Source organism: Coffea arabica, chromosome 9c, assembly GCF_036785885.1.
Source record: "Coffea arabica cultivar ET-39 chromosome 9c, Coffea Arabica ET-39 HiFi, whole genome shotgun sequence".
Taxonomy (NCBI): Eukaryota; Viridiplantae; Streptophyta; class Magnoliopsida; order Gentianales; family Rubiaceae; genus Coffea; species Coffea arabica.
The window spans coordinates 31,238,627-31,310,715 of NC_092326.1; the positions used below are offsets into that span (position 1 = coordinate 31,238,627).

A 72,089-nucleotide genomic window follows, 5' to 3' on the forward strand; every position below is an offset into this window, starting at 1 on the left:
ATGGAGGAGAGGAACAGATCTTTTTTCTTCATTCTCTTTACTTTCTCATTCGAACGATTATTACATCATGAGGGGAAAAGATTTGATGTTAAGGAATCCAATTTATTCGCGTGGAAATTTCTCTATGAGGTGTGGCTAAGTTTTTAATCTAGTCAAAGATCAACTCAACGACACAGTCCCGAACATTTGTGAGATCGAACTAATCTCAACTCGTTCCTTCAATTTATTGATATTTGTGCATTCTCTATTTTAATTTCTCGAGATTATTTTGTTAACTGAATATCAAAGGCCCGATATTCAAAGTGACCTAATAATCTATTGTCAAATTAATCAATGAAATTCATAATTGTTTGGTCGATTAATATTAGTGGTAACTAGCATTTACACACGTTAGAGGAATATGCAATCTAATTTAAATAACCCTCTTAGTGTGTTATTGATTAGGGTTAAGTTTTTCTAATTCTTAATACAAGTGAAAAATTAAATTCTACGGTCGTACCTAGAGTTATTTCCTGATTTGGGTGATCAAGGGTCATGTCTTGGTCATTCATAAGCTAAGGAAAGGTTGGTCGTCAGAGTTTGTTGACGACTATAACTGACCTGTTTATGAATTGAGCGAATCATCTTTGCATCAATGATCGGATGAATGGACTGTGTCTGCAAGGTTGTATCTTTGGCTGGAGTTTGTCTGCCATCGATTTAATTCCTACTACTTTTGTGGATTGCTTTATTAACTAGGCGTTCATTTATTTTAGTTTGAATTGTTTAATTATTCCCGATTTTATGAAACCCCCATACTCTGGACTCTGAAAGAAATAAATTATCCCCAATTCCAGTGGATTTGACCCTACTCACCTCTATATACAAAATTTATATTTTTGTTGAGTAGGTTTTTATTATTGTATAGACTCGACGACCTATCAGGGTCACCGGTGCCTAATGGGATCCCATCCTAAAAACAGTGACCATGGACGAAAGCAAATGGTAAGCTGTTATTCAGGTTGTAAATTAATTATTTGGGTTTATGTAGATATTTTTTTCCCCTGTTAGATCTTTTTAGGCAACCTTTTATGTTTTTTGTGGTGTCAAATGTGTAGGAGAATTCATCATTCGAAACTTACCACCAGAAGGACTACCACGTATTTTACATGTTATCGGAGGTATTCAACAACATGGATGCACAAGAGAGATATGCAAGGGATTCAAACCAACCCTCTATTGACATCAATGAGGACATAAAAGGCAAGGCAAAGTCAGGCAACAAATAGGGGGAAAAGAGGCCAGAGCACTTGGACGTGTCTGAAGATAAGGAAAAACCTACACAGCTAATTCGAAAACCTGAGGCAAAACATTCAAAGGGCAAAGGAAAGAGGAAGACACCAAAATCTTCATTCACAAGGGATCATGACCTCCCGCTTGGTTAAAGTCAAACTTTGTACAACAATATAATTCCCTGGATGGATACCACATTTGTCTCTAATCGTAGCACGTCCCATTTTGTAGATGCCCCACCTCCGCCTGCCCCTGCCTCTATCCTAGCTGATTCAGCTGCCCATCGGAAGACGTTTTTTAGATAGAAGACTGAGGCTCGACGGTGGTTGTATGCACTAAGGATTGGAGGGGGGTGAACTCGATGACTGAGGCCATTTTTGCCTAGGGAATTGTGGCATCTATTGCATTGCTCTTCATGGCTTTTGTCTTAATGTAGTGGATTTTCATTAGTGATTGGAAGCAATTTGTTTTCTATATTGGGACAAGTTTCAGTACTTTCGTTTTGGCATGAAATGGTTTGGCACATTTTAACTACTGGTCGATGTTGGGTTAGGATAGTTGACTTGTTGAAAATAATCAATGTAAGTTTTAATTACTTGATTCTAGGAGTACTTCTTTATTTAGCATAATTATTTGTTGCATACTTTATGCCCCATTTAGTGCTTATTGGTCAATTATTTTGAAGGTAAAGGAGTAGGTGTCTGTTACTTTGAATGACTAGTGATCAGCCTAATTTTGGAGTGAATTTCGATGACTCAGATGATGTGAGAAATGTAGCAACTGTTGTGTTCATATTATCATGAAACTTTCAAAGAACTCAGCTACCAAGACCGAGGCAAATGGTCCCAACAAGTGTTTTGACGGGTAAGCAATGAAAGACAAGCTGATGGATGGACACCACACTAGGATGCTCGAGAATATACGCAAGAATGTGCCTACTTTTATTCAACTTTGCCAGTTATTATGGGAAGTAGTTACATCGCTGAGAGACCTTATGATAAAGTGTATTTAGAGAAAGTAGTAGCAATTGGCTTATATGGCATGAGCCATGATTTGACACAAAGGGTGTTGGGCGAGCACTTCCAGCATTCCACTGAGACCATTCACTGACATGCGCATTGGATGTGTTAGACCTTAGTCTAGTTAGCACCTATTACAATCCGACATAGGAATATGGATGCTATTCATCCTAGAATCTTGAATAATAAACAGCTTTATCCATGATTTAACGAACTCGCTTGTCTTGCTGAAACTCCAACTCGCTATTTCATAAAACTTATGAAATCCATTGTAATACAGGACTGCATTGGAGCTATTAATGAAATCCATATCTTGGCTAGTGTAGTAAGAGAGAAACATGATAGCTTTTATAATAGGAAGGGCACTCTCTCACAAAATGTTCTAGTTGTATGTGATCACGATATGAGGTTCGCATATGTCAGGGCTGGTTGGAAAGGTAGGTCCCATGACAGTCGTGTCTTGATGGATGCTATTTCTAATCCTAGTGTAGTATTTCTTATGCCACCGGTGGTAAATATTACGTAGTCGATGCAACATATAGACATATGCTAGGTTTCATGGCCCCTTCAAGAGTGGCCTAGGTGGCAGATCACAAACTATGCAAAAAGGATTGTTTAATTGCCACCATGCTTCGATTCGAAATGTGATAAAGAGTACATTTGGGGTATGGAAAATACAATTTAAAATTTTGGAAGGTCCTATGAAAAACTACCCTATTAAGACACAAAGAAATATAGTATTGACTTGCTGTGTACTGCACAATTTCATCTGGAAGATGCAACCGTATGACCCTAAATGGATGCTAGAACTGCCGAGCGAGCTCAAGTGACGCAGTTTCATGTGACGCCAAAAGCACTACATGATCGGAAGCAATTGCGAAATGCAATGGCTGATTATATGTGGCTGCACCGAAATGAGTAGCCTATGGAGTGCCTATACCAATTTCCATACTGAATAGTTGATTCCCACTTATCCTAGACCACTTTTTTTGCATCATATGACTTTTTGTTTGCTGGTCAAATATTTGGTTATGTGGCGGACATATATTTAAACCTTTGGATCTAAAAAATGCATCAAATTCCTTGCCATTTTATGACTATTGACAGGTGTCGAACTTGTGCAATAATAAAATTTTACTCACAAGAATATTTATTCGAGTATAATGGTAAGTAGGGTTATCTCCACAGGGATTAGGGGAAAAATTTGCTTCTTTCCAAATGAAAATAAATTGGGGGGAGTATGGAGAATTGGATTTAAAAATAAATATTCAATGTAAATTAAAAATAATTAAACTAAAGCACATTAAATTTAAATCAAGGGTAAACGAACTCTAACTAAGGAAATAACTTTGGAAGTGGTTCATACAACTGATCACTGATACAAGATTTTATTTCATCTACTCATTAATAAATAGGTTATAGTTGCCAAACAAGCGATGACAACTAATTTTTTCCTACCGTCTCGATAGTTAAGGTACGCCCGTTAACTACTTCCCTAACTAAGAAATAGCTCTAGATAAGCCTGTAGTATTTAATTTCTTGATTGCATTAGAAATTAGAAAAATCCTATTCTAATCAATAAACACACTACCGAGGTTTATTTAAATTGGATCATATGTCTCCCTAATATGAAACTAATCACATTAGTTGTCACTAATTTAAGACAATTGAATAATTACAGATTTAATTATGCTAATTGACAATAGTTTGTTGGATTGAATTAATTATCAGACGCCTTTGATATCCAAACAACTAACAATCATGAGAAGTTAAACCAGAAAACATACGAATACGAACGAATAAAAAAATTAATAAAAACAATTAAATTTCATAGATGTAGATGAACCAAATCCTTTGTTCTTCTTTGACTAGAAAAGAAAATTAGTTACTCTTCATCAAGAGTAACCCCCTGCAATTCATGAATGAAAGTTGCATGAAGTTCCATGATGGAAAACAAAACAAAGGAAAAGAAAAACGAAGAGAAAGCTCTCTGCTCCACAATTCTCTCAAGACTAGTCACGATCCTCCCTTTTTTTAATTGTTTTTTCCTACTGAAGTACTAATCTATCGGGAGAATGCCGACTTCCTTTCTAGTTTCCTACTTTGTTTAGACTACTCATAATAAAGGCCTATTACCTAATTAGAAAAAAAAAAGAAGTTACAAAAAATCATATTTCCTCTTTCCTAATCCAATCCTACAACTAATAAGGATAATTAAAGTCTTCCAAATTTTCAACAAAAAGTTGTCTATCTTTGGCTCGAACTAGGAAATCCCCATGCACAGTAAATTCCCGAATCTTCTAGATTTGAAACAGGTTCCAAACGTGCTACCACCAAATTAATTCTTAACATGCTGAAAAATCACCCCTTTTATCACTTTTTACTCATTTTCCTACAATTGGCAACATTAACCAAATACAAATATAATCTATCAATTAAAATAATATTTGGATAAAATCAAGAAAAAATTTATTATAAATTTAGCAACAAATTACAACCTATCAATTCCTCCAACACCTACACCATGCATGTTCTCAAGTATGAGAACAATAATCTAATAAACAAACTCAAACAATAGCTATTACTGAAATCATAGATTGTCAAGATACAATTAAAACACACATCAAACATTAATGACTAAGATTGAAGAAATATCTCTCCAATTAACTTTTAAAACCAAAAGACTCTTCCAATTCTGGCTAACCAATCTAAGGATATAAAATATTCAATTGATATTCGTCGACAAATGGTTTCAATATTAAGTAAAATCTCAACATTAAAATCCATAAATCAATAGGCTAACAATTCATTCAAACACTTTCACATTTTTCACTATTAGCACATCTTTTTTATTTCTAAAATATCCCCACACTTGAGCTCTTATTTTTTCTTTTCTTTTTTTTTCAGGGGAAAATTTTAATCCTTAGCCATTCGAACCTTTTGACACGAATCAACATCTTCCAAATAAAGGAATCCGATTACTCAACTTTCATGGCTAAAGGACCACATACTCATAACTATCGTCACTTTTTGACACGAAAGTCGACACTTGTGGTAAAAACTCTCGATTACTAGACAACGATACTAGCGGAGTATAACCAAACATTATTCAAATAAGCACCAGAAATAAAATTAAGGATCACAAGTCTGCTTCATTTCCCAAACATGGTGAACTAAGATTAATAACCGAACCAATTCATATGAAAAATGTCAGACAAATATTTACAATACCTAGAAAATTTAACTAAAAATTATAAAAGTTACAAAATCTCAAATATTCACCAGAGAGACACGTTTAGATTAACCATATTATACTTGACCCATTAACACATAAAACCTTAACAATAAAAAAATTTGAAACATCTAACCATTGCTTATTAGTAACAACCACAAAAATGCACAAGTATTGGCAAAAATTGGATAAAATTCAAAATAATCAAACAAAAAATTTCAACAAAAATGCCTACAATTGCACTCCACTAATATACTACCCCTCATACCTAAATCTTACATTGTTTCCAATGTAAGAAATAAAGAATAAAAAAAGTAAAGGAACAATGAAACTTTCCTGAAGATTGAAAAGGGCTGTGAACAACTACGGGTGAAGGGAAAGAACGGCCGACAACGTGTGGTTGTGGCTGACGATGTGTGAGGATGGCTAACGAGCAAGGACCTTTCGTGGTTTGGAACGGCGGACGGCGGTGTCAGGGTAGAGACCCTGATTGGGGCTTTTGTTTGGCCGGTGGGAGAAAAAAGAAAGAAAGAAAGGAGAAAGAAAAGGAGAAGAAAGATAGTAAAAGAGAAAGAAAGAAAAGAAAAAAGAAAAGCAGGAAAAGAAATGAAAAAAAGAAAGGAAAAAGGAATTTTTTTTTCTTGCTTTCCCGTTGGTGGAACAAGACGTGGGCGCATCTTGTTGGTTTGTAGTCTTCTGATGGTGGATGAAAAATTATCGAGTTACAACGTGCCCTCAAGACAAGGGCACATCTTGTTGCCTAGTTGTTTGCCAAAATTTTTGGAATTAAAACATGAGCTTTCCAATCAGTTAGGCGTGCACATGCCATGTCAGAAGAAAGTCTTCTGACCATTGAAACATAAAAAATTAAAATTAAAAACGCCAAATATGAAAAATCTAAGATAAACATAATGAAACACATAATAAAAATGAACTAAAAAGTGATTGGGTTGCCTCCCAATAAACGCTTTTCTTTAGCGTTTTTAGTTAGATGTGAAGCATTACTTCTCAATCTAAATATAGTTCAAATTTTCATACAGTCGGTGGCATTCCTCTAAGATCCAAATAGCTATCGAATGCAACCATCTTCTTTAATTTTCTGCATATTTTCACCTCATAAATTGCTTTCATCCCATAATACTTGTTCGCAACAATTTTGAATTTACCTGTACAATTAAATTCAGAAAATTTTTGCATAGAGGAATTAATAGTATGAATGGCAAACATAGATAGAGAGTAATAGGATATTTCATTTCATTAAAAATATTAAAATGAACTACTTTTCCATCAAATTCCATTCTCAAAGTACCTTGACTAACATCAATTTTTGTACAAGCTATACTAAAAAGGGATCTCTCTAGTATAACAGGTGATGGATTAAAAGAACGTTCATTATTCATGTCAAGCATATAAAAGTTAGGAGGAAACACTAATTCATTAACTTAAACCAAAATATCTTCAACTAACCCATTGGGATATGCATTTGTATGATCAGCTAATTGAATTATGATTCCAGTTTTTTTTAGTGGTCCTAGATTCAAGGAGGTCTAAATACTCTTAGGCATCGCATTAGTAGAGGCTCCTAAATCTATCATGGCCTCTTTAATCTTAGTGTTTCCTATTCGACAGGGGATAAAAAGGATACCTGAGTCTCCACACTTGGGTGAAAGTTTCTTTTGTAGCACTGCTGATACATATTTCTCCATCACAACTCTCTCATCGCCTCTCAATTTCTTCTTGTTGACACACAAACTCTTAGAAAATTTAGCATATTTTGGCACTTGCTTGATCATGTCCAACAAAGGAATATTGATTACCACCTTCTGAAACACTTCCAAAATCTTCCTTTCTTCGTCTTGTTTCTTCGATTTCTTTAACCTGCTAAGAAAGGGAGTCGGATTAGATATAACTTGAATGATAGGATTGGGAGTTACCTCAGAAGTTACTTTGATAAATCCCTCTTCTTCCATCTCCTTTTCAATTTCAGCGTCACTCTTATCCTTTGAAATTATGGGTTTTGGCCCTTCAATCTTCGTTCCAGTTTTGAGAGTCATGGCACTGACATTCTTTGGATTCATTTCAAGTTGAGAAAGAAGTTTTTGTTGCCCTTGGGACTCCAGGCGATTTATCGCAGAGGTCATCTGACTCATCTGATTTTTCAGATCTTGCATACTCGCCTCTATTTTTTGTTAGAACTGCAAGGTATTCTGTTAGAATTGCAAGGTGTTAGTAGTCAACGAAGAGAATATTACGGCTGGAACCCTTGCTGCCTTTGAGGAAAGAATTTTACTTATTCCCCCTATAACTAAAATTTGAGTGATCCCTCCAACCCGAATTATACGTGTTGGAATAAGAGTCATACTGCCTATTGACCACAGGCACGTTTCCTGCCATGTTTACTTGTCTAATACTATCATCTTGTAGCATCGAGTACCCATCAGTAGGATGGCTAACATCCTTACAAATCCTACACGCTTTAACTTATTGCTTGTTCCCCACTGCCATTTATCAAACTATAGAAGTTAGCTTAGCCAGTTGTTGTTGTATTGATTGAACACTTGCCTCATTTACTTGACGAGCAGGTACACCATCCCACGTGCCCAATTGCTCAAATTGCTGAGAATTTTTAGCCATCTCTTCAATCAAATCCCAGGCTTCTCAAGGAGTCTCATTCATTAGTGCTTTTTCACTTGCAGCATCAATGATACTTCTATCTCTATAGAGCAGGCCTTCATAAAAGTATTGGATGAAAAGTTGCCCACTTATCTCGTGTTGAGGGCAACTGGTACACAGTTTCTTAAATCTCTCCCAATATTTATAGAGAGACTCCCCAGGACTCTACTTGATACCACAGATTTCTTTCCGTAGATTGGCAGCTACAGAGGTAGGAAGGTATTTCTCTAGAAATTTTCTATTTATGTCTGTCCAAGTTGTAATGCTCCCCACATGTAGGTAGTATAACCAATCTTTAGCAACCTCCTTCAGTGAAAAAGGGAAAGCTCGCATCTTAATTTACTCCTTTATTATACCAGGTGGTTTCATACTTGTGCAGACAACAGTGAACTCTTGGAAGTGTTTGTAGGGCTCTTCACCTGGCAAATCATGAAATTTAGGTAAGAGATGGATTAATCATGATTTTAATTCAAATGTTACATTTTCAGCAAAATCAAGAATAGTAATGCATAAAGGTTGCTGATTTAAATTAGGAGCAGCCAACTCTCTTAGAGTTCGATTGTTGTTTGCCATCATGACTTCTTCCTGCTCAAAATCACTGAAAGAATCCAATAAATCCACAACCAAATTAAGCCCTAGAGATGCAGTAGGTGACTGCTCTCCTCTTCGTAATCTGGTTTCTTTTCGCAACCTGCGCGCAGTCTTCTCAACCTCGGGATCGACAACCAATTCACCTGTGTGAGAAGAACGAGGCATAAACGAGCAAAAATACCAAAATTAAAATAAAATAAAACAAACTAAAAAAGAAACAAATTAACCAATGCCAATTCTCGGCAATGGCGTCAAAAATTGATAGGTGTTAGGCATGTACAATATTAAAATCCTACTCACAAGAATATTTATTCGAATATAATGGTAAGTAGAGTCATTTCCATAGAAATTAGGGGGAAAATTTGCTTCTTTACAACTGAAAATTAATTAGGGGGAGTGTGGAGAATTGGAATTAAAAATAAACACTCAACGTAAATTAAAAATAATTAAACTAAAGCAGATTCAATTTAAATCAAGGGTAAAGGAACTTAGTCAAGGAAATAACTTTGAAAGTGGTTCATACAACTGATCATCGATGCAAGAATTATTTCATCTACTCGTTAAACAGGTTATAGTTGTCAAACAAGCGATGACAACCAGCTTTTCCTTACCGTCTCGATAGTTAAGGTACGTCTGTTAACTGCTTTCCTAATTAAGAAATGATTCTAGGTAAACTCGTAGAATTTGATTTCTCCATTGCATTAGAAACTAAAAAGCCCTATTCTAATCAATAAACACAACAGGATTTCTTTAAATTAGATCATATGTCTCCCTAACATGAAATCAATCACATTAGTTATCATTAATTTAAGACAATTAAACAATTATTGATTTAATTGTCCTAACTACCAATAGTTTGTTAGATTGAATTAAATATCAGGTGCATTTGATATCAAAACAACTAATAATCATGAGAAGTTAAACCAGAAAACATACGAATACTAACAAATAAAAGAAATTAATAAAAATAATTAGATCTCACAGATGTAGATGAACCAAATCCTTTGTTCTTCCTTGACTAGAAAAGAAAATTAATTACTCTTCATCAAGAGTAACCCAGCGCAATTTCATGAATGAAAGTTGCATGAAGTTCCATGATTGAAAACAAAACAAAGGAAAAGAAAAATGAAGAGAAAGCCATCTACTCCACAATGCACGCGAGACTAGTCACAATCCTCCCTTTTTTTAATTGTTTCTTCCCACCGAAGTACTAATCTATCGGGAGAAAGCCGACTTCCTTTCTAGTTTCCTACTTAGTGTAGACTACTCATAATAAAGGCCTATTGCCTAATTAGAAAAAAGAAGTTACAAAAGATAATATTTCCTCTTTCTTAATCCAATCCTACAACTAATAACGATAATTAAAGTCTTCCAAATTTCCAACAAAAGCTGTCTATCTTTGGCTCCAACTAGGAATTTCCCATAAACAGTAAATTCTTGAATCTTTTGGACTTGAAAGCAGGTCTCGAACATGCCACCACTAAATTAATTCTTAACATGCTAAAAAATCGCCCCTTTTATCACTTTTTGCTCATTTTCCTACAATTGGCACCATTAACCAAATATAAATAGAATCCACCAATTAAAATAATATTTGCCTAAAATAAAGGGAAAAATAATTATAAATTTATAAACAAATTGCAACCTATCAACTACCTAATAATTCCTACAACGTTGCTACAAGTGTCCTCAGATATTTTCAAAATTAAATAATTTTAACAATTATTTGAGATTGCAAATAATTGTAAAATATATGAAAAATTACAATATATATTGTATCTACTAGTGGAAAAAAATGTTTTTGCTATAATAAAGTTTTTAAAAACCTCTTATAGCATAAAAAAGTTTCTTTTATAGATTTCTGTAGTACACTACAACAAAGTTTTGGACAAATTTTCAAAAAATTCACTTGCCAATGGGGCCAAGGTTTAAAGAAAAACTTGGGAGTGAATGTAGACAAGGGTGGCCAAACTACTATAAATCATTATGAGTTTCTTATTCTTTTACTTTATATTTTTTTATATAAAAAAGATGATTTAATTTAATAAATCTATACTAATAGCAAAAAAGTATATCAAACAAATATAATACAGATATATATATATATCTGACATTAATAGATCCAAAATATTTTAAAAAATCAATACAAATAAAGATAACATTACATTGATGCTTCTACCATTTGGATGAATCATTATAACCTAATACATCTGTGCATGTTTTTTGACAATCAGATCTGATTAAAATTGATCAAGTTTTTAGAGAAATTTATATCTAACAATATTGGAGTAATTGAATGTTTGAGGAATTACATCCTAGAATTATAAAATCTCAAATTTCACAAGACAAAAATGAAAAATTAAAAGGACTAATCAATGAAAGAATAAAACTCTCACTAGAACAGAAGAAAAGAAACACTCATTAGGAGATTCTAAAAGACAATAATCTCTCACTAGAAAATCTTAGTTGAGAATTTATTCAAATAAGGGAAACTAAAAACCAGAGAAAGTTGGAATGTATGCAAGTTAGATCCAGCCTAAGAAATTGGAGCAAGCACTTTAGAGCAGAGAACTAGGGATGGCAAGGCGATCATGGGTGCAAGTTACGTCTGGTATTGCTACCACGCCATTCACTCATGGAGGCCACCTATGAGCCAATGCCTAATTCAAGTATCCATGGAAGATGTAGCTCTGGGAATTGAGAAATGGCAGCATGTGATAGTGGGTTTCACGTTGGGTTTCAACCCTCTGTTTAATATGATCTAGAAATTGGTAGTGAATCATGAGATAGATCTTGGTAAAATTGAGGCTATTTCATTGAAGAATGGAGCAATCTTGTTTCATATTTGACTCTGTTGTAAGTAGGACTCGTACCTTAGAGCAATCTTTGTGGCCAATATCTAGCAAGATTCTATTCTTGAAGCCATGGACACTAGAATTAGACATGAGGAAAAAAGATCTTGAAATAGTTTTGGTGTGGATTCGGCTACCTCATTTTAGGCTGCGCTATTATACCGAAACTACTCTAAGCAAATTTACTAGTTATATAGGCAAGTCCCTATATACGAATAAGCATATTGCTAATCAATCTCAAGTTGCTTAGAGATTAGATCTGTGTTATGTTGCTAATCAAGCTTGGATCTGTGTTGAGTTGAATATAGGAGCTGTGAGATTAGACTGTATTCCATATGTAAATGAGATGGCAAATGTGAAGTATCAGGAGGATGAGGATGAATGGATTCCTCCTAGTTGCTCTCAGTAAAATAAATTTTGGCATACCATTCAAAGATGTCCTATACATTCAAATGTAACTAGCAAATGGGTTCCTAAAACATCAAAAGACCAAAATAAAAAGTAGGAGCTGCCTACAGTAGAGCAAGTGGAGACACAGAATCTTACATAGGAGCAACATGTGATGGAACCATTTATGTCTAAGGAGATTGGGTTAGAGCACCAAAAAAGGGATTCTAAGACAGAGCTAAGGATAGCACATACCATGGTTCTCCGTCGTGGATCACAGTTGCATTGCGATCTTGATTGTTCCATATCCATCACAGCATATCAGTTGAATATCGGGTGATATGCATATTTTAACAGATAAAAATTTTCAAAAAATCTGAAAAATTTACTAAAATTAGAAAATACCAAAAAAAGGCATAATCTGAAAAAATATCCAAGTCGACTCTAAGTTGATTCGGATATATCGGCCAATATCAGCAGAGTCAAAGCAAGTCACTGCAAATATAGTAATATCCATGATTCGAGAATTGGTATCGTATCGATCTCCTCCATTTCAGTTACAAATCGGCTGATTCTGATAAATTGCTAACCACTCATTTGTCTGAAGGTGTGAGAGTATGTGATAAGTAGGTGAATAAATCAAAAGATGGCCAGGATCCATTGTCTAGCAGGAAAAGGGAAAGAGAATGAGGGTACATACATGGTTACTCTTCAAAACAGTTACAGTCCATTGGATGGTTCGGAGTTGAATCTAGCATTGGAAGTCAAAGAGGAAAAGCTTCATAGAGGAGGATAGGTACAAAGCTTTTTTTACCCTCTTATAAAATGATTATACTTTGCCAGAGTATTCAAGGGTTAAACAGCCCTTTTAAACAAAGTGAACTTCATAAACTTGTACATAGAACTTATCCTAGTATATTTGGGCTAGTTGATAATATGATTAGACATAACAATATTGAGACTGCTTTTTGATAAATGCTTTCAATGTTGGAGTTTTGTACTTAATCCTGTTCCTAGTAGTATTAGTAGAAGTTGGTTTTGCAAGAATAATTCTTTAGTACATTGTATACTATACTCAAGTCATTAGCAAGCTATTACATGTACAGGAGAGTTTCATGATCAGACTTTTATGGCTACTATAGTGTAAAGTAAAAAAAAACAAAAAAGTTGAGAAGCATAAAGCTTTATGAACTCCTATGAAACAACTGAAAATCAGTTTTGGGAATTTGCCCTGGATTTTGATGAGAGATTTTAATGTTGTTAGAATTAGCTTAGAAAGATTGGGAAATGATGAGTTTGAATTTGGTATTATGGAGGACTTTAACCTCTGTTTGGAAGAAACTAATGTAGAAGATCACCCGAGCAAATGATTTTTCTACACATGATGTAATAAGAGAGAGAGTGGAGATAGGAAATCTAGCAGAATTGATAGAATATTTGCAAATAAGGCATGATTTTCTAAATTCCGTCGTATTGAGATTGAGTTGATGGGTCCTGGCACATTTGATCATTCCCCTATCCATGTTGAAGTGCATAATACTATTGAGTTTGGCCCCAAAATTTTTAAATTCCAAAAGTTTTGGATGCAACATGATGATTTCAAGGATATTCTGCTAAAAGCCTAGTCTTCGTATTTTTAAGGTAATCCAGTTGCTGTTATGTGTCAAAATCTAAAGAAGCTAAAAAGTGAAATGAAATTGCTGAACAAGAGATACTATGGTGGTAGCAGTGATAGAGTCTTGCATGTGAAGAAGTAATTAATTGCTATGCAGAATTTGTTTAATCCCTTTGATTCTGAGCTTATAGTACAAGAAAGGAACCTGTCTAGTATATATGGTACTTTGGCTCAAGCTAAAGAGATATTTTATAAAGCAAAATCCAGGATGTCATAGTTAAAAGAAGGTGAACAAAACACCTCCTACTTTCATAGGAAGGTAACCACTAATATTACACATAATAGAATTCTATTCTTATATGATGAGACCGATTATGATGCAGTGAAAAGTATTGCAATAAACTTCTATTAGTAGCTTTTTGTAGCTACAGACAGCTAGACAATGGATATGGAATGAAGATTGCAGTCACTTATACCTACTATATTGGATTTTGATCAGTGCACTTGATCAGATGTGCCAGTTACTGATGATGAAATTAGGAAAGTGCTATTCAGCCTTAAAGATGGCAAAGCTCCTGGTCTAGATGGCTTCATAGCAATATTCTTTAAAAGAACTAGAATGTGGTAGGTAATGATGTTCTTGAGGCTTTACAATTCTATTTTTCGAGGCACCTCATGTACCACAATCTAAATAGCACCATTCTTATTTTGGTTCTCGAAATTCCAAATGCTCAGCACATGAAGAACTTTAGTCCCATTTGCATGTTGTAACACCATCTACAAATGCTATTCCTTAACCTTAATGAATAGATTAAAACTAGTCATCAGTAGCCCTTCACAAAGTACATTCGTTCAAGGGAGGAATATACTAGATAATGTACTACTCATGCATGAACTACTAAGGGGATATACTAGATCTTCTGGACATCCTAAAACTGTGATTAAAATAGATATCATGAAAGCATATAATACTTTAAGGTGGGAGTTCTTGTTTGATGCATTGAAAATGCTAGGCTTCCCTATGGGATATCGATCTGATTGCAAGCTATGTGACAACTGCTTTCTTTTCCCTCAACTTCAGTGGATCTTTGGTTAGATATTTTAGAAGCAGAAGAGGGTTGAGACAAGGTGATCTTGTCTCCCCTTATCTTTTCTTAATAGCCATGGAGGTATTCTCAAGAATGTTATAGAGAAACGCTGAGTAAGATGGATTTGACTATCACCTAAAATGTCAGGATCTCAAACTATCACACCAAGCATTTCTAGATGACCAATTTATTATCACTGCTGCTACACAATGATTCTTTGGTGTTATAAAGAAGACTTTGCAAGAATTTAGTGAGTTATCAGGCTTAACGCCCAGCCTATAGAAATGTCAAGGGTATATGGCTGGGGTGAAGAAAGATATGCATGATCAGTTGTGTGGTATTTTACATATGACTTGGGGCACTCTTCCTATCAAATACTTAAGATTGCCCCTAATTTATAGGCTATCTTTTCTGAATTGTCAGCCTATCTTTATTAAAATGCAGCAAAAAATGCACAGTTGGGATACAAAAAGGTTGTCCTATAGGGATAGACTACAGTTGATTAAATCTATGTTGAATGGGGTTCAGCTTTATTGGTCCATATTATAAAGAAGATTTGCAACATGATCACTTTTCTCTTATGGGTTGGGGAAGTAAACAATCACTACTATGCAAAAGTAAGATGGTTAGATGTGTGCATGCCAAAAAAAAAAAAAAGAAAGGGTGTTTTGGGTTTGGTTGATCTAACTCTATGAAATAAGTTCCTAATCCTCAAGCAAATATGGGATACCGGTAGGAAAAAGGATACCTTATGGGTCAAATGGATCCAGACAATTAAACTTAAGAGAAAGCACTTTTGGGGTATCAAATTGCCTGCTGATTGTTCTTGGTCATAGGGTAAGATTCTGAAGATGAGAAGTGAGTGCCAATCATACATACTCTATTTGATTGGTGATAGAGCAGAAACGAGCTTCTAGTATGCCAATTGGCATCCTGTTGGACCACTGAACTAGAATATTTCTGAGAACTTACTGCATGATGCTAGACTAGTTAAGGACTCAACTGTTGCACAATTTATATATGAAGAAGGATGGTTGTGGCCACAGGGAAGGAGAATGACAGCAAAGCGACAAAGACTTCAGCATGCAACTCCCACCCTAGTTCTACCTCATGTTGGAAATTAAGATGAGATGCATTTGACTGCTCATGCCTTTGGACAGTTCAATGTCAAATCCGCCATGGAATTATGGCATCAGCACAACAATAGAGTTGACTGGTACAAGCTAATGTGAGGGGTTAGATCTATACCAAGATATTCCTTTATTACTTGGCTATTACATAGGAATAAGCTGACAACCAAGGATAGACTAAAAGCTTGGGGTGTTAATGTGGAATCTCATATGTGTATTATGTAAAGAAGCTACTAAAAGTATGGAGCACTTATACTTTGAATGCCTTATGTCCAATAGGGTATGGCAGAAATTGAAACAACCATGCTCAGTAGCTAGAGTTCCATTACCATGGAGAAATGAATTGCAGTGGACTTGCAATCATTGGAAGACCAGATCATTTCCAAGTCAAGTCAAACGACTAGTTTTGGCGCTGCAATATAACACATTTGGAGAACTAGGAACCATACCATATTCAATCATAAGCCTGTGACTATAGTCAACATTGTGGAATTTGTTATTTCAGCTATGAGGGATGCTATTGCTGGATGGAGGAAGATGCCAATAAATAGAGCATATTGGGAATTGGCCATGGAGCTTGGACTTAATTTAGCTGCTTTAGCTGATGGCTGATATACAATGTACTGAATATAGTACTAGTGATAGCACGCTGATGTAATTGGAACTCTTGTGTTCCTTGTCTGCACTCAATTTCATTGGTCAATAAAATGGATAATTTTGCTCAATAAAAAATAGAGAGAAAGGGCTTCTCGGGGAAAAAGATTAGATTTGGCTTCTCTCCCATGGGAGAATTGAAGGAGACTTTGACGAAAAAGGTTCTAGAGTACTAGTTATTACTTTATAGTTTGATTTAGCCAATTTTATGCAATTTATTGAGTGAGTTTCGTTTTCAAATGGTTATATTAATATTTTCTTGATAGGTGTTAGAATAAGTTTTAATTTAGGAAAATTGTGTGGACACCAAATTTTTAATTTTTATCATTGTTTTTGTTTATTAATATTTTGTTGAAATATTTATTTGCTTATTGATCGTTTATTTTCATATATGCCAATGTGAATTTTCTTATTTTTCTTATTTGAAAGTTAAAAAAAAGGAAAAATCCTAACAAAATTTTATCAAATCCATGCACCCCAATAATTTTTTTTCTTCCAACTAAAGTACTATTAACCCAAAAAAACAATCCACCTCCATGTTCATTTTGTTGACTTTTCTTGACCAAAACCAAATCACAATCATCACCAAGACAACCTAATACACACCCACTCCATTCACCCCTCCATCTCTCTTGACTTTCTTTTTCCCTCTCTAAATTTTTCTCAACTTCACAAACAACACTACAATTAATCTCTCACCATCTCTCGAGTCCTCCTTTCTCCTCCTCTCTCTCACAATTTGGTTAGACATTAACACACAACACACTGTTCTTCCCCCAATCTCTTTCTCTTTCTCTCCGTTCTCTCCCTTCTCTTAAACAAAAAAAAGGAAGAAAGCAAAGGGATGATTGAGGCCTGGGAGTTTACATCAAAAATTTTGAACCAAAAGACTGCTACTTTTGCTAAGGTATTATCTTACTTTCCAATCGTATTAACCAATGCTTTGTGGTTAGCCTTTTCTTGGTTTTGTTGACTGAAGCTTAAACCCTTCGTTTTTCTGAATGAAAGGGACAATATAGTTTGTTGTAGAAACTTGTGTTCTGGTTTTGAAAGGAAATAATTAACCAGTGTTTGCTTCCGTCCAATGCCTCTTAGCTTCATGAGCATGTTTAGAGCAAGATTTTGCAAGTTTTATACATAAAAAGCAATGAATTGGGTTTTATGAATTGGGGTTGTTTTTACTTTAATTAGTGATTTTGTTTATTCTTTCTTGTCAAACTAAGACCATAGTTGCACTCTAAAATCTTTAAGGGTTGCCTGTTAAGATTTGAATGAGTTGGAAAAATAGAGACTCGGCTGTAAATTTGGGTTTTGAACCCTTTTTGTGCTTTTTTGGCTCAGAAATGCCATCTACGCAAAAGATAGAGCCCAGGATGGTATTTTGGTGAATTTTAACGACCAACAGTTGACAATGACCTAGGCGAGTTGCCGAAGCAGCCATGGACGCCAGTAGAGAAGTTTGAAGTTGGCCAAAAAGGGAGAAAACTAAAGAGAGGAAGAGGAAGAAAAAAAATAAATAAAAGGAAAAGGAAAAGATAGAAATAAATTATTGGCTTCTGTTATTATTTTGTTTTTGGTTTTGGTTGGGCTTTATAGTTGAGTTTTGGGGTTTAATTTAGACATGTTTGTTCTTTGGGATTCCTTGAATTCTCAATTGGACTTATTTATTTTTATGTGAAAAATGGTTTACATTTTTCTTCTAAGCCAAGGTGGTATAGTCCAAGCAACAGAAACAGCCCAAATCGAATTTTATTGCCTCTTCTCTAATTTGATTTGAAATTGGCCCATAGACTTTTGAGTAATTTCATTGTGACTCAAAAAATTTTGGATTTTTTTATTTAAGTCATTACTTTAATGGCATTTTGGCTCCTAAATTTTGTCTTTATTTAATTTTTGGCCCCTAATTTTTCAAAAATTATGTTTTGACCTAAAACTTTCTAATTTTTGTAATTTAGTCCCTAATGGCTTTTGATTTCTCAATTATAATTGTTTTCCTTCTTTAATTGCTAATTATGCTTCAATTAAATGCATTTAATTTGAAAATTTTAGGTGTTTTAAGTTTATTTACATTTTTTGGCATAATAAGGTGAATTTAGTATATCTTTATGTTTTCTTTTAAAATATTTTCAATTAAATTGGTGCCTTGATCTTTTTGTTGATTCATGAGTATAAATGGGTCAATATCCCCTCATTTAGTCACTATTTCAAAAGGGAGCTACCTCTATTACGCTATAAATTTTGATTATTTACTCTTATGTGCTCCTATATGCTCCTATGCATTTATATCTTTATGTGTTTTCTTTTGTTTATTTATTTTAAGTTTCTATTCATTTTTTATGCTCATTGAATTTAAGTTTTGTAATAATTTGAAGGATATTTAAATACCCAAGATGTAATAGATATGTTATATTTTTTCTTTCGTAAAAGTTGTAATTAGATAGATAAATTTAATAGATAGGTTAGAAAGGGGCTATTTTCATGTATTTTCCCACTCTAAATTATAGTTAAGTCCCCAAATTTAATAGATAAGTTAAATATGTTTATTTTCTTGTGTTCTCTCGTTTAGATTGTATTTACGTTCCCTAATGTAAAAGATAGGGTTGTGTTGTGTTTATGTGGCTTATATGTTTATAGGTTTTACTCACTTTCTTAGGATCTTGCATCTTGATTTTATACTTATGTATTATATGTCTTATGTGTTTCTATGTACTTACTTGCTTTTAATTTATACTCTATTCATTTTACTATTTTTTAAAGGATGAATGTATGATGTCATCATACGAGTCCATTGCGAATTGTGACTTTTTCTTGCTTTCTCGTTAGTCCAATGCTAATGAGGATCTATAGAAATGGACTAGTCTAATATTAGACTGATAGCCTCGGCCATGCACTAGATTCATGAATTATGTGACATTCATTCCATTTCATGATATTTTTCTATTTTTAGAAACTTTTCTCATTGGCATGATATTTCTTCTTATATTATTCTCTTGTCCCTATATGCATGAACCATATTATTTAGACTTACATTTCATATAGGAAATTAGGAAATTAGATAGTCCATTTGCTTGTTTAGATTAGAAAAGTAATCCTTTGAATATAAAAAATGAGCGAGTGTGGCTTTTTAACCTTAACACGCTATTATCCCTTTACAAGAAGAAAAATAGTATCAGAAGTTTTAGTTTCTCGTACCTATTATGTTGCATTCCCCTCTCTTTGGTCATGTATACTTATATACATTATAATTTCTATTTCTTTGAGTCTCATTTTTTTTCTTTCGCTTACTCATGACCCCTGTAGGGGATTTTTCTTGGGTCTCACAATTGATGTGATTGGTATCAATTAAACCTTGAAGGGACATTTTATCTCTCCCAAAATCTCTTTTAGGTTTAGACTTTGCACTCATATAGAAACATCAAAATGTGATAAGTTTAAGGATTAGATTAGAAAAATTTGGCTAAACCTCACAACTAACTTAGGTTAGGTTGAAAGGGTGTTTTAGATTTGAATTAATCGAATCTTTACCTTCTCTCTCTTAAACCGTAATTTCCGAAATCATTTTTTCTCGTTTTCAAAGACCTACAGTCGCTTAAAAGGGTTTTATTTTATTTTATAAAAAATAATTTTTTGAGTGATTTGATACATCTAAATCCAGTACCAAGTGGTGACTTTCTTTTTCTTAAAAATTCTTTTTAGACTAAATGTTGAGCCCAACTATTGCATTTCTTTAGTCTCATTTTAGGCCCTTTTTCATTTATATTTTTTGAAACCAAAAATCTATTTTTTTTATAACATCTCTTTTATTTCAAAACATGACACACGGCAACTTAATTTATTACATTCTCTTAAGTTGCTTTAGGCCAACTTAATTTTGTAATCATCTCTTAAGTTGTTTTAAGTTGCTTAAGTTGCTTTAGGCCCTTTTTCTTGTGACTTGTAAGCTGTTGTCATACATTGTCAGAGCTTAGCGAGAACATTAGCAAAATAATGATATTTGAAGGTTTAATTTGTACATCTACCCTTCGATTGTGTGTTTGAATTTGAAATTTCTTGTAATTAAGTAAGATTCTCTTAGGATAAGTTGCAAAAATCGACGGTCAAGAAGATTGGGTTACCTGAAAGTGTACAAGGGTGATTGTCTCACCTGGACGCTTAGTGAATGAAACACCAAACTTGAAAAAATTTTATAAACAGACACAAGTCATAAACAACAAGAAGTGTGGCCAAATTATTATAAATCAAGAGGTTCTATTTCTTTTTCTTACTCTTTAATTTGATTGTTACTTTGGGGCAAATATTTAATCATACAAGTCCCGATTTTCTAAAGCTAGAGTTTTAGGGATGGCAGTCGACGTTATGGGCTATATTTTAATCATGCTGGAATTTAGTATAGGAAAAGACAATTTGTCATTATTAGGTTCCTTTGTTAACAATCATACTTGTTAATAGGAAATATTGAAAGGAAAATATCCGCACACCTCTTCTATCTTCTTCGATATCCTTTTCACTTTTAATTAGTCACGGTTTCACCTGAAAATGTTTTTTGACAACTTAAAGAAAGATGTGTTAAAAAAACTTAAGGAAGGTGCATTGAAAATTATTTGGCTAAAGTGCATGGAAGGTCAATAAACTTTTGAAAAATTTTCTATCATCCGTTAAATTATTTCTTGTGCTAAGTTACCTGCTAAACTCCGAAAAGTACCTCATCTTGACCATTTTGTTAAATTTGGCAGTTGACTTGGGCGGTAACCAATCACGACATTGCCGGTTCTCAGAGGACATTCTCGACATTTCGTCCAAAACCTACCAACGCCAAGTCAATTGACTAGCCTCCGCCATGCGAAAAAAGACCAGAATCCAGGTGTTTAGGTAAGAAAAAAATATAATTTTTTTTTTTGTTTTGCACGAGAGAGACTAGTTAATTAGCTCAGGGATGGTGAATTTTGGATAAAATGTCGAAAATGTCCTTCGAGAACCGGCGTGCTTTCCTCATGTATTCCCTTCGAGTTAACAGTCAATTTTAGAATGATCCAAATGAAGCGCTTTCTAAAATTTGGCGGCTAATTTGAGACAAAAAATAATTTAATAGATGATACAAAACTTTTCAAAAGTTTAGTAGCCTCCCATGCACTTTATACAATATTTTTTGTCATTTTAATTAAAAAAACAATGAATTACTTTTCAAAAATTTAGTGTTAACCAGTGAAGGAGTACCACGTGTTCATTAAACTTATATAGATACTCATCCCCAAAATAACTCTCATTTCCAAGTTCACCTGAAAATAAGAAAAATTGTCCTTCTTTGACTAAAGGCGTACAAACCCAAATTCAATGAGAAGAACTATAAGTTTTCCTTTTGTAAATTTTGGGCGACATAATCCTTCGCTGAGCTTTTCAAGTGTCAACAAAAGTAAGGATGTAGTGTACACATATCTTTTTTGCATAAAGATAAAAGTAGCTCTAATCAATATTTTCTTTTTTTCAATAATATTCATTGCATCATAAATTGAAACTCACTTTGAATGTGCCCCATGCTACAGCATGAATTGCTTCTAGTGACTAAATTTCTATCCAAAAAAGGAAAAAAAAATGTCATAAAAAGTATCACTTAGCCTCATTACCTAAAGACAAAGACAACAACAATGATTACTCATTAGTCCCATCTTATCCCGCGTAATCCTTCACTTTCAATGAAGGCCAGCATGAGTAAATCTAACAACAGTTTCACCTAATCCAAAATCGACCAACCAGGCTACATAAAGGCAAAAGTCTTCCACTCAATTCATTATTGTGGGGGCTCGATGATTTCTCATCATCCTACAAGACAAAACCAACTGGCCAACCCAAGCTTAAACTCTTCTTCAAAAGCAAACAAGACCTCACAGCAAATACTACACAAATGTACAAAGGTAGCAAAACCTGCCTTCCTTCCGTAGATTGTCGGCAAAGTTATTTATTTTACATAAAAATTAGAAAATTAAAAAGAAGGATGTCGGTTATGTTCTGCTACTTTGCTTAGCTGTCTAACCAGTTGACGGGACCCTTCACACCTGTGCAGTTTCTCATTGGTCCAGTGGCCATTTTCTCATTCAATTCTGTTATTTTTCTAAGCAATCTTCTCTCATTTATATGAGCCTCTGGTTTTGCCCCGACATATATAGGTAAAAGGGTAGCTAGAGCTTGGAAGAACCAGGCAGATATTCTCTTGCAAGAGAAAATATAAATTACTACACATTGAGGACATTTGGGTTTATTTTTCTTTGAAGATGATAAAGAGAAAATTCAATCGGGCACGTAAATCATCAGGCGACAATGCCGGAACAACCACGACGTCATCGGATGTGAAAGAGGAGGAGGTAGAGTGGGAGATGAGACCAGGTGGGATGCTGGTGCAGAAAAGAAGTGAGAATTGTTCAGATTTTGCCGCCATGGTTCCACGTTTTCGCGTTAGAGTGGTTTTTGGCGCAATGCGCTATGAGATCTCTATCAGCTCTCAAGCAACATTTGGTAAGTGCAGGAAAATACTCACCAGTATTAATGGTGGATCAATTTTTGTCTATTGATCTGGTTTCTGAGGGTTTGCAGAATTACTTTTGTGCTCATGTTTTATTACAGTTAAAGTTGCTCATGCTCTTGAGACACCTTACCAGCAAGTTAGAAAAAGTTTGGTGAAACAATTGTCAATTTACTTTTGTGAATGTTTTTACTTCCATTATCCAAGTTGTAAAAGTGGTAAAAGTGTTAAAAAATGAACATTTTCTTCTTCTGCTTCGTTTTTTTTTTTTAAAAAAATATAACATAAGGCTCTCACTGACTTATTTTTAGTTCTTCATTTTTTTTTGTAATAATATTTGCAACTTTTATGCTAGGGATATCCCCTTTATTTAATTCTTTTTAAGGGGCATAAACTAATTGAGCTTCTTTGCAGGATTAGTATAGATGTTACAATTGTTATTTGCTAGAATATAAGGTCCTTTATGCAATAAGCTAGAGTGATATATATGCTTAATGGTCCACAAATCTATTTTATGTAAACACCAATAATCTAGGTTTTGTTTGGATTAGTTGTTTTTGGAGTTGTTTTTCAAAAAAAGCACTGGAATAAAAAAAAATAAGGGATCCAAACAGACCCCTAGTGATTTATGCATATTAGCATAGTTCATTTACTTAACACACAAAGGTTATTAAACTTCAAAATACACAGAGAAAATTTTACTTATTGGAATAAAAAAAAAGAGTAAATCTAGTATCATTTTTGGATAGATGGCTCATATACAAAAATTGAATTTTAAATTTAAATTTTATATAATTATCATTTATTCAAATCTAAAATTGTATACACTATGAGCGAAAAAAATTAATTCATAAAATAATGCATGCCAAAATCAAGATAACTTCAAGTCAAGATAAATGAATTGTAAAATTAATAATTTGTGGCTGTGTGAAATTGGGTGGCAGGAGAATTGAAGAAGCTCCTTACAGCAGACAGTGGGTTACAACCTGGCGAACAAAGGCTAATATACAGAGGAAAGGAGAGACAAAATGGAGACTATTTGGACAGGTGCGGAGTCAAAGACCACTCAAAAGTCATACTAATGGAGAGTCCAGAATTTAGAGAGAGGAAGTTCATTGAGATGCGTAGGAATGCGAAGATCCAGGCCGCTCATCGCTTGATTGATGACGTACTCATGGAGGTTGATAAGCTGGCGGAACAGGTGAGCATTTTCGGCAGTTTTTGTAGTTTGACTTATTATTACAAAAAAGTAAAAAGAAAAAAAATGCTTATTGTTACAAAAAGCACGTTTGCACGAGGCTTAATATTGGCTAGTCTTCGGAAGTTAATTTACTTGAATGACTATTTTTTTTAATAGGAAAATCTAGGTTTATGTCTCATGCTATGCACGGAAACTATACACAGTCAAAAATAATATAAATTTTAATATAAAGTATTTAACAGTTGTTACAATTTGTTTGTTGAATTTGAAATCTTTTTAAGATTTGGTAGAACTCTAAATAATAAAGAACCTATTTAAAAATAATGACACTTGGCTTGCTTATCCAAAAGCTTCTCGATGACGTCAACTGGTGAATAGTATAATAGATAAAGTGCTTAATTAGTCCTTCAACTTTTTAATTAGAACGGAGTTAATTTCTAAAATAGGCTAAATAAATAAACCTTGAGTGACTAAGTTAATGAAAATAAAAGAAAATAATAAAAATAAATGTTTAGAGGCTAAATATATCTTACTAAATAATTGCATGACTAAGCAAGCATTTTTTTTCTGTTTAAATAATTTGAAGAAGAGATTATTGAGTCAGTATCAAACGATCAATTTAGCCTCATAATCATGTGGCTCCCATTAGAATTTTGGGACATCAGTGCCCATATGATATTTTGTGTTACCATATGCAATAGATTCTTGACATCATGACATCCGCCAACCGAATTTGGTAAGGAGCAAAGGGCGTTGTCAGATGGAGTGGGGCATTTGAAAGGGGCGTAATTAATAAGGGAATTCACATTTTACTTAATTTTAAGTTAATCTAATTTTATTTTAATACTTGGATTTATTTTCTGCTTATGCTAAACAAAATTATATTTGGCACCTAGGATTTGAAACTCTGCCAAAGAGTTAAGGTTCGAGGTAAAGGGAGTTACTTTAGAATAAATTTTATATATATTAAAAGTGTGTATATACTGTTATTATTGGATGAGATATCAGTAATCAATTCAGACGAGATGATTAAAGCTGATATTTCATAAGTATTTTCACTACAAGTACAATTGTTTTGACCATTAAGTTTAGAGAAATACCTTTGCAATACATGAATATAATTGTTAGTTTTTCACTAGAAAAACTTTTAATTTGATCAGTTGCTTATTTATTTATTTATTGCGCACTGGGAAGATGGGCAGCTTGAGCAGGAAAAATTTGACAACCAGTAAAAAAAATGAATATTTGATTTTATCTTTATTTTAAATATTTGATTGGCAAAATCCAGCTATCACAGTGATATATATATATGTATATATATATATTTAACTGTTCCTAGTAGACAGTAAAAATGGCATTTCGAACTCGATTTTGGAATAAAAATCATGCCAATGACAACACATTCGTTACCTATTTTATTCTTTTGATTAGGTAGCTCTACTGAAACATGATGATCTTTTTGGGTTCATTCCTGTTTATTTATGTCTGCAGGTTTGTGCAATAGAAAAATCAATTACACATGGGAATAAGGTACCAGAATTACAGATCACTACACTTATTGAGATGTTAATGAGACAAGCTGTCAAGCTTGATATTATTTCTGCAGAAGGAGATGCATGTGAGAAGAAATCTCTGCAGGTAAGTTTTACTCTATTCAAATAATAATAATAATAATAAGTTTTAAAAAAAATAGAGATGGGCTCTATTTTTTGCAATTTATCCCCTAGCAATGTTTAAAAATTTTTATGTTTAAAGAGACGGGATCTATTAAATGAGTAATGCTTCATAAGTTTTTTTTCCCCCTATTTTTAAAAGTGTCAAAATAAGTTCTTTAGAACATTATTGTCAAAATATCGTAATAGGGACAGAAGAGGGATGCAAACTTGACATAAAATGCAATCGACTTTCAACATGGTTCCCAAAAAGGTTGAGTAGAACACCTATAAAAGTTTCCTTGTGAGAAATCAGAAGCAAAATATCTTGCAATTCCAGTGTGACTGTACTTTGTTTTTAAATATAAATATTTAAAACACTTGAACTTGGTCAGATAAGTTAATCTTTCAAAAAACAAACTATTGAATGAAATTCCAAAAGAAGAAGAGAGAGATATAATATATATATATATACACACACACACACACACATATATATATATATATGTATATGTATACCATATAAACTACTGAAATAACCTAACAAAATGCACTGAAATTTTAAATAAATTTACGTGCTTTTAAAATTTCAGTGCATTTTGAGCTTGAGTATCTAAAAAAAAAAAAAAAAAAAAAAAAAACTATGCCGGTAAATTTATGCTCCAGTTTTAATAGAAAAAAAAAGGGTAACAATTTTAGTCGAATTTCATACCTTTGTGCTCCTCTAGTCTCATAGAATATTAATGTATTTAGTCAAGTAATTGATGTTAAATTGATGGTATATTTGCAGGGAAAGAGAGTGGAGAAGTGTGTTGAAACACTGGATGTGCTGAAGCTCTCAAATGCAAGGATAAAACCAGTTATCGTAACAACCAATTGGGAGACATTTGATCCTCCTCAAGCAATAGCCAAATGGGAACTATTTGATTGATCTTTTGGCCCCTCTATCTTATTAGTTTATGTGTTCCAAATGTTTAGCACCATAGCTAAAAGAGCCAGTGGCCCTCTACGTGTTCCACATACCTCTACCAAATTGTCAAGAATTGTTCTTACACTACAAATTCATCAACAATATTTTGTTGAAAAGTGGCTATAAAATTAGAGATTCTGTTGGCAAGAAAAACGGGATTTAATTGCTGATATTCATATAAGGTTACAAATGCTGTTGACTACAAAAAAAATGGGATTTAGTAACTAGTGATATTGGTAACAGAAGATTAAAATTTGGTCGCCGGTTGGCATGGCAACAGGAAATAAGATTATTGCACAGGCGTTGACGGTGGCTCAACTTTCAAAAATTAGAAATTAAGCTTACAAATGTCAGAAATTTCAATTTGTCACACGTTTGGACCCCCTAAATTTTGTAAAAGTATACTTTTCCCCCAAAAAAATTATAAAAGTTTCCACTTGCGCGTCTTAAGAGTAAAACAATCGCTGGAGAAAGAAAGGATTTGAAAATTGTGGACTGAATTTTTATATGACTATATTGTACTAAACTTCTTTTGAAAACCAATAATTGAAACTTAAAACTGATATTATTGACTTAAGTGAGGATCGACCCTTAATTATGGGTCCTGGCTTTGTCACTAGTTACTACCAAAATCATTTTCAGCCAAAAAATAATTGATCACTAAAGGCTTTGTTTTTTATAGCACGAGCTATAACGAAATTTGGCATCTAATTGTTGAACGTCCTGACTGCTGTAACGAAATTTGTTCACCATACGACTAGTTCTTCTACCTGAGCTTGGAAACCAATGAGCAAATTTAGTCGTTAAATTTAAATGATAAAGCAACCAAATTTAATGGCGTCCGATAACTTTTTATAGGAACGTAATTACTACTCTCTAAAAGAAAAAAAAAAAAAACTGCTCACAATTACTAAATTTTGGAAACCTTTAGATGCAATTCAGCACTCATATTTAGGATCTCTGGCCCACAGGAAGCTGGAAACATACTCAAAACGCCTATAAGCATAACGCCTATAAGCATAACTGGTAGACCCGATTGCTACTTTTGGAGTCATAGCAATAAGGGACAATACACAGTCCATATGAAGCACTGACAAGAGAGGATAGGCAGTCAAAAACACAAGTGAGTAGAAAGGGAGAAACAAGTTGGGCAGGGGAAGTGATAAAATCTGGAAACAGCTATGGAAAATTAGGATAAAGCATAAGCAAAAACTGTTTTTATGGAAGAGCCTACATCAAGTGTTACTAGGAAGAGAAGCAATTTTTAGGAGAATAGGAAAAGATGATTTGATCTGCAAGTTGTGTGGAGAAAACAGTGAGACAGTGGAGCATATATTCTTCCAATGTACAAAAGCAAGGATGATATGGCATATGGCTCCATTACAGTGGGACGGACTTAAGGAATATACAGGCGACTTCAGAAGGTGGTGGAGTACGCTAATGGAAGTGAAGGCCAGAAAGGATGGAATGAAACACGTAGCACTAATAGTGGATATCCTTTGGCAGATCTGGAAAGCCAGGAATGAAGCAGAATTCGAAGAGAAAGATAGGCATCCTGTGAGGACTCGCAAAATTTACTTATTTAATCTCCTATTTCTAGCTTATTTAATTATTTATTTGGTCTTTTACTCCGAATATTATTTTCTAAGCTCTTGAGACCTAATTACATGGAAATATAGTTTCATTATATTTTTAAAATGACTTGTTTCAAAAATTAATTTTCGGAAGCTCGTTTTGTAAAAATAGTGATCACGTCTTTGGAAATCTTGATCGATTGAGAGTACAATAGGTTTGAAATATTAGAGACATGTACAATGGACCTAAATTAGGCATTTTAATGTTTAAATACTCAAGTGATAGTTATTAGTACTATCGTTATAAGAATTTCTCGGAAGTTTCGCGTTATTGCGCTTAAATTGGAGATACGCGTTTTCACACGCGCGATTTCAATTGAGGAACTTTAGACCCTTATTTGAGGACAATTAAGAGTGAATAATATTTATATGAATATAAGTGCCTTAGAGGTTTAGTGCACTAGTGAAACAAACGCGAGAGGAATCCAGCACAAAACGCGCGCGTGCGCGCACTTTTTGCGGTTGACTTTTGTGCACCCAATCCTTAGTCATTAAGCTTCCTTTGGAAGCCTCATTTCAGACCACAATTTCTCTCTCTTGCTCCCTCATCTGGCCGAACAACAAAGCAAGAAAAACAGCTCAAGAGTTCTTCCAATTCCTCCATCAAATCTTCACCAAACCTCTTCCAATTCACTCCAAATTCGAACTACACTTAGCTTAACACTTGAGGAGTATTTTGAGCTGCAAAAGGGAGCTGAAAAGCCACGGTTTTCTGGAGCAAAGAGTGACCAAAATTTCTGATCTAATCATCCAAGAAGGTAGCAAATCATCCAACCCATAGATCTTAGTTTTTGTAAGATTTATTGCACATATAAGGTTATATAATCATGTGGGTAGTCTTGTTTATGGTATAAAATGTGAAAGTGGGCTCTATGAACTCCCACTCTTGGGTTGTTGCTGATTTGATGTTGGATGATGAAATTAATGGTGGTTTAGTGCTTATATTAGTAGATTAATGTTGTATTGTTGGTAGAAAATCAAAGGAGGTGCTTGGAGCAAAAGTGACCGTTTTACCCCTGCCTTGTCCGACCGTTTTCGTGCCAGATTTTGAGATTCTAATGAATTTATTATGTTGTTTATCTATTATTGTAAGTGTGTACAAAATTTCATTGAAAAATAACATGATTTGGTTGGTCAAATGAATTGATTTCGAAAGTTAGCAAATCTGGAAAATGAATCCCGTATTGCCCAGGCAGTCATTTTGTAACGACCATAACTCTTTGTTCCGATGTCGAAATCAAGTGCCGTTTGCGGCATTGGAAACTAGACATTCCTAGCTTTCCATTGGTACCAAATTCACGTTCTGGTTCCACTTGAGTGAGCCACACCATTCGATTGAATATCACTGTCCTGTTTCGTTGCTCTCCAGGAGACAGGACAGAAATTGCTTCTTGATGCTCAAAAACGAGCTATTTGTGAATGGAATTTGAAAATGGTTTCTTCTGAGAAAATTCAGCTTTATAAGAGAGCTTTCCAACGCCATCAACCACGTCCAATTCCAAGTTGAATTGAGTGAGTTGTGTCCAAAGTTTGAAACTGCTACAGTGATAGAATTTTCCACTTGGACAGATTTGTAACTAACAATGATTTGGGACTTGTTGTTTTGGAAACTTTGATGTCCGACATCTACCAAACTTTAGATTAGATGTTCCTTGGACTTTGTTTCACAAATAAACCAGATTTGGGTTGGTTGCTTTGGACAAAATGTTTAAAAAGGAAAGAAGAGCTAGAAGACAGTTTTACCTTGGGAAATTTCCTGAACTTTGATGGTTTAGTTAACTACCTTCCCGTGTGAATTTTCAAATGAAATTTGATAGAAGAGTAATCCTCATATGGAGGTTTAATTGTACAAAATTTGGTAATATTCTAAGACCATTTTGATATGCAAATGATGTCACAAAATTCGCTCATCGAATCTGGAAAACTTTTCGTTTTCTCTTAGCCAAATGGTCAAATCTGATTTGGAGAGTTTTATTTCTAGAATTTGGATGTCAATGGTCTTTAAATTGCTCAGTGGATGTTTATGAACTCTTGGTTTCAATAATGGAGAGATTTGGAACTGATTTCATGGTACAAAAAGTTTGTAAACGAAAGAAAAGTGAGAAGGTAGTTTAGCCGTGAAACTCTTCATAAACTTTGGTTGTTTTAATGACTACCTTACCGTGAGAGTTTTTGTACGAAACTTAGTAGAAATGTTGTTCACACATGGAAGATTTAGTGTACCAAGTTTGATGTATTTCTAATGCCAACTTGATGACCAAATGATATTTCGAATCTAGTTTTAAACCTGGAAAATAGCCCAACAGTCTTAACTTTTTCAGCAACTTGGAGGTACTATATCTTGGTGCTCGAAACTCCATTTCTCGTTCCGCTTGTTTTGTTATACTCTTGGATTGCAACACTAATTGATTTCCAAATTTCAAAGGTTAGTTCAAAACAAGTGAATTTTGCCGAATTTCTAAAGTTGGCCAAAAACCAACTTAAATCTGTCTTGGTAATTCAAGTTACCAACTTTGAGCCAAAATTTGAGTGCCTTTCACTTACATTCGTGGAAAAGTGTCTTCTAAGAACTTTTAGTACTTTGAAAGAGGATTCCAACAGTACCAAGTTTTCCAATTTTGGACTTGTGGAGAGTGAAATATGATTTTTCAAATATTGCTTGTTAAATGTGGAATTTTCTAACTTAAAGGAAACTAAGGGTTTCAAACCCTCCATTTTCCTTCAATATCATTTGATCGTTTTACATTTGATTTCAAAGATGGAAATCAGATTTGTCTTGTATTTTAAAACCCACTTTTGAACCTCGAGTTACACGAACTCTTAGACTCGTCTCTGCGTTAATTTCTTAGATTGTACTAGTGTACAATTTTCCTCGATAATTAGAATGATTTTGAGTGGTAGTTGATTATTGTTTGCTCAGGCACTCGAGGGAATCTCCCAGAGGAACTCGGAGCGGACACCTAAGACGCTTGTTTAAGAACTACTCGCTTGTTTTGACTAGGTGAGTGTTCCATATAGGAATACGTAATTGGAATAATGTATACTTGAATTACTCGACATGAAACACCTGAAGTAGGTATATTTGAACTATTCGATATGAAATGCTTAAAGAGCATACTTATGTGATTACTTGAAATACTAGATATGAAATGTTTGGAGAGCATATTTACATGATGTGTTTAAATGATTAATTATGCTATGGAAGCATAAGTCGGTTGGAGTAAATCTCCTCGACTCTTACGTGGTGAAAGTGAAAAGCGGCCAATGGCGGCCTATTGAAATGACATATGTCTACCAATTAACCGTAATTACTACCGTTAACCGTTTACCGTTTACCGTTAACCGTGTTTACTTACCGTTTTCTAATCTATTTGGTTACTTGCTTACTTGGTTATCTGCTTACGTGATCACCAACTTACTTGGTTACTTGACCACCTGATTACTTCATTATCATGAATCACATGTTATATGAAGCTGTCCATCATTATTAGGCGAGTGTGTACTTTACCTCACTCGACCTACTCAAATGATGAATTTTACCTTTTGTCGAATTACTTGGTTACCTGTGCATGTTGTAAGCTCTAAGCTGAACTTGGGCCCTGCCCTTGGTTACTGACCTACTCGAGCCAGGACTGGGCTCGGTCGGGTAGGTTGGAACCCTGGGCCACCGTTTCGGTATACTCGAGTATTACCACTGGAGGGATAAGGCGATGGCCAGACCGTACCGTGGGGATCAGAAGTCATAAGGTGTAGATGACCGACAGAGTTCCACTGGAACACCGTATCCTACCGTATATGTTTACCTTGTATCATGATAATTGTTTCATGCTAAAATGTCAACATGAAATCCTGAACTATGCCTGTGATATGCTCCATACCTGTTACCTGACCAATGTACTTATATCATGATACCTGTCTCATGATAAATGTCTCATACCATGATAAATGTCTCAAATTACTCGTACAATGATTATCACCTCATGATAACACGCCATTGTGTAACATTGAACCATGCATATGATATGCCAAACTTACTTGATTTATTTGAACTGTTAGAGTGTATTGGAACCTCACTGGGCTGTGTAGCTCATCCCACGTTGTGGTTTTCTTTTACAGGGTTCGAGACCAAGGGTGCTCGTGAGTAGTACTAGATTGTTTTCTTTTGAAAACTTTAAGTTATATTATAACGGATGGCTATTGTACCCTTTTCCGTTGGGTTGTATTTAAGCTTGGAAGCTGCATAATTGTAAGTGTGAGATATTTGGAGTACTTTAATTATGTATTGAAGTTACTTAAAGTATTTCGAGCTTTTGAATGATGGATTGTAGTGAGTCCTGGCGAGAGCTGGGCAGGCGTCCCGCGGATACCCTTTGGTTCGCCTTAGGGAGAAGTGGGGGCGTTACACATCCAATGGAAGTAATTAGGAAAGCAGTTAAGGAGTGGGAGGAATATCACCAATCCCAACAGGCAGAGCAGCAGATGAGCATCTTAGAAACAGAAACAGCATATGCACAGGAGGAAAGGGTGGGGGAAGATGAAAACATGCTGATCATTTGTGTAGATGTGGGGCAACATATCGAAGGGCAGAATATGGAATTGGCATCACAGCAGAAAGCATCATGAGCCAGATATGTGCAGCTTGGATTATGAAGGAAAGAAGCACTGGATCAGCTGTGTTGGATAATTTTTTGGCTATACAACTGGCACTATGCAAGATAAAAGAACAGGGCTAGCAGTACATAAAGATCCAAACACCATGCTCTCAGGTTCTAAAACTGTTAAGATGTCAAGCCTCGAGAGATATACGTATAGCAGCTCACCTAGAGTACATAAAAGACCTTAGCTCAATGTTTAGGACATGCTCATTTGATAGTTAGCCTGGTAATATTAATAGACTCAGTGATAAACTGAGTAAGAAAACAATGCACATTCACTTTGATGAGGAGTTTCTAGACCCTCAATGTCTTAGTACACTTTTGTAAAGTCCAAGTTTAAGCCCTTGCTCATATATTGTAATGCTCTCTTATTAGCAATAAATATTTCTATCATTTCTGGAAAAAAAAAAAAAGGAAACCAATTTGTTGTTTCTTTTCCACAATAGCAAACTTTTGGCCTTCAATATTTGCAAAAGTTGCAATTTTTAGTTCCCATTTTAATTTGCCTTTGCAGCCAAAATGAACTTGGTCATTAAGATGATAAAGCTTTGGCAACCAAGAGGCAGTAACAAAATTGTTCTTCAAAATCAATTACATCGTGGAATGTTAACTCCTTGTACAATGAGAAATAATGTTTCTTATAATGGGTTTATTTGAGAAAATTCAACATAAGATACATTTAGAAAAGTATCTCTATTCCAATATGTCCATTTAATCACAAAATGAAGTCTAAAAGTGTTTACTTAACTACAAGAAAAAGATAAATAAAGAAAAAAAATTTTCTATTCCAATATGTTCATTTAACCTCAAAATGAATAGTCTAAAAATGTTTATTATCTATGTTATGAAATTGACAACTAAACAATTTTGTTGCTCTAAGGTGCATCAAATTTTTAAAGGCAGTAGTGTTTTTCATAAGAAAAAGGGTTGGTTAATTAAAATTAAACTATACCTCCCTCGAAGTTTTACCAAATTATGAATCAATCTCGGATGTCTTTCCAAATTACAAAATGATCCGCCTAATTCACGAAACCATAACAAAGGCAATCCACCGTTAGTCGACAAAAAGAGGTGGGGAATGTACCAAAATGCCCATCAAGCCTAACAGCTTCATCTGCTTTCTCTACCCCAACTCAAACAAGTATGATCAGTTCAATTTTGATTGATGAGCCACCATAGATAATTTTCTATTCCAGTGCTATCAATTTACCAGGAATGTGTACTATATTTTTTGTATAGAACAACTCTGTACATCAAAATTCCAAGAACGTAACCAAGAGTTTTCAAACACAAGCCTCCATCGTCAATAATAAACCGTTTCTCAACTCCATCAAATAGAAGAGTTTCTACATTTTATCTCAGTGACAAACTCTCATCCTTAGATTCATCCAAAAAAACACTAAAACAAAAAGAAAAAGGAATCAAGAACTACAATTATCAACCTATGTAACAAACAAGAACTTTTTTTTTCACAGAAACATTTTAAAAAAAAAAAATTTTCCTCAGAGCAAGGATAGAACTTAAAAAACGAGGAGGAAGTAAAGAAATTTAATCAACTAGATCTTGCAATTTAAAGAACCAAACCAAAATCTACGAGATCTTGAATCTCTTGCTTCTTGAACATGTTGAGTCTGTCTACTTTATTGTTTTTTTCATTGATTTCTAACACACACTACTTGATGTGAAAAGAGAGAAAGACAGCCAATGCCACCCTTTTAATTTGTTGAGGTTAATCATCTAGGCTTTGACTTAGTTTGATTAGAAGCAAACAATTCAAGCATGGAGAAATTTAGCAACAACAAGCTTAGAAGAGCGGTAACCCTCTTAGACCTCATACTGCCATCTCTACAAGTACACAAGATGATTCAGTTAACAAAAAACAAGAATATCAAGCCAATTAGTCTACCAAGCACGTGGATGAAAGGATAAAATTCTAGGTCCGTTAGTTAACAGAATTTCCAAAAATGAAAAAAAACAAGAAGAACAACAAGAAGTCAATCAGTCATGAGCCTATTTGAGTTAAAAAGTTATCTCAACTATGTTAAGTAGGATAAAAAGTAGTTAACTCTCGATAGCAAGATTTAATCACTACAAGAAAAAAAGTAATTTAATGGCACTCAAAAATGTCATTAAAACTAACTTTTAAGGGCACTTTAAAGAATTATGGTACTCAAAATGAGTGTGATACATACTAATGCTACTGCCCCTAAATGACATTAGAAAAGTGCCACCAAACAATGATTAAGTGGCATTAAAAAATGTCAGTAAATATTCTTTTATTGACAGTCATAATACCACCAAATATTTCTTCCGCTACGCTTCGTAATGTCATTAAACAATGAAATATTGGCATCAAGATTACCTTTACTAGCATGGCTAATGCCATTGTATGTTAATTTGTTAATGGCTTCAAATGCCACAAAATCATAAATTTTGAGTCTTTCAAATTCAATAATAAGTAATACATTGTGGCATTTTTGGAACGCTATTTAATTTTTGTTTAGATTACCTACATTTTTAGATTTTTTTTCAATATTTTTGTTGCTTGCAAAATTGATAGCAAAGCGATAGCTTTTTTTTTTTTTCCAGAGCAATTACTAGAACTAAAAGGCTTTTTGTACCAATCTATAGTTCCTGAGAAGAGATCATAATCCTCTTTCATAAGCTACACAAACCATCACATTACACTCAAATCCCAAACCAATAGCTAGTCTTTTAGAAACATACAAAACTCACAAACAAATCATATATATGACCACATGCACCACTTTAAGCGAACCAGAGAGAACAAAAAGAAGCCTTCCCATTCAATAAACCAGTTTTAGCACTAATTCTAGCTAATAACATATGATAATTTGATGCATAAACATTAATGCAATTTGGCAAAAGAAGCATTATTCCACAATAAAGACCTAAAATTAATCATATTTAGCACAAGACTTTGTGTATGTTATGCGATTTGCATAATTATTTTGTTGGCTGTTTAGGTCTATTTGCCCGTAAAAGCCTGTTAACGTCTGGTAAGATTATATTGGTTCCCCTCACTACTAACCATCCAAGATTCATCAATTGTCAATTAATTAGTCCATGTTAAATAGTTAAAAACACTAAAGTGGTCCTAAGAACTTAACAACCCAATTAGTTGACCATTCCATCCTAAACCAAAAGTGGAATTTGCCAACTGTCCATGTCTCTAGAATCCTTTTGCTAGACAAAGGCGAAATTCAAACATTTTTTGACTACCTTACTAATTTAACAATTTAATTAACATCATTGAGAAGATTAAATATATTCTATTCTACACTTTAAAAATTCTAGTTCGATTTGGAAACAGTTTTAGGGAAATCACAAAAAATCGCCCTTTACATTTTTACTCTGTACTTTTTTAATCTTTCAGATTTGAAATACTCCATCTATCCCATTAAGTTTGTCGCACTTTTTTGAAATTGAACTTCTTATCAACAATAGTTACATAGAAGAGGAACCATGCCAAACTTTCCATTTTATCCTTGTCCATGCTGCCCGTTATACATTTTTCTTCTTTTTTGCCCGTTTTATATTAGAATCTAGGAATCAGACTGCCCAATCAGGGTGGTTAGGTTGCTCAACGTCCAGTTCTTCATTTTCAAACATAGGGACAATTTCTTAACTAAAGAGTTCTAATCATTTTTCCGGCAAATGGGAGCACGCATCATCTTCAATTGATTGGTACAACTCATGCACATATGTGTGATTTTTTCTTGTAAAGTGAAAGTTTTTAGTGGCCTCACATTCTTAAAATAGAACTAAAAATTGGAGAAGCCACTGTTAGTAAATGGAACATTTTAGGACAAACTAAAAAAGAAAGCATAATACTTTTAATAGGATAGAGGAAGCAAAATATTTTGTATTTTACATTCTAAACCATTGCACTTTGGCACCGAATCACCATTTTTTGTCTTTTTTGGTCCAAAAAGTACAACGATACATCATTGACTGAGATTTTAAGGACAAAAAAGGCAGCATAATGTAGGTTTTCTTTTGCTCCTTTCATTATGCTTCTCGTTTTAACCCCCAAATGTGTGTCATTTCATGCGCAAATTTGGGCACCGAAATGGTATCGGAGCCCAATAATCTCATAAATATTCCCCTAATCCCCAATAATTTCATGAATAATCTCACTATTGTCATAAATGATCCCCTAATCCCCATAAATAATCCAACAATGACCATAAACTATAGACAAAATAATGACGATGATTATATTTCAGACGAAAACTTTGAGACAAATCCAGTACCCATTAGATACTTTAATAATGAAGTAGAATATGACGATTCTGATTGGCACTATCCATCTCTTTAAAATGGAAGAATGTCAAATATGTGACTCTATGTTATTCTTTATTAAAGAATACGCATATCAATTGCAACAATTAGATAAAAGAATTTCATATTATCAAGAAGAATGGCTTCATGTCACTTTATATAATTGTAACCCAGTTACTTGTCATAATAGATACAAGATTTTGAGAGATGCAGAACATGAAAAATATTTAATAACCAATAGATATGTAGAAATCAATAAAGAATTTACTGTACATTATAGAGAAAATCATTTAAATTCACCATGAATAACTCAGAAAGAATAACTTATTGTCTAGAATGTCAAAAATTTATTAGCCAAGATCTAGCAGCTAAAGCTAAAATAAATAAGATAAGAAAACTTATTGTAAAATATTCCTTTGAAGAAATAATATTAGAAGCATTAAACATATTATTAGATATTGAAAAAAGAAATCTAGAGAAAGTTGTTTCAAATCGACATTTACATTTAGTAAAAACCCATACATGAATTCTGATAACTACAAATTAAACTAATAGAACCTACAAATTTAAAAATAGAAAAAGACCTATTTGAAATACAAAAAACAATAATATATATGTGTAGAGATCTAAAGAGAGAAATTCAAATAACTAAAGAAAAAATAGAAAAAATAGGAAAAATTGAAAAAATAAATTCAAAAGAAAAAACTACCAAAACAAGAAATAAAACAACCATTGAATATTTAACAGAACATATTGCTAAAATAAAATGAATGACTCTGAAGAAAATTTTACTTGCCCTTCAGATTCTGTGAGAACCCTAAAATTTTCACATTTTCTTAGCCTTTTGTTTACTCTCATTTTCCCTTTTTAAGTGAAAATTTGTTAACCATTTGTTTTGAACAAAGGAAGGGTTTATTATTACGTGTAATTGTGTGTGAGATCTATATATATGTGAATGTGTAGGAAGTACAGTTGAGCACGACAATCGAATTCGGAAAAGAGAAAAACATTTTTGTGAAAAGTTGAAGGGCCAAATCCGGCCGCAAATCCAGCCAGTTCTTGGCCGGATTGTTGAGGGGGTTTGAAAAAAAAATTGATTTTGCTACTGCCTTGAATTCGGCCAAGAATCCGGCCGGAATTCCGGCCGGATTGTGACGTGTCACAGCCGGTCATTAGTTTTGACCAGCTGTTTCCTTCTTTCTTATCCCACTTTTTGGTCAAAATATCTTCATTTCCTTTCCTTGTTCAGCCGTGCATCATAGAGAGAAGGGTTTTAAGCTTCTAATTAGCTTTGATTGAAGGGTTTTGTGGCCTAATTGAATGTGTTTTAGTGGTTATTAACCGTATGTGTGGTTGTGTTAAATTGCTATGAGAATGGGTTTTTAATTGTAGGGTGAAAGTGAAGAAAATTAGGGGAAATGCCGTCCGTTTATTTTCTTGTAATATGAGTGAGTTAAAGTGGTTTTCCAAATGTGCTCGGTGTCGAGTTGGACCTATTTCATTGAAAATTTCATCGGTTCTTTCCAAAGGTGTTCGAGAGCTAAGTTTCTATTTGAACTTGTAGATTTTCGTTTGGTAAATAATGTGACCGTTTTACCATTTTAAAACATGATACCTCTTTAGTTTAAAACTCCAAGTGTTACTTACTCCTTACCAAAATAAAGAGGTATGAGTTAGGGTTTTATCGGTCATAAGTGAACTACTTTTAAGTAAGGTTTTAAGGGTGGAAGTAAAGTATTCTATCCTCCTTTTCACATGATTTTCATCAAGACATTTGTCATATAATGTCCACTTGAATATATATTGATTTTGAACCACATAAACGATCCCGAAAACAATATTTCCTAACCTATCTAGTTGGATTTCGACTTGTTTTTGGTCCAAGTGTTTTCCGTTGGAAATTTTATAACCCTTTTGAATTTGGTTTTGCGTTTGGTTTATGAAACCCTAGTTATTTCTGTCCTCCGATCCAAATACCCTCTTTTCACTAGAGAGTCGTCTTTATACGTTTTACCCGTTATTTGTCGGGTTTTCTTCGATCTCACTTACTTGTTTTGCTAGATAAACTATAATATTCTTTCTCGTTGAATCTTAGGTTTTCTCGATGATTGAGAGTAATATCCGGAAGGATATTTTGGACGTTGTTTTGCGTAAATAGGTGAGTGTTCCTTGTTTGCTGTATTTTCCTTGACTTCATGGCTTGTTGTTATTGCTTGATAATATGTTAAGTGTTCTCAATGATTTCTAAAACGAGTTTTCTAGGCGAGTGTGTACTTTATCGCACTCGACCTAAATGAATGTGAAATTTTCAATGATTTAATGATTGAAACGTTATTTGTGCATGATGTAAGCCTTTTGACTGAATTGGGCCCTACCCTTCGTTACCGATCGACTCGAGCCAGAAGCGGACTCGGTCGGACGATATGGTGACCCTAGGAGAACGTATGGTATACTCAAATATTACCTTATATTCTGGTGGAGCCTAGCCAACGTCCAGGAGGGGGTAAATGATATGAACGAACGAACGAGGGTTTTACTTGCAAAAATGCATTTTAAAATAATCGGAGGAATAAGGAGAATGACAGGAGAACGAATGAACGAACGAACGAATGAATGGCTCCCTGTGAGCCCGTATCCTTTCATGAATGTGTTATTATCGCTTTCCATTGTAATTGTTTCTTGAATTATTGTTATCTTGGGTTAATGCATTTCCTTTATTGTTTGGTTATGTGTTCGGAACCTCACTGAGCTTTTAACTCATCCCTTTAGTTTTATTTTCCTTAACGGGGGAAGGCGAGTAAGGACGAGAGCTTTGTATCAACTAGCCTAGTCTAGTTCTTTGTTTTTGTAATGGTTCTCGCCCTAGTGCTTGGCACGGGTTGGTTGTATGAAAAAATGAGAACCTTTGTGTATTCGATGTTTGTACTCCTGTTTGAGATAGCAATGTTTATAAGTTTCGCTTTAAGCTTTGGATTGATGTTATACTTTTTCTTGTGGTTTTGTTTCGGATCTGATTGAGGTATGACTGAGTCCCGGCGAGAGCTGGGCAGGCGGTCCGCCGAACCCTTTGGTTTGCCTTAGGGGGAGGTAAGGCTGTCACAGTTGATATCAGAGCCTGCTTTGCGTGGTCTCTGTGCGGAATGAGCCTGGATTAAGTGGTGAATAAGTATGAAGGACAAATTGCTCGTTCGAGTATAAGTTATGAATTGTGAATGTTATAGGTCTTAAATTTTCTTGTGGTATTTGAGGACCATAGATAGGTACGTCTGATAGGAATTTCGATTGTAGATGGTTCACTCTTGGGGCTGGCCAGCTCGAAAGGTGAATTATCTTATTTCGGATTCTCGTGCTGAGTACTCTAGAGTTGAGGCGATACTAAATATTTGATATTTGCATTTTGGGAGCATGAATAGGTTTTGTTAGGTTAGAATGAGTACAAGAGGTCAATGGATATCTAGTTGGATAGAAAGTGACGTGAGAGACTGGATGGGGTTACTTTAACTGGGTGTGGGACGACATATCCCTTTTCTTTTGATTCGCCCGTATATTGTTAGTACATGACGTTAGCATGTGTATTTGTGTATACGATTATCTATCTAAATTGATATGTATTTGTGTATTTGATCAACTGTCTTCTTTCTATATGGTATGTTATGTGTGTATATGTTTATTTGTGTATTCGATATGTTAAGTTTGTTATTTTAGTCCATTTACTTCATTTATTCATTAAATTACTTTTGGAAAAAAAAAAGAGAGAGGGGAAAAATATATGGAGGGAAGACGTGGTCGTTGACGTGATAGGGCCGTGGAGCAAAGCGAGCTCAAGAGCCAATAGAAGAAAGGGGAACAACAGCTGAACCAGTACAAGGACCGAGAGTTGAAGTTGGGGACCAAATGGCGCGGCAATTCAACAGATGACAAACATTTTAACAAGGTTGGTGAACCAACAAGGTCAAATACCTGTGAACCAACCCCAGAACCTTGAAATAGGAGAAGATCGGGCTCTTGAAAGATTTCAGAAGTTTGCACCTCCAAAATTCGCTGGAGGGCCTGATCCGGACATCGCTGAACAATGGTTAGAGGCCATGGTGAATATTTTCACAGTTTTGAACTACATCGAGCAAAGACAAGTAAACTTTGCGGTGTTCCAATTTGAAGGGTCGGCTCGAGCGTGGTGGAACGTAATTAAAGCGAAGTGGGAAAGAGAACAAATCGTGTGGACGTGGGCGAGCTTTGTAAGAGAATTTAACGAGAAGTACCTTCCACCTTTAGTCCAAGAAAGGAGGGAGGATGAATTTATTGGGCTACGCCAGGGAACCTTAAGTGTAGTTAAATATGAAACGAATTTTACCAAACTATCCAAGTTCACTTCCGAATTAGTGGCCACAGAACCGAGGAGAGTAAAATGATTTATACAGGGATTGAATTTGAAAATTCAAGAAGCTCTAGCGGCGGTTCAAGTGAATACGTTTACGGAGGCCCTTGATAAAATCCAACGAATCGAGAATGCAAAGGCTCAGGTAAAAGCCTCCCAGACTCGGAAAAGAGGTGCATCTGGTAGTGTGATTGAAGAACCTAATGAAACGATAGTACCTTCTAAAGTGCAGAAAGTGAACCCGTTATCCCACCCACCATGGACATTAGGGGCGGTAGATGAAAGGTCTACAAAAGAAAGCCAAATCGGACCTGAGGAGATTTCTCAAGAAAGCCAAAAGATGGCTTCTCACTTGACTTGTGGCTACTGTGGAAAAGCCAATCACACCAAGAACGATTGTTGGCGGAAAGAACGGAAGTGTTTGATTTGCAGAAGTGAGGATCATCAAGTTAGCAACTGTTCGAGAAAACAGTCACGTGAAGGTAGTACTTCGCAACCGGATGGAGCCAAATCGAAACAAGTGAACGGAAGAGGGAAACGAACAAGTGTACCGACAAAATCTTATGCATTAGACAACCAAGCGATTCCGGACTCGTCTGAGGCAAATGAAGGTAAAAATTTCGAAAACGAAATTTCTTAAGGGGGAGAGAGCGTGAGAACCCTAAAATTTTCACATTTTCTTAGCCTTTTGTTTACTCTCATTTTCTCTTTTTAAGTGGAAATTTGTTAACCGTTTGTTTTGAACAAAGGAAGGGTTTGTTATTACGTGTAATTGTGTGTGAGATCTATATATATGTGAATGTGTTGGAAGTATGGTTGAGCGCGGCAATCGAATTCGGAAAAGAGGAAAACATTTTTGTGAAAAGCTGAAGGGCCAAATCCAGCCAATTCTTGGCCGGATTGCTGGCCGGATTGTTGAGGGGTTTTGAAAAAAAAATTGATTTTGCTACTGCCTTAAATCCGACCAAGAATCCGGCTGGAAATCCGGCCAGATTCCAGCCGAATTGTGACGTGTCACAGCTGGTCATCAAGTTTGACCGGCTGTTTCCTTCCTTCTTACCCCACTTTTTGGCCAAAATATCTTCATTTCCTTTCCTTGTTCAACAGTGCATCATAGAGAGAAGAAAGAAAACTCTTCAATTTCTAGTTTCAATTTTCACTCATAACTTGGGATTTCACCGTTGGATTTTCAAACTACTCTGCACAAGTGCTAGCTAAAAAGAGTTAAAGGTGATAGTGGAGTTGTTTTTGGGAGTGAAACTTTAAGTTTCTACCTTTCTTGAGTTATAAGGTAAGTTGCTAAGGAAGTTCTTGTTTTGTTTTAATAATGGTATATTGGTGGATTATGAAGGTTAAAGATGCTATATTGTGGATGATTTCATGGTTTTAGGTCAAGATGGACCATTTTCTGATTTATTGGAAATTTTCTGATTTTATATGAAAGTCATGGATTGGTCTTGGATTGATGGATTGAAATGGTGTTAAATGGAACTTTTATGCGTTAATTGCAATCGTTTGCGAAAAAATTATGCTTGTGGGGTTAGATTCCGGTTTTAGGGTTCATTTGGGGGTTTTCTTATAATTGGATTTTAAGCTTCTAATTAGCTTTGATTGAAGGGTTTTGTGGCCTAATTGGATGTGTTTTAGTGGTTATTAACCATATGTGTGGTTGTGTTTAAATTGCTATGAGAATGGGTTTTTAATTGTAGGGTGAAAGTGAAGAAAATTAGGGGAAATACCATCCGTTTATTTTCTTGTAATATGAGTGAGTTAAAGTGGTTTTCCAAATGTGCTCGGTGTCGAGTTGGACCTATTTCATTGAAAATTTCATCGGTTCTTTCCAAAGGTGTTCGAGGGCTAAGTTTCTATTTGAACTTGTATATTTTTGTTTGGCAAATAATGTGACCATTTTAGCATTTTAAAATATGATATCTCTTTAGTTTAAAACTCCAAGTGTTACTTACTCCTTACCAAAATAAAGAGGTATGAGTTAGGGTTTTATCGGCCATAAGTGAACTACTTTTAAGTAAGGTTTTAAGGGTGGAAGTAAAGTATTTCTATCCTCCTTTTCACATGATTTTCATCAAGACATTTGTCATATAATGTCCACTTGAATATATATTGATTTTGAACCACATAAACGATCCCGAAAACAATATTTCCTATCCTATCTAGTTGGATTCCGACTTGTCTTTGGTCCAAGTGTTTTCTGTTGGAAATTTTATACCCTTTTGAGTTTGGTTTTGCGTTTGGTTTATGAAACCCTAGTTATTTCTGTCCTTCGATCCAAATACCCTCTTTTCACTAGAGAGTCGTCTTTATACGTTTTACCCGTCATTTGTCGGGTTTTCTTCGATTTCACTTACTTGTTTTGCTAGATAAACTATAATATTCTTTCCCGTTGAATCATAGGTTTTCTCGGTGACTGAGAGTAATATCCAGAAGGATGTTTTGGACGTTGTTTTGCGTAAATAGGTGAGTGTTCCTTGTTTGCTGTATTTTCCTTGACTTCATGGCTTGTTGTTATTGCTTGATAATATGTTAAGTGTTCTCAATGATTTCTAAAACGAGTTTTCTAGGCGAGTGTGTACTTTATCGCACTCGACCTAAATGAATGTGAAATTTTCAATGATTTAATGATTGAAACGTTATTTGTGCATGATGTAATCCTTTTGACTGAATTGGGCCCTACCCTTCGTTACCGATCGACTCGAGCCAGAAGCGGACTCGGTCGGACGATATGGTGACCCTAGGAGAACGTATGGTATACTCAAATATTACCTTATATTCTGGTGGAGCCTAGCCAACGTCCAGGAGGGGGTAAATGATATGAACGAACGAACGAGGGTTTTACTTGCAAAAATGCATTTTAAAATAATCGGAGGAATAAGGAGAATGACAGGAGAACGAATGAACGAAAGAATGAATGGCTCCCTGTGAGCCCGTATCCTTTCATGAATGTGTTATTATCACATTCCATTGTAATTGTTTCTTTAATTATTGTTATCTTGGGTTAATGCATTGGTTTTATTGTTTGGTTATGTGTTCAGAACCTCACTGAGTTTTTAACTCATCCCTTTAGTTTTGTTTTCCTTAACAGGGGAAGGCGAGCAAGGACGAGAGCTTTGTATCGACTAGCCTAGTTTAGTTCTTTGTTTTTGTAATGGTTCTCGCCCTAGTGCTTGGCTAAGTAAATGGTTGTATGAAGAAATAAGAACCTTTGTATATTCGATGTTTGTACTCCTGTTTGAGATAGCAATGTATATAAGTTTCGCTTTAAGCTTTGAATTGATGTTATACTTTTTCATGTAGTTTTGTTTCGGATCTGATTGAGGTATGACTGAGTCCCGGCGAGAGTTGGGCAGGCGGTCCGCCAAACCCTTTGGTTCGCCTTAGGGGGAGATGGGGCTGTCACAGATTCCGAGATAGAAAACATAAGTAATAAACTCAATAATTTAATGATAAATATATAACCAGATATAAAACCAGAGATGAATCCAAACATAAGCGATCTACCTTCAACCAGTAGACCCGCATCTTCATATGCTAGACGAAAACCTGGTTCAGGAAATTCTTTCGTCTCATCACTAATGAATATAGCAAAGCAAAAAGACTATTTAGATAATGAAGACTATACCCTTTTAGATAGGACCACACCTGAAGCTATATTTCCTTTTGGTACATTTTTAGATTTAGACTGTGTAAAAAATACTGAAGAAGCAATAGATAAATGGGAAATCGGATTAAGATTAGCTGTTTCTATAAACAAATTAACATATGAAGAGGTAAAAGGATTTTTAGAGAGATCACTGGTAAATAGTGTTTCTCGATATTGGAAGACATTATCAGAAGAACTAAGTCAATAATATTTGGAGAAGAAGAAGACATAAATGGTATGGTAACTAGAGCACTTGAATTAATTCACCTTGAATTTGTTGGTGAAGGAAGTTATTTTAAAGATGCCAATTCAATTCAAAAATATACCGATGCACTATTTAGATTAACACTCTGTGATATGTGTGAAATAGATAAATATATTTGTGTTTTTCAAGATTATTATTATAGAACAGATTCAAGGAAAAGAGAAACATATTTAAAAATGTTTTTCTCAAAAATTCCTGATCCATGGGGTAAAAAATTAAGAGAAGAATATAGTCCTGGAACAAAAGATACATTAGAAAAAAGAATATTTCATACATTAGATAAACTAAGTAAATAGCATGAAGAATCTACACTCTTTAGAAAGACCCGTAATTTGAAATATCAATTAAAATTATGTTGTAATAATCTTAACATGCCTACCCAGATAGGATGTGATACTCCTTATTATTATTATCATAAAATGAAAAATAAATATAAAAAGCGAAAATATTTTAAAAGAAAATATATGAAGAAAAGAAAGGCAAAATACTACAAAAGTAGAGAAAAATTTCCGAAAAAGAAAAAGATGTATAGGAGAAATAAAAGAAAAAGAAATATAACAGATTGCCAATGTTGTTTTTGTAAAGAAAAAGGACACTTAGCAAATCAATGTCCTAAGAAATTTAATAAAAAGAGATTTGAAATGGATGAGGATATTGTAGACTTGATTGATAATAATGAATTAATAGAAATAAATAGATTTGCAGAAATAGAGGAAATTTCTTCCGATGAAAGTATATTTATCTGTACAGATACAGAATACGAAATAAGCAGTGAACATGAGTGAAATAGAAGAAGAGAAAAATAATACTTCTGAAATAATAGATATTCATTCAGAAAAATTAGGAAAATATAGTCAAAAAGCACTCATAGATAGAAAAATATTAACAAAAATTCAAAAAAGTAATTTTTCAATAAATTCTTATAGTGGATTTAATGTACCTGCATTAGAAAAAATAAACTTTTATCTAAGAGAACACCATATGTACTATGGAATAAATCTCAAGGAGAAAGCTTTAAAATTCAACCTTACTACCAATAAAATAATGATCCCATTAATATCTAAAAAAGATATTTACAGCAAATTAGAAAAAATACCAGAAAAAAATAAGAGAATCAATAGGATGGATTCATATAGGTTCTATCCAAATGATTATTAGATCTACATTTAGAGAAGGATTGAATACACCTATAGGCCTTGCTATAGTTGATAATAGAATAAAAAATAGAGAAGAAGCAACTCTTGGAATCCTTAGAGGAAACCTTAAATATCAAAAACTAATTTTTAATATTTATCCAAAAATCTCTTATAACATACAAGATAAAAATTTTGATAAGACACTTTTCTTAATACAAGATTTCAAAAGAAAAGATTTCTTTTTTAATGGAAATAGACCATATTCCATTACATATATGATTTCTTATGCTTTATCAAATACATATCATACTGAACATTTTTCAAAAACTGAATTTATTGATCTCCCTAAATTATTTTCCGAAGTAGGAAAAATATATCCTCCAGAAATTACTAATATAGAATTAAATGAGGAATTCAATTTAGATATAAGTCAAAAACCTCTATTAGACAAGCCAAATGCCTTGTTATCAAGATTATCTTATGCAGGAAAAATGGTTAGAAGTAATTCTTACCGTTTACCAAATATGAATACTAATCAAAAAATAACAACAAATTATAGAATAGAAGCTAGATATTGGAATGGAAAAAATATGACAAATTGTAATATTTTAATAGATAAAGGAGTTAATGGAAATTATATATCACATAGACTAATTGAACACTTACCCATTTTTCAATTAGAAAACCCTTATCAATACACAAATTTCAATGGAGAAACTCATGAAATAACGGAGACTGTAGAAATAGAAATTGAATTAACTGGTAATCGAATTCCTATTCGACTCCTAGTTGAAAATGAAGGATTTAATAATACTCTTGAAATAATGGTAGAAACAAGTTTTTTAGATTCAATATCCCCTTATAATATAACTTCAAATGGGATAGTTATCACCCATAATGATAAAAAGATATATGTAGAAAGACAATGACAAGTCAATATAGTATTTATATTCCTATAGGAATAACCTATAAAGATTATAAAGCTGAATATTTTGCAGCATATATTGATAGTGGATCTGGAACATGTTTATGCAAACCAACATGTTTTCCACAGCAATATCATGAAACATTACCTGATCGAACTGGAATAGATATTTCTAATAACCCTATTATTTTAAATTTTAGAATACCTAAACCTCAGATATTACTTGGTTCATTCCTTGTAAAATGTCCCCCATTTTACTTCTATGATACAGGATTAGATATACTCTTAGGAAATAATTTTCTTCAATTATTTCATAAAGTTTTATTTGATACTTTACAATCTCAAATACATTTTAAAACTCCTTGTGGACATTGGATAGTAGTTAACCGACTTAAAAATGCTTATGCCCGTAAAATTCCTATTACTTTTCATACTCGCACAGGTCAGCATGGTGATATTAGATATTCAACAAAATCAAAAATACCAAAAGGAATTTCCATGCTAAAATTTGAAAAACAATTACATTTAAAACAACTACAATTAAAAACTATATCTACTACTTTAGAAGATATAAAAGAAAAATTACGATTAAGTTATACAAAAAATCCTCTTAAATTCTGGGATAAAAACCAACATTATGCTAAAATAAAACTTAAAGATGAAAATAAAATAATTAGAGTTAAACCCATGAGATATAATCCTACTGATCAGGATGAATTCAAAAAGCAAATTAAAGAATTATTAGAAATTCCTTTAATAAGAGAGAGTAATTCTCCCCATTCTTCACCTGCATTTATGGTAAGAAACCATGCTGAGATAATAAGAAATAAACCTAGAATAGTTGTTAATTATAAACAATTAAATAGTGAAACCATATTTGATGGATACTTTTTACCACATCAAGAAACCCTTATAAATATGAGTAAAAGAAAGAAAATATATTCTAAGTTTGATTGTAAAAGTGGTTTTTGGCAAATAAAAATGCACCCTGATAATATTAAATATACAGCATTTAGTACTCCTCAAGGACAATATAAATGGTTAGTTATGCCATTTGGATTAAAAAATGCCCCTCAAATATATTAAAGAAAAATGGATAAAATCTTTAAAGATTATTCTTTCTTATATCTATATGTTGATGACATTAATAGCTTCAGATTCGATAGAAGAACATTTAGAACATTTAAATATATTCTCTGATTTATTTTAAAACATGGAATTGGGTTATCAGAAAAGAAAGTAAAAATAAAATTAAAAGAAATTGAATTTTTAGAATTAGAAATAAATGGTGAAGGAATAAAAATGCAACTGCATATTTTGGAAAAAATACTAGCATTTCCTGATAAATTAGAAGATAAAAAACAATTGCAAAGATTTTTAGGAACGTTAAATTATGCATCTGATTTTATTTGCAACTTAGTAGATAAAAGAAAAGAATTACAAAAATTATTGAAGAAAAATAATAAATATGAATTTTCTGAAAATCATATTGCTTTAGTAAAGAGAATAAAAGAGCAATGTAAAAATTTATCTTTTTTAACTTTACCATCAGATGAAGATAATCTTATATTAGAAACTGATGCTTCAGAAGAAGTTTGGAGTGCAGTTTTAAAAATAGAAAATAATTTATTATGTAGATATGCATCTGGAATGTTTTCAGATACGGAAAAAAGATATCATATAAATGAAAAAGAATTACTTGCAGTAATAAGGGGTTGTCATAAATTTTATTACTTTTTGTTGCCCAAGAAATTTAAGTTAAGAACTGATAATTCTCAAGTGAGAGCATTTATTAAAAATAATATTAAACCTTTGCCCCAAAATAAAAGTTTAATTAGATGGCAAATGGCATTATCTGAATTTATGATTGAAATTGAACTAATAAAGTCTGATGAGAATTGTCTTGCAGATTTTCTCACTAGAGATGGAAAGCCAAATGAATAAGCAAACTATCCTTTTGGATAAAGTCTCAGAGTTATCTAAAAAAATTTCTCAATTGCAGACGTCATTCAATGACGTAATGGACATTGTGAATTATCAAGATCTAAATAAAGAAGTTTCTGAACTTCTTATCAAGGATGCCCAAAAAGGCCAGAATACATTCAGCCTTTACGACAAGGTTGAAGAAATATTATATGATCTATTTAAGAAAGATGAGACAGAAAATCTTCCCCCTTCACCGGAGCAAGAAGATTGTCAACAGACCGAGAGTTCTGGATTAAATATTCTCAATGATGGAATATCCTTGAAACCGGATTTTAGCCGGAAACAAACATCTCAGAGGATATCCATATTAAATAATATAATTAATGAGCATCCGCTCGTCACTGAATACAATTCTCTTATGAGAGAATTTTATGCCTTGCAAAATACTGATACATATTATATGGATTTCATGGGGATCTATCTTCGGATAAATTATGTACAGGGATGTGATTGCAATTTTATTCAAAAGTGGTACAATTTTGGAGTAATCAATGCCATATATATGACTACTCCAACCTTTGTTGAAATTTCCAAGCTCCCATGATGGATTCAAGATGGAGTTAGGCACATCTATCAAAATAATCCTACTTATGGTCCTAAGGATATATTAATGCTCAAAATTATTGCAGCTGGACCAGATTTTGAAGACTCAAATAGATATGATGCTTTTTCTCATATTAAAGTCATGAAATATGATGACTTGGAGATAAAAGTATATCCTCTTTGGAAGGAGTATGAATATTTTTTGAAAGAAAAAATACATTATCGAAGAGTACTTGGGTTGAGAATTGTTTTACAAAATCTAGAAAAGACACCCAAGCAAGGATTTCGTACATACGGAGGAAATGGAGCATTTTCTTCTATAATGACTACATATGCTGGAAAGGCTCCAAAAGCAGCCATAAATTATTTAAATTGGAAAATACGCTTATTGGAAGGCAGCAGAATAAAATCCAGCAGTAAAGCTATCAAAACTTTGTGCAGGATGAGGAAGCATAAAAATAACACGTGTCCAGCATCTACTAAAAAAGAAGATAAGGACACAGCATCAAGCAGTCAAAGCATGGAATAAGACGTAAGCACTTACGTCACACTCCCGGAATCCAAAATATATTGATCAAGTCCGCGGAATTGAAGAAGGAACGGGTCCGTGGAAAAATCAATTCACATCCGACATTGAAGTCCGCCAAACATTTATAAATATGCAAGACGCCATATGAAGAAGGGAGTTGAACTTGGAGTTGAAATTAATGTTAGTAAGAAAGAATTGAGAAAAGTACTAGAGTTCTACTACCGATGGTCTTAAAATTTTCTCTCATGTATAAGAAATAAAGAGAGAGAGAGAGAGTAGTGTGCTAGGCTATCATCTTGTACCTAACTTTCTTCATTAATAAGAGAAACAAGTTTCTTCACATCTTTCCATATTTATATCTGAGTACGTTTAGAGGTAGGAAACGAAACTAAATTGTGCTGTAAAACTCTGAAGCGGCCCTTAAAGAAAGTCACCCCAATGGTTGGAGGCTGTAACGCCCAAGTAAGAAGTCCTCGGGGAGGTAGCTGGAGTTTTTGCGGTCAAAAATCAAATCTAAGGTATGGAAGCGTGTTGGACCCATTTCTTTTGGGAAAAATCCATTTTTCGTCCTCAAACTTTAAGTCATAGACACATTTCGTCCCTCAACTTTCAGGTGGTACACATTTGGTCTCTGAATTAATTTTTTTTGGACACATTTGGTCAGAAAACGTTAATTTGTCGAAATTGGACGGAGAGGGTCACGTGCCTTGCGCGTGGCCGTTAAGTGATACACAAACCTCAGTCAAACAGTCAAAATCAAACAAAATTTCCCCAATTTCATCTTCCCGTTCCTCGCTCCTCCATTCTACCCCCTTTCAACTACACATTCAAATCTAGAAATCAGTACATTGGAGGTTAACGAATCGCGATTAAAGCCAGCATAGGAGGAGTGATGTTGATTCGGAAGAAAGAATTGAACAATAAGCCGCCGGCAACCTACGGTAAATTTCTAGGGTTTTCACATTAATTGGTCACCAGAATAAATTATGTAAATTTAGCAACTTTTGTGGCTATAATATGTCAATGTGGTCCCTGATATTTGTGTTGTGGGTGTATGAGTGAGAATCTGAGTTTGTTTTTTTGTGAAAAATTTAAATATTTTTATTTGGCTTTGTCGGAGCACATATGGTAGAATAATCTGCATGTGGTCCCTATTTTCGATTATGATATTTAAGATGGGTCCAAGCTGTTCGCATTGTTGGTTACATTTTTGCTGCTCTGAGTTGCTTTGCCTGATTCATTGATTTGTATGTGAATTTTTTTTATCAGAACAAGGTTCTACACTTATAACACTAAAGTGTCACCACGGCGGGCTGATCTCGTACACCCCACATCCACATTATGAGGGTGGAGATGTTTGTGTCATTGACTATTTAGAAAGCATATGTTTAAGTATTTTTGAAATAGATAGACTCACTGAAGCTGGTGGAGTGTACGGACATAAAGTGTACTATGTTTGGGATTGGGAAATCAGCAACTTTATAAGGATAGACAGTAGTAGACAATTAAATGGATATATTAAGACGAATGCTGGTTTGATTAGGGAAATTATCCTATATCTTGAGGTCTCATTCCATGAAATCTTAGTTCAACAACTAGACTATGATCCGTATAAAATTAGTGATGATGAAAGAACTGATGGCTGTGGAGTGAATAATACAGCTAATGATGACCATAGAGGGGAAGGAAATAGCAATGGAGCTGATGGGAAAAAAAACAATGAATGTGATTCAGGGAGTGAAGCTTTCTTCTCTGCAGTGGATTCGGATTATAGTATGAATGATATGACTGATGATGATGATAATGAGTTCCATGAAAATGTAGATGACACTGCAGAATGGTTAGGTGTAGATCACCATAAGACTGATGTGCAAAATAAGACAACCGAAATTGAAAAAGATGACAGTTTGGTGATGCCTGAAGATATAGATGTTGCCCCTGATTCTGAATCTGATTTTGAGATTGTCCATGAATCAGATGAAGAAATAAATAGGAGTGAAAATGTTGTGTTCAACCCAAAAGACATGGATAATCCACAGTTGAAATTACAAATGTTATTCAGTAGTATAAAAGAATGCAAGTTGGCTGTGACTAATTATAGTATTAGACAAGGTAGGCCATGTAAATTTGTGAAGCAGGATAGATTAAGAGTGAGGGCTAAGTGTAGAAGTGAAGGCTGCCATTGGGAGATTTGTGCAAGAAAATTGGCAGATGAGGATAGTGTGCAAATCAAGACATTTGAGGAAACTCATACATGTGGTTTTACCTATGACAATCCACTAGTAAATTCAGGATGGGTTGGTAGAAAATATGCCGAGGACTTTAGGACTAATCCAAAGGTGAATATGGAGCACTTTAGGAAGACAGTAATGAGGGAAAATAAGTGCTCTTTCTCCAAAAAACAAACATATAGAGTTAGACATAGGGCTTTCAAGATTATTCATGGCAGTGAAAGTGATCAATATGGCAAGTTGGGAGCATACATGAATGAAATTCAGAAATCCAACCCTGGTAGCTCCATTATTTTGAAGACTGTGGATGAATCTACAAGCACACTAACACAACAACAGAGGTTCCAAAGGCTGTATGTGTGTTTCAATGGAGTGAAACAAGGATTTTTAGATGGTTGTAGGCCTTTGATTGGAGTTGATGGCACATTTTTGAAAGGGTCAGTTGGAGGAGTTCTATTGATAGCTGTTGGATTCGATGCTAACAACAGCATCTATCCAGTTGCATATGCCATAGCAGAGGGAGAAAACAAAGAATCTTGGGCATGGTTCTTTAAATTGCTGAAGGAAGATTTAAAGATAGAGAGGGATTATGAGCTGACAATCATGAGTGACAAGCAAAAAGGCCTAATTCAGGCCTGTGACCTTGTTTTCCCAAATGCAGCTCACAGGTTTTGTGTGAAACACATGCATGCAAACTTTTCAAGTGCTGGATTCAACGGAGAAGCTCTCAGAAAAGCGTTATGGACTGCTGCAAAGGCAACTACACCAGCTGAATTTTCCAGCAAAATGGAGGAAATGGCAGCAATTGACATTAATGCAGCTAGGTGGTTTGATGATAAACCCCCAGCTCAATGGAGTAGAGCCTTTTTTAGCACTTATTCAAAATGTGACATTTTATTGAATAATCTGTGTGAGTGCTTTAACAGCAAAATAGTCGATGCTAGGGAGAAACCAATCATTGAAATGATGGAATTGTTGAGGCTATATCTGATGCAAAGGATGCAGCAAAATAGAGACTTCACTAGATCAAGATGGAAAGAAAATGTGTACTGTCCTAGGATCGTTGATAGAATACAAAAAAGAATGGAGAAGGCCACCCAATGCTTTCCTTTCAAGTCAAGTGATGATATGTATGAGGTTTCCTGCCCATATGGTGATCATTATGCTATCAACATCAAGGAGCAATCTTGTTCATGCAGGAGATGGGAACTGACAGGAATTCCCTGTCCCCATGCTATATTTGCACTTTGGAGTGCAAAAAAGGATCCAATCCAGTTTGTTTCCAGCTGGTACACAGTGGAGAAATACTTGAAGTGTTATGATGGCTGTGTGTCTCCAATGAGTGGAGAAAGAAATTGTGAGAACATTGGTGTAAGTGGTCCAAAACCCCCCCTGTACAAAAAAGCAGTTGGAAGGCCAAAGAAACAAAGAAGAAAAAATGCAGATGAAGAGGAGCAAGCAAAGAAAAAGCAGTATACCAAGAAGAAAATGAGTAGAGTTGGACAAATCATCAAGTGCAAATATTGCATGCAAAAAGGCCACAATATCAGGTCTTGCCAGCTTAGGAAGGATGAGCAGAATGCTGCTTCTACTGAAGTAGGTCCAGCAGCCTCCCAAATTCCAGAGAATACTTCTGCAAATGTTGAAGATAACTCCAGAGAATGTAATGAAGCTGAAGTACCACTCACATGTACTCCCCAAATTTGTGAGAACAACTTAGTTGACACGGTAGTTAAGGTAGATATTATGTGACGACCCCACCTCCCCCTAAGGCGTACCAAAGGGTTCGGCGGACCGCCTGCCCAGCTCTCGCCAGGACTCACTCACTATCTTAATCGAGTCACGTACACACATCCATGAACCATAAATAACATTCCCAATTCAAGTTTATAATTTACATTAATAGAAATCGAGGTACAAAGTCTCAACACACCCAACTAGTTCAAAACCTATACAATCCAAGTACAACATGTTCCATTCGAGGAATAGCGCGAGTACAAGACCAAAAAGTCAAAAGTCAAAACAAAAGGCTACGCTAGTCTTTTACAAGTCTCACGCGTCACTCGTACCCCTGAAAGGAAAACAAATGGAGTGGAATGAGCTAAAAGCCCAGTGAGGTTCCAAATAGCAAATTGACCATTATTTAGAAGTACAAGTTTTCGGTATAGCAAAGTAACAAGCATGAAGAGTTCATAAAGGTGAGCAATAACACGTCAAGTAGCAATCTTAAAATGAACGAATGTAGAAAATTTTTCAAAAGAAACAATAGTCCAATAAACAATAATTACTCCAAAGTATAAGGATACGGATGACTCTCAGGAGCCAAATTCCCATTACATTACCAGAAGCTTGATCCCGTAGTAGTTGACACTCCGTCAACTTTCAAGTAAGTAACCAATCCAATAGAACACCACTTAAACGACTCTCCGTCCACCGTTCAACCCCCAGCTGGGCCCAAAATCCTCAAGAACATGGGTGGTAATACTCGAGTATACCGATTAGTCGAGGAGATATCACTCCACTCGACAATACAAGAGACCCAGGGTTTGTTACCCAATCGACCAAGCCCTTGCCGGCTCGACTAGAGTAACTCGCCACAGGGTTTCTGGAATTCCAGGAAGTGCGCGCATCATAATCAAGTATATCAAGTCAATTGCAACAATAAACAAGTATATCACGTAAGGGCAAGTGCGATAAAGTACACTCTTGCCCTATCAATTCACGTATATAACATGTACTCATATTGGTCACGTATCAAGTTCAAGTATCTAGTGCAATTCGGTATTTGAAAGCACTCACCAAAAGATATAGTGCCTTTACGGGTCACTTTCAGGTTATACTCCGGGTTCGGAGTCCAAATCTGCGATAAAACTCAGTTTGAGAACTTTGAAACATGACTAAGATTCGAAACTTAGACGTTTCGTTCAATAAAATCAAGAAATTGAAATTCACTCGGATGGTAGTCGTGAAACACTTGCTCGCTTTTTAAATGGTAAAACTTTGTAACATTTATACTTGAAAATGCCATGCAAGTCGAAAGTATAAGGAAAACATACTCCGAGCAATCATTATTTCCTTTCTCAAGGGTACAAGTTCGGCCAAGTCCTTCCTTATATACCTCGGAACAAGAATACTCAAGTACCCTAGATGGTTCAAGCAGTAATCACTCTTAACCCTTACTCAAGTTGCAAGTAGTTCTCTAGTTTTCGAGCGTAAATTTGGGCAGCATGCCCTTTGTGTTTACCTAATTTTCCAGCCTTTTAGGCTTCATTGTTTTTCTCAAACACAACCCAACATCACATATGTCAACAATTCATGTCCAGAGCCGTTCCATAGGCTCACAATATCATAATAACAAGAATCACAACAATGACAAGTGCAGAAATTCAACTTAGCACAAGACAGATTTGACGTACGAATGCGGAAATAACATATCCGAGGCTACGCTTAGCGGATTGAGGCGTAACCTATGCCATTTCGAAGCTAAGACACAGAGCTACAATGTTCATGAAGGTCACTTAATCCAGTTTCTAATGTAAATTGGTCAAATTCTCCAATTACCAAACCTGAAATCAATTCACCGGCTGTTTAAATGCAGAACACTGTAATGGACATAACTCAGTGTACACAAGTCCGAATCAGGTGTTCTTAGAGGAATTTTAAAGCTACTTCAGAGCACTACAACTTTCATGTTTTGGTCCAGAGCTAAATCAGAATGGATCCTGGTCAAAAATCGTGATAAACTGGACTGAACTGAAGAAACGGACTACTGGGAAATTCTTAAAGCAGTAGGGGTATTTTGGACTTTTCACGTTCTGCGTTGCTCCGATTGAGCTGAATTTTGTAGGCACCTATAAAACACCATTCTCTACAACTTTCCTTCTTTGACCAAAGGCCAATTCGGCCTCTAACATACAGATACAATTTCGGACAGAATGCTTGGGAAATTTTCCAGAAATCTGAAATTTTTAGCTCTAAGTGTAGTTTCCTCAAATTTCTGGTTCCAATCACCACTAAACAACCTTATATAACTTTAATTGCAACATTCATGCATCATACATCAACTTGAGCAGAAAATCAGGAACCCTAGTTCATCAAATAAATTGGGGAAAACCACTAAAACATGCTAATCATCCATAATCTCACCCTAAAATCTAGTTGCCCATCTTAATTTAACCAAATTAAAAGCAAAACTTGGAGAGATAATCTCTCTTACCTTGAGTAGAGGTCACTAAGAGTAGTCCAAGCTTCCTTCCTTCAAAAACTTACCACAAATCAACACTTAGTCACTCAAGAACAAGTTTAATCGGTTTACTTTGTTTATTTTCTCACTAAGTTGTTGGATTTGAAGATGAAATGGAAGGTTTGCTCTCTTGTTTTTCCTCTCTCTCACTCACGGTTCTTCAGCAGCAAAATGAAGAGGAATGAAGCTAAGTGTTGGTCTTATAAGAAGTAAGAAGGTTAGAGTTAATTATGACCACAAATTTCTACTAACACTTGGACTAATCTTGTCCACTAATTTTTCTCTTTCTTCCCCTTGCTTCTTAGCCACAAATTTCGGTCCTTCTTAGCTGAATATAAGAAGATATTTTGGCTCAAATATCAATGAGCTTGTGGTGCAAGAAAGTGGTAGTCCAGTGGTGCGTTCAAACGGTAGTGCGCGGGACCCGCCGGTTCGCGCCGTTTTCTTAAAAACTCACGTACTAGGTTTTTTTTTTTTCTTTCCATTCACTAACCTTGTCTCATGGCTACTACTCACATATTATTTCTCACTTAAAAGTCACTTTTAATCATCAAATTGATCCTTGGCCAATACCGAAAATTCATCCGGCGGAAAAATCGAAAAACCCTAATTTTGCTCAAATCTTGAAACTGAAGTGTAAAACCCTATTTTCAGGTTCATCTACACTTATTGTTGAACAATTGGGTAGTAGGGCCTTAATAAATAATAATTTCCAAATAAAAGGAAATTTTTAAGAAAACGTGAGGAATTTTCCAATTCCAGTAATTAAAATTAGGGTTTCAATTAAAATAGGAGAGATTTAGGAAAACCGGTTAGTCACAAGTAAACTAGGGTTTTTGGCTACAATTTTAGGGTTTCTAGTCTTTTTAAAACAAAAATAGGTTTTAAATCAAACCCAAAGAAATACACTTTAATATTTTCTTCACAAACAACCTCCTAATATTCGGGATGTTACATATTAGTTTTGTATTTTTCTGATATTACTGTTACTACAATCATTCTTCAACTTATTACTAGTTTGTTTCATTGATTTTGCAGAAAAGAAAGAAGAAAAGAATGGAGGCTGCAATAGGAAAAAAAAAAGTAAACGATTTTGCTATTTTGATTATTTCCGCATTTGGTCATCTTCACACATTATGTTTTTGTTGCTTTTGCAGAAAATGAAGGATCAGGGGAAGGAGGATGCAACCACACCAAATGAGGTTGTTGATGGTATTGGCACAGCAGCTGCTCCATCTTCACCAAATTTGTATGAGGTTTTTGGCCTAAGAAGGTCTCAAGTGAAGTATAGACAGCCTTTACACCCAAGAAAAAAAAAGGATGATGTTCCTCTCAAGATAAAGTCTGGACATTTGGATATTGCAGCTGGCAGTGTTGCTGGTTATTCTGGACTGAAGGGGAAAAAATGAAATAGTGTTGCTGATTAGTCTTTTGTTGCTATTTTTTTGTGTCCATGACAATGACACAATGACATGTTAGTCTTTTGTTGCCGTAGACCAGCTTTTGGCAGATGCCTTAGATTAGTCTTTTGTTGGTGATAGACAATGACATGTTAGTCTTTTGTTGCATTAGATTAGCTTTTGGTTTATGTCTATGGTCCACAAACAAGTGGCAAACGTGATGTTAATTTTAGTTGTTGAAATGGAAATGATGATAATTTGTCCACATTGAATGGTTTACAACTGGATCTCTCATTCATTATTGCTGACTTGGTATTCTTCTGGAAACGCAACACAGGTAAATTGCCAAAGTCAAAAGTAAGACATTTTCATTCATTACCAACAATTCGCCCAGTTAAACAAACAAAAGCAAGGCCAATATTGCATTACATATACTACTTCTACAATCTGCCATCTCCCCAGTTAAACAAACAAAAGCAGTTATTTCGCTCCAACCTGCATTACTATTACAACAATTCGCCCAGTTAAACAAACAAAAGCAGGGCCAATACTGCATTACATATACTACTTTTACAATTTGCCATCTGCCCAGCTATTATTTCACTCCAACCTGAGCATAAACTTTCCCTCCTTTGTATGTCGACTCTTTCCCCCAACAACTAATACAATAACAAGCATAGCTAACAAGCAGATAATGCAAATCAGAATTTTTTCCCTTTTACGCTTTTTTTCAATTGTTTCCTCCATTCGATTCATCTTTCTCAGCAAACCAGGTATGATGCTCCTTCCTCTTACACAGATTGGTTCATTGAACCATTCAAAATATTTACATCTATCCGGTCTCTGTAATACAATTACATTTGTACAGCATCAGAAATTGAACGAATTTTCACAATTGTCCTCCACAAAATATCCAACAAAATAACAAAAGCTTACCGGCCATCGTGGACAACCATAAAATCTTCTTCCAGGGTTGTCATCCCGCCAACAAGTGGTCAATTTTGCTTTTAATCCACACCCACACACGACGCAGCAGCTGCTGGATGAATTCGATGAGGCTTCCGAGCTTCTGGACCTCATTTTTTAGGGCAATTATACTTGATTCAACTAAGTTCTTACTTGTACAAGCCAATCTAATCAAACACTTTTCCCCACTTGGCTCAATTTAAGCGTAGAATGCAATTTTTTAAGCTAGAATAGAGGAGAGAACTTTTTGTCGTTGGGTAAAATATCAGAATGGAGGAGCGAGGAATGGGAAGATGAAATTGGGGAAATTTTCTTTGATTTTGACTGTTTGACTGAGGTTTGTGTATCACTTAACGGCCACGCGCAAGGCACGTGACCCTCTCCGTCCAATTTCGACAAATTAACGTTTTCTGACCAAATGTGTCCAAAAAAAATTAATTCAGAGACCAAATGTGTACCACCTGAAAGTTGAGGGACGAAATGTGTCTATGACTTAAAGTTTGAGGATGAAAAATGGATTTTTCCTCATTTCTTTTGTTAATAAGAAATTGTTAAGTCTTGATATAGCTTGCACTCTATTCTCTTATCAAAAAATTTTTATGGAAAATATGTCTAATCTTTTTAGTACTTTATCAATAAATATTATGCATCCTGAATACAATTTAGAAATAAAAATATCTTTTGAATCAAGAACAATAAATATAAATATTGTGTTAGCAAACCCAACCTTAAATTATGTTTCCGCAAATTTGGGCACCTGTATGCATTTTTTTTAATTGAGCGTCTGTATGCTTTTCTACTATAAATAGACCAAAAATGGAGTTTGTGACCAATGTGCATGGGTTTTAATATGTGATGTGACAGGCGCCAAATTTGTGCGATAATAAAAGTCTTACTCAAAAAAATATAAATTTTGTATATAACAATGAATAGGATCGTCTTCACAGAGATTGAAGAGAAATTTACTTCTTTTTAGAGTAAGAATTATGGGGGGGGGAGTGGGGGTTTTGGATAATTTGAAAATAACTAATTAACTAATCATAAAAGCAACTCATGGAAATAAACAGGAATTGAATCAATAACAGACACGACTCTAACCAAAGATACAACTTTTTAGATACGGTTAACACGATTGATCATTGATGCAATAGTAGTTCAATCACTCCTTAATTGATTGCTTATAGCCATTAACAAACACTAACAGCCAATTTTTCCTTTATCGATAGTCAAGATACGATCATTAACTATTTCTCTAATTAAAAAAAACCTTAAGTACGATCGTAAAATTTAATTTTTTGATTACATTAAAAACTAGAAAAATCCAAACACACTACGAGAGTTTATTTAAGTTAAAGCATACATTTCCCTAACATGAAACCAGTCATGCTAATTACCACTAGTATCAATCAATCGAATAATTACGGATTTAGCTAATTAATATGATAGTAGATTATTAGGTTAATTCGAACATCGAGCCCTTAACATTCAAATAACAAAACAATTATAAGAAATTAATTCAAAAAAATACATGAATATCAGTGAATTAAAAGAAACAATTAAAAATCAATTTGATCTCACCAATGTTTGGCAACTGCATTTTCAAGTTGACCTTCGACTAGAAGAGAAAATTAATTGCTCCTCATGGAGAAAAATTCCAAGCAAATTTGAGCAAAATTCTTAGGAGGAAAGTCGATTTATGTGTCTTCTCCGAGAGAGAGAGAGAGAGATCGAAATTTTTTTTTTTGCCCTCTAAAGAAGCTCTCTTCCTTCCTAACTAATCCCCTATTTTATAGCTATCAAAATAAGGAATAATTCCTCTTAGAAAAAGCAAATCCTAAAAATGGGATTTAATTGCTGATATTCATTTTAAGTTACAAATGCTGTTCACTACAATAAAGTGGGATTTAGTAACTAGTGATATTGGTAACTGAAGATTAAAATTTGGTCGCCAGTAGGCATGGCAATAGAAAATAAGATTGTTGCAAAGGCATTGACAGTGCCTCAACGTTCAAAAATTAGAAATTAAGCTTACAAATGTCAGAAATTTCAAATTGTCTCACGTTTGGACCCCATAAATTTTGTAAAAATCTATTTTTCCCCAAAAAAATTCAACGATTTTCACTAACTCAACAAATGCCCGCATATTTATGGGCTTTCATCAATGATCACAACATGTCAATTATGCCCAGAAACACTTTGCAACATACACTTCTTTCCTTTTTTTCCTTTTTTTCTTTTTTCTTTTTAGAAACATAAACACATTCAAGTAAACTTCATTTGACAACACTCGCTAGTTTCAATTCAGTTCCTTTCATCAACACATTAAGTCTCTATGCAGTAAAATTAAGACAACTCTTTGACACAAGATTGGACAAGAAAGTTTAAAAAGAGCTCTTCGGTGACAATTGTGGCTACTAAACAAAGAAAGGGTTAAACACTCACATATGGCTCACTAATGGTCAACAAAATAAGGGCCAGTCTTTAAGAAAGTCAAAGATAGCTAATCCTATGTGCCCTTGTCATTTTCATGCATAAAATTCATACAAAAATGTGGCATTAACATGCATAGCATAGCAAGTTCTAGAATGACAAAACCATGCGCGTTAACCACTGAACAAATAAAAATAGAGCAAAATATAGATGAAGTGCTCATTAATAGGCTCAAATTCTAACAAATTGTTAAAATTTGTCAAGTTCAGCACATTCATCATTCAAATCCATCATCAAGAAAAATAAGATACTTTGCTAGTATAAATTTGCTACTCATGCTTGCATCTTGATTGCATACATTCATCATAGCCAAAATGAAAAACTAGCTAAGAAATTCTAGTTAAGAAAATTGGAACAATAAAACATAGTTGTCTAAGTTAGCCCCTCCCCCACACCGTAATCTTACATTGTCCCCAATGTAAGAAATAAAAAATAAAAAAAAAAAGAAAGGGGACAACGAAACTTCCCTAAACTTGGAGGATAGAACAACATGGCTAAGGATCAGAAGCAAAAGGTGGGGTGAATCTAACATGATGAAAGTAGGCCACCAAGTTCTATGCCATCTTAGAAATACGCACCTTGAGTCAAGAAAGACGATCATCCATTTGCCTAATATGCTCATAGAGACCCCGAAACTCTACGTCCCATAATGACGGTGGTAGCGGTGCAGATGTAGAAGGTCGAGCCTCATCCCCAATAGCACCAACCATCTAAGAAGGACCCCCATGAGGCAGAGTCCGTCTAGAACCCAGCAGAGTAAAATGGAACTCACCATTAAGATGCACCACTATTCCTATTTTTTTCCAAATACACCAAATCCAAAGGCTCCATAGTACAAGCCAAATGCAAATTATGATTAGTAAGATCAAGAACTCCTCAATTCACTACTAAATGAGTAATATAAGAATCAAGAATCAATAGCTTGTTTTTCTTAGAAAGCACTGATCGAAATAGTGTAGCCAACCAAGACCTGAGATTGACCTTATTATTATTCATCATGCACCATAGAAAGAACTAAGGTGCATAAAATTCCCTAGTTAATTTAACAAAAGCAGGACACCTAATGGCAATATAATTACGCCACCCAATTGAAGTAAACATCTCCTCAAGCACATTAGCAATCTTCAAAGAGTCAAATGTAGGAGGATGGATATACTTACAAGAAATGATCCTCTACTCACAACAAATTGCATACCTTTTCTTGTCAATGTCCCTTGAAAAAGTCAAATTGCCTCCAAATGAGAAGATGATGCTATGTGAACGCCCTTGTCCCTCCAAATTATCGAACAACCTAGAACAAATTGTAGCACTAATCAAACACAAGCTTGTCCTTTGCAAGCACTAAAACTGGGAACCAAGCAATAACACCCAATAGGAAAAAGTCAACCCAGAGCTTTCAATGTCAATCTCGAAGTGGTTAAAAAATCGAAGCAGTATTCGGTATCAATGTATCACCACAAATCGCACTACCCATTAACAATTAAACCACAATAATCATGGATAGAAATTCAAAGGAATAATTACAACAAGGAATTCTCAATTGAAGCACAATTAATGAATTCCAATTTCCTCGGCCCCCAAGCAACAAACAAGGATACTTGCTACAATAATTAGTAACCCAGACGACCAAATTGCTAATGAACCCAAGTAGCAATGCCAATTAAAAATCCCAATAAGCACAAATTTCTCCAATAATTCTCCCCTTAAAATCAAGCTAACCCAGCAAGCCAAAAAGCAATTCATTCAGCAAAATAATCTCCAATAATTTTTGTATTATCAACCCAACAATGCTTTACCGGTCAGAGATATCATCTATGGTAGAGTCAAAGCTGGAGACCCTATTTGTATGCGATGTGGAGAGGAAAGGGAGACGATTGAACATACATTTCTGAATTGTGTGGATGCAAAAATGACATGGAACTTAGCCGCAATCCAATGGGAAGGCATATTGGAACAACATGGTTGTTTTAGAAGATGGTGGACATCCATCATTGAAGCTAGACATAGAACACAAGGTTGGCAACATATTGCTCTATCGGTCCATATACTCTGGCAAATATGGAAAGGGAGGAATGGGGCAGAATTCAATGGCAAGAAATACAGGCCATCGACGGCTATTCAGAAGGCATTAAAGGAATGGTTAGAATTGGGAGAAGTAGATAGACTGGAAACTAGGATGAGTACGACCGAAACAGAAGCTCTACATCTACAATATCCACAGCTTTGTTCACAACATGGTGTCCTGCAATTCAACATTGCAATTACAAGGGACAAGCATGAACCATGGGTTGGCATTGGAATCTGTCTAATAGGATGAGCTCAGGGAACACACACAGGCTGGGCAATGCGTGAAACCAGTTCAGGATCTTTTTTGCTGGATGAAGCATTAGCTCTAAAATTGGCAATATGTAAAGTTGCTGGAATGCAACACAGGGTGGTCCAATTCCAAGTTCAGAATCAGCAGCTCCTCAACCTTATTCAATCCAAACAAGCACGGGATATCAGATTAGCAACTGTGGTGGAGGATATTGTTCAACTTAGACTTCTGTTTCACATGTGCTCCTTTTGTCTAGTTCAAAATGATAACTATCATCTAAGCTCCAAGCTTAGTTCTTATGCTTTAGGCATTACTTTTGATGAGGAACTTTTGTTTCCTTACTGGTTAAATGACCGCTTGTATAGTTTCATCAAGCCTTTGCTCGTATTTGTACATCTTTTGAAAAGGAATACAACCATATATCGTTTCGAAAAAAAAAACCCAACAACAATGGAGAGTAAACGAACAACTTATACCAGCAATAAACCTCCAGATTATTTTGACAAATTCCTACAGATTTCAGGGGATGAAGACAAAAAGAAGAGCAGTAGTTGCGACTAGAGACGACAGACAATGGCAGAGCGGCTGGTAGGGATGACAGTGAACTTCCAGCGAGCAACTCCAACAAACAACGGCAATCTGTGAACTTGAAAAAGAATAAAATGCAGCAGCAGAACGGTGAACGAAGAACTGGAGTAGTGGTTGGAAATGATGACGAACGCTGATGGTGAAGATGGATGGAAGTGACAATCGCAACGACCGACAGCAAGAAATGACCAAAGAATGGTGGACAACGAGGATTGATCGGCGACGCTCGGTTGCAGCAACTGCAACCGACGATGAAGTGACTAGAGGAGGAGGAGTGAATTGGAAATGAGAAGATGATGGAAGAGACTAACAGTGAAGCAAAACGGATGATGACCGCTCCCAATGAACTTCCCACGACAAGCAGCGACGATGGTGGCGAGGAATGTGCGATTTTGTGGCTGGAAGAAAGAAAAAGGAAGAAAAAGAAAGAACGAATGAAAGAAAAAGAATTGAAAATATTTTTTTATTTTTTCCAAATAAATTTTTTCCCAAAAGTGCATTTAGGCAAAGACTTTAGACAATTTAGACATGGGCACGCCCAAAATATGTAGGTCTTCTAATAAAAAAATTTAAGTATTGCTAAATTGCAGTGTGACTCAAATGTGTGGACATGAGCACGGGTGCGCCTTGTCTGATAGTAGATTTCTGTCCACCAAAATAACTAACTCCAATCAAATGCACAAAACAAAATAAACCTAACATAAAAGTAAAAAAAAAACTAAAAATGAATTGCATTGCCTTCTAATAAGTGTCTTTCTTTAATATCTTTGGCTAGACATGGACACTTATCCTCAAGTTGTGTAGATAGGATCCACAAAGTGCATCAACTCCACCTCTTCCACTTGAAACCATTCATAATAAGGTTTGAAATGATGTCCATACACTACAAACTTCATTTTTGTCCTTAAGCTTTGCATTTCCACTGCGCCATAATGAAAGACGTTAGTGATTACAAAAGAGCCAATCCAATGAGAATACAATTTATCTGGAAAAAGCTTAAGTCTAGAGTGATAGAGAAGAACTTTTTGACCCACTACAAATGTTTTTTTAGAAATATGTTGGTCATGAAAAACCTTACTCTTCTCCTTATAAATCATCGCACTCTCATAAGTTTCATTCCTTAATTCCTCCAACTCTTGCAATTGTAGTTTCCTATGCACTCTAGTTTCATCAAGGTCCATATTACACTATTTAATTACCCAAAATGCCTTATGTTCAAATTCTACTGGAAGATGACATAGTTTCCCAAACGCCAACCTATAGGGAGACATCCCAATAGATGTCTTATATGCAGTCCTATAAGCCCATAACTCATCCTCCAATTTCAAGCTCCAATCTTTCCAAGATGGATTTAATCTCCTTATTTGACACTTCAACTTGACCATTCATTTATGGGTGATAGGATGCGAAAACCTTGTGAAGAACACCATATTTTCGGAATAAAGATGCAATTGTCTTATTACAAAATGCATCCCCCTATCATTTGCAATAGCCTTAGGTATTTCAAAATGAACAAAAATATTGGATCTTATAAAATTTGTAACCACTATAGAGTCATTAGTTCTGGTGATTTTTTCCTCCACTCACTTAGAAATATAATCAACTACATGTAAAATGTATAGGAAACTACAAGATGAGGGAAAAGAACCCATAAAATCAATCCCTCAAATATAAAAAATTTCAACAAAAAGCATGGGGCTTTGCAACATTTGATCTTTGCAAGAAATATTTTCTACCTTTTGACATTTATCACAGGACTTACAAAAATAAATATGCATCCTTAAAAAGAGTAGGCCTATAGAAACCACTCTCCAACACCTTATGAGTTGTTCTTTTCTATTCAAAGTGGTTTCCATATGCAAAAGAATGACAGAAATTTAAAATAGAATAAAATTCACTCTCATTTACACACCTTCCATACCACTTGATCTGTACATTGTCTCCACAGGGAGGGATCATTACCACTTGATTTGTACATTGTCTCCAAAGGTAGGGATCATCTCATATATAATACTTGGCATCACTCTTCAATTTATCTTTCTTAGCCTTTCTCTAACTTGCAGGTACTTGATTAGTGACTAAGTAATTCACAATATTAGCATACCAAGGAGTAGATAAATTAACAAAAAGTAGTTGCACTTCGAGAAAGATCTCCCTCAATCGAAGATCCTCTTTAATGGTAGGTATGCGACTCAAGTGATCAGCAATTGAATTCTCTGCTCCTTTCTTTTCTTTTATTTCTAAGTCAAATTCTTGTAGAAGTATGATCCATCTAATTATCTTGGTTTGGCCTCCTTCTTTGTCAACAAGTACTACTGCATGGTCAAAATAAACGATTACTTTGGCACCCAACAACTAATATCTAAACTTTTCCAAAGCAAAAAGTACAGCTAATAATTTTTTTCCTATAGTGGAGTAATTCGATTGAGTCTCATTTAAGGTTTTCGAAGCATAATCGATCGCATGTGCTACTTTGCCAATTCTTCGCCCCAATGCTGCTCCCACTGCATGGTCACTCGCATTGAACGTTATCTTAAATGGGAAACTCCAATCCAGAGGTTGGATGATGGGTGGTGATGTCAAAGCTCCTTTAATCTATCATATGCCTTCTTGCAATTGTCAGTGAACTCGAATGCCACTTCTTTTTGCAAAAGTTTAAACAATGGTGCTCCAAATTTTGAGAAGTCTTTGGTAAACTTTCAATGAAAACCTATGTGTCCTAAAAAAATGCACGTCTCACATATTCGTGGGGTGAGGTAAATCAAATACAGGGTCTGTCTATCCTAGGTTTATCTATTTCAATAGCCCTAATGACATCACGTGACCCAAACTTTATCGTACTTGACCATAAAATAGCATTTTTTTTTCAATTGAGCACCAAATTAGTTTCTATACACCGTTTCAAGATTAACGTTAAATAATTAATACAATCATCAAAACTATCATCATAAACACTTAAATCATCCATAAACATGTCTATTATTTTCTCTACTTATTTAGAAAAAGTACTCACCATGCACCTTTGAAAAGTAGTAAGAACATTACATAGCCCGAAAGGCATCTGTTGGTAAGCATAAGTACCAAATGGACATATAAAAGTGGTTTTCTCTTGATCCTCTAGTGTTATTGTAATTTGAAAATAACCTGAAAACCATTTAAAAGACAATATTAAGCATGACTAGCCAATCTTGCAATCATTTGATCAATAAAGGGAAGAGGGAAATGGTCCTTCTTGGTTACAACATTCAACTTGCGGTAATCAATACACTCGCACCATCTAGTAGGCTTTTAAATTGGAACTATTTCACCTTCTTGGTTTGCTTCTACCATTACTTCCACCTTTCTTAGAACCACCTGAACAGGGATTACCCACTGGCCATTAGAGATAGCGAAGATTATTTCCACATCTAAAAGTTTGAGTATTCCTTCTTTGCCATTTCCATCATTAATAATCTTCTCTATGCTTGTCTTACTAGTTTCACATCCTCTTTGAACCTGATCCGATGCATGCATAATGAAGGACTAATCCTTTTGATAATTGCAATTATCCATCCAATTGCCTCCTTATGATCTCTAAGAAGTCAAATCAGCTTATCCTCCTAGGTAGGTGACAAGTGTGTAGAAATGATGATTGGTAGAGTTTTTTTGTCCCCTAGATAGGCATAATTCAGATGACTTGGTAGAGGTTTATGCTCCACTTTCAGTGCTTGCATAACAAAAGGCAATAATTTTTTATAAGATTCAGGTATAACACGGGGAGCACATTCTTACCTTGGAGAAGTAAATGGGAGTGACTACAATGCTTTGACCATATGTTGCATTTCATCACTTGTCAATCACACTCATAGCAAAAATAGAGTTAGATTCTTTGGGGGGGGTACTTCATAACATCAAAAATATTGAAATGTACAACCTCCCCATCAAACTCCATTGAAAGAGTGCTCTCACTAACATCAATTTTTGTTCTAACAGTACTCAAAAATGGTTTACGTAACAAAATAGGTGACGGATTTGGAGAATTTTTATCATACATATCTAGAACATAGAAGTCAGCAGGAAATATTAACTCATTAACTTGGACTAAGATGTCTTCAATTAGCCCATCAGGATAAGCATTAGTGCGATATGCTAATTGAATAATGATTCTTGTTTCCTTTAATAACCGTAGATTTAAGAAAGCATAAATGGTCTTAGGCATCACATTAAGTCCCTAAATCTAACATTGCATTCCTTATTCTAGTATTCCCATCTTACAGGGGATAGTAAACATATCTGGGTCCCTACAGTTGGATAAGAGCTTCCTTTGTAATACCACTGACACATTCTCTCCCACTATAACTCTTTCATCTCCTTTCAATCTCCTCTTATTGACGCACAAGTCCTTCAGAAATTTTGCATATTTTGCAGCTACTTGCATCTAATAGGGGATTATTGATTTTCACCTTTCGAAAAACTCGCAAAATCTCCCTTTCTTTGTCTCTCTTCTTCGATTTCTCTAACTTGTTAGGAAAAAGAGGTGGATTAGATTTAATTTGAAGTATAGGATTAGAAATTACCTTAGGGCTTATATTGTTCTATCCTTCTTCTTCAATCTCCTTTTCAATATGTTCTTCACTTTTATCCTTCGGACTGATCAACTTGGGTCCCTCTATCTCTTTGCTAGTCCTGAGGATCATAGCACTTACATTCTTGGGGTTCACCTTAGGTTGTGATAGCAACCTTCCTTCCACTTTGACTTGTAGATAATTTATCATAGTTGCCAACTGACTCATTTGATTTTCAAATTTTGTATGCTCACTTCCATTTTCTGGTGAAATTGTAAAGTGTTAAAGGCTAATATTTTAACAATATCTTCTAAAGAGTTACCTGAATTAGAAAACGAAGGTTGAGACTTTGGCTAATATTAAGGCTAGAACCCTTACTATCTATTTTGGAAAAAATTTGGTTGCCTGTTCCCTCCATAGCTAAGGTTCGGATTATGCCTTCAACCTGGATTATAGGTATTAGAGCATGGATCATATTGTTTATGTGGCACGAACATGTTACCAGCCATATTCACTTGCTCAGCACCCTTTCTTGAAGCATTGGACACATATTTGCGGAATGACCTATATTCATGCAAACCCCAAATGCCTTGGCTTGTTGCGAATTCCTTATAACCAATTGTCGTGTAAAAGAGATGAGTTCAAATAATTGCTATCGAATAGATAAAGTATCTACCTCATTCATTCTACGAATAAGAATATTATCATGAAAGCCAAATTGTTGCAAATTCTTTGCCATTTTTTCAATCAACTTGCATACCTCGCTAGGGGTTTTGTTTACCAGTGCTCCACCACTCGCGGCATGAATGATGTTCTGGTCAGATAATTGGAGTCTTTCATAAAAGTATTATATCAATGATTGATCGCTTATATGATGTTGTGGACATTTGGTGCACAATTTATTGAATCTCTCTTAGTACTCATAAATATTTCACATGTTGCTATTTGATACCACATATATTTTTTCTCAAACTTACGACTTAGGAGGTAGGGAAAAACTTTTCTAAAAATTTCTTTTTCAAATCCGTCCAGGTTGTGATATTCCTTGCGAGCAAATAGTACAACCAGTCTTTCGTCGAATCCTTGAGGAAAAATGGAAACACCCTCATCTTTATCTGTTCTTTAGTAACCCGAGAGGCTTGATACTTAATCATGCTATGTCAAATTCTTGCAAGTGTTTGTGGGGCTCCTCATTTGGAAGACAATGAAAAGATGGTAAAAGATGAATTAAACCAGATTTTAACTCAAATGGAGTATTTTTGTCTAAATTTGGAAAAGTGATGCTTAGTAGCTGTTGATTCAAGTCAAGAGAAGCCAACACCTTCAGTGTCTGATTATTGGCCATGGTGACTTCTTTTTCTTCTAAATCACTCAGTAATCACTTGAAGAATCCACCAACTCAATTGCTAGATTAAGCCCTAGAGATGCGGTAGACGACTGCTCCTTGCATTTTCTGATCTCTTTTTGTAGGCTACGGATGGTCTTCTCAACTTTAGGATCAAAATTAATTCACTTGTATGAGAAGAACAGGGCATAAACTAGCAAAAAATATCATAAATAAAATAACATAAACTCAAAAAAGAAATAAATAAACCAATGCCAATCCCCGACAATGGCGCCAAAAATTAATAGGTGTCAAATCTGTGCAATAATAAAAGTCGTACTCAATAAAATATGATTATTATAGATAGTAGTGAGTAGGATCGTCTCTACAGGAATTGGGGAGAAATTTGCTTCTTCTTAGAATGAGAATTATGAGGGGATTTTTAGAAAATTCGAAAATAACTATTTAACTCATTCTAAAAGCAATTCATGGAAATAAACAAGAATTGAATCAATAATGGACATGACTCTAACAAAAAATACAACTTTTCAGATATGATTCACACAACTGATCATTGATGCAAGAATAGTTCAATCACTCATTAATAGATTGCTTATATCCATCAACAAATTCTGATGGTCAACTTTTTCTTACTTTATCCATAGTCAAGGTACGATTATTAACTATCTCTCTAACTACGAAATAAGGCTAGTTACGACGGTAGGATTTAAATTTTTTATTGTACTAAAAATTAGAAAAACCCAACCCTAACCAATAAACACAGTACGGGAATTTATTTAAATTAAATCATACGTTTCTCTAACATGAAACTAATCACAGTAGTTACCATTAGTATTAATCAATCAAACAATTACAGATTTAACTAGTTAATATAGCAGTAGATTATTGGGTTAATTTGAATATTGGGCTCTTGACATTCAAATAACAAAACAATAATACGAAATTAATTTAGAAAATGTATGAATATCAATGAATTAAAACAAAAAATTAAAAATCAATTTGATCTCACAAATATTTGGGAACGGCATTTTTAAGTTGACCTTTGACTAGAAGAGAAAATTAGTTGCTCCTTATGGAGAAAATTCCAGGCAAAGTTGAGAAAAA

General features: G+C 34.6%; 1 protein-coding gene and 1 long non-coding RNA gene across 3 annotated transcripts; both read left to right on the forward strand.

Annotated features, from left to right (window-relative positions):
* Nucleotides 1–17,116: 17,116 nt before the first annotated feature.
* LOC113707789 (BAG family molecular chaperone regulator 2-like) lies at nucleotides 17,117–27,003 on the forward strand. 2 transcript variants are annotated; one of them, XM_072065223.1, is made up of 6 exons: nucleotides 17,117–17,420; nucleotides 21,247–21,382; nucleotides 22,675–23,020; nucleotides 23,972–24,228; nucleotides 25,720–25,866; nucleotides 26,671–27,003. In XM_072065223.1, the coding sequence occupies exons 3-6, from the start codon at nucleotides 22,780–22,782 to the stop codon at nucleotides 26,809–26,811; spliced, it is 786 nt and encodes a 261-aa protein (XP_071921324.1). In that variant the 5' UTR covers nucleotides 17,117–17,420; nucleotides 21,247–21,382; nucleotides 22,675–22,779; the 3' UTR covers nucleotides 26,812–27,003. The 2 variants fall into 2 exon arrangements, with proteins under 2 accessions (XP_071921324.1, XP_071921325.1); XM_072065224.1 differs by lacking the exons at nucleotides 17,117–17,420; nucleotides 21,247–21,382 and having other exon boundaries at nucleotides 22,631–23,020.
* Nucleotides 27,004–28,942: 1,939 nt separating this feature from the next.
* Nucleotides 28,943–33,521, forward strand: LOC140014395 (uncharacterized). Its single transcript, XR_011821169.1, has 3 exons — nucleotides 28,943–29,242; nucleotides 31,405–31,485; nucleotides 32,601–33,521. It is a non-coding gene; the product is annotated as an uncharacterized lncRNA (long non-coding RNA).
* Nucleotides 33,522–72,089: the final 38,568 nt, after the last annotated feature.

Coding starts and splice junctions, on each gene's coding strand:
- LOC113707789 (XM_072065223.1), top strand. CDS start 22,780: ATGATAAAGAGAAAATTCAATCGGGCACGTAAATCATCAGGCGACAAT. Junction 24,229..25,719: donor TTGATAAGCTGGCGGAACAG/GTGAGCATTTTC, acceptor TTATGTCTGCAG/GTTTGTGCAATAGAAAAATC. Junction 25,867..26,670: donor GTGAGAAGAAATCTCTGCAG/GTAAGTTTTACT, acceptor GTATATTTGCAG/GGAAAGAGAGTGGAGAAGTG.